This window comes from Notolepis coatsorum (genome assembly GCF_963971535.1).
Source record: "Notolepis coatsorum genome assembly, chromosome: 16".
NCBI lineage: Eukaryota > Metazoa > Chordata > Actinopteri > Aulopiformes > Paralepididae > Notolepis > Notolepis coatsorum.
In genome coordinates, this window is record NC_140180.1 from 1305233 (window position 1) to 1377321 (window position 72089).

At 43.4% G+C, this 72089-nt stretch overlaps 1 protein-coding gene across 3 annotated transcripts; it reads right to left on the minus strand.

The window, feature by feature from the left end:
* Window positions 1-7693: 7693 nt before the first annotated feature.
* On the minus strand, window positions 7694-58275 carry LOC311243255 (uncharacterized protein). 3 transcript variants are annotated; one of them, XM_084332408.1, is made up of 13 exons: window positions 58191-58275; window positions 44571-44702; window positions 43292-43319; window positions 42308-42513; window positions 29377-29796; window positions 28153-28320; window positions 23057-23182; window positions 22453-22587; window positions 19319-19363; window positions 18628-18735; window positions 11023-11157; window positions 8949-9132; window positions 7694-8302 (listed from the first exon to the last, which is right to left on the minus strand). In XM_084332408.1, exons 1-12 carry the CDS (start codon window positions 58262-58264, stop codon window positions 8952-8954), a joined length of 1758 nt encoding a protein of 585 aa, XP_084188534.1. In that variant the 5' UTR covers window positions 58265-58275; the 3' UTR covers window positions 7694-8302; window positions 8949-8951. The 3 variants fall into 3 exon arrangements, with proteins under 3 accessions (XP_084188534.1, XP_084188532.1, XP_084188533.1); XM_084332406.1 differs by having other exon boundaries at window positions 42077-42513; XM_084332407.1 differs by lacking the exon at window positions 58191-58275 and adding an exon at window positions 53637-53750 and having other exon boundaries at window positions 42077-42513.
* Window positions 58276-72089: the final 13814 nt, after the last annotated feature.

Genomic DNA, 72089 nt, shown 5'->3' on the forward strand with positions numbered 1-72089 from the left:
AAGCATTTACTGACGATCACGGAATTATAAACGATCCCCCCCCTTTCATCCGTGCATGATGAATCATAACGTATAGGATCATATACAGTTGAATTTTTTAATATAGCGTGTATCGGGAATAAACGGCAGTTGATAATCTATATATGCGTTTATGCCTATAACTCACGTTCTATGAATTACTGCAGAAAACGTTAACATACTTATATTCTAGAAGGTATTTTTGGAAGAATCTATGAATGAAAAAGTATAACGTTCCTACATCCTGAACGATAGATAATCGATGTTGAATGGGCCATAGTAATGTCAATTTAGCAATACAATTAAAAAAGTTATAGCCCTGCAAAGAAGGTGAACATCTCCATAGGCTTAGAGTGGTGGCAGTGAGCCTACATTGATGGATATAACCGTGGCAGGGAATGTGTTAACACCAGGTGAGTTGATGTCACGTAAACAGACAGGATGATAAGAGGAAACTCATTATGAATTGAAAATGGGGGACCCTGATGTAAACAAGACGAACGTCTTTCTCTGGTCTGCATCCCCTTAACAATTGTGTGTATTGAGCCGTACTGTATTGTACCCATTCTGCAATCTGTTAAATAAAGTTTTCATTCATTCATTCAGTCACGTCCTTAGCGCCCTCTCCCTAACTCTCCCTCCCTCCCTCTACCCTCTCCCCCCCCTCGCTCTCCCTAACTCTCCCTCCCTCCCTCTACTCTCCCCCCCCTCGCTCTCCCTAACTCTCCCTCCCTCCCTCTACCCTCTCCCCCCCCTCCCTCTCCCTAACTCTCCCTCTACCCTCTCCCCCCCCTCGCTCTCCCTAACTCTCCCTCCCTCCCTCTACCCTCTCCCCCCCCTCCCTCTCCCTAACTCTCCCTCTACCCTCTCCCCCCCCTCGCTCTCCCTAACTCTCCCTCCCTCCCTCTACCCTCTCCCCCCCCTCGCTCTCCCTAACTCTCCCTCCCTCCCTCTACCCTCTCCCCCCCCTCGCTCTCCCTAACTCTCCCTCCCTCCCTCTACCCTCTCCCCCCCCTCGCTCTCCCTAACTCTCCCTCTACCCTCTCCCCCCCCCCTCGCTCTCTCTCTCTCCTTCTCTCTCTCTTTATCTCTAGATGGCTCTCCCCAACTCTCTCTCTCTCTCGCCCGTATTCGCTCGTCCTCGTTAACGGGTTATGGATTAGGTGTAAAATTGGGTTTAATAGGTCATGTCTGGGAGTCAAGCTTGCGCGTTCCCTCACGGCCCCTCTCCCCTAGGATGTTTTCTTCCGCTCTCTACATAGGCTGATGGATTAGGTGGTTGTGGTTTAAGTGTTGACCCGGTGTACGGGCTTGTGTTAATTAGCGTGCAAGTCGTCCATTGTGCGTGTGTCACTAATTTGACAGGAGATGTGGTTATGGGGAAAACACATTTCTCATTTTCAGCTTAGTATTTAATTTACAAACTGTTGCATGCCATCACACTGAAATGTGGGATACCATGTTAACTCTTTCCGTGCCACTCACGAGATTTCTCGTGTTTTTTTATAGGTGGTTGAAAGCCACTCACGAGATTTCTCTGAATAATTTTTTCTTTTTTTCTTTAGCGATCTGAAAAATTATTGCATCACCCGAGCCTACCCGAGTATAGCCGAGCAGTGCCGGCGATCACTGTGGAAAAAAGCGCCCCCTGTCGTCTCCCAGATGACATAAGTGATTTTGGAATGGACTCCATGAAAATGAATGGGGAAAAAAATCCGGTACTCCACATTTTCCAGTCCACTGATCCAGCCGGGGTTACCACAGTTCATTCTGGAGCCTCTGAGCCCCGCTGATCATGGAGTTCTACAGTATCGCGTTGGATCCATACACGTATCGATTTTTTCGAATGGTGATCAGGAATTGGAATATACCAGTTGGATACCATCTGATGTCAGGTAAGGACTCTATGTTATCAGTGTTAGGATAATCAGAGTAAGTTTGATGAAGATATAGGCTGTTTTGTGAAATGTCTTCTTTCGGTTTCACTGTAAAAGTCCGAGAGGAAATCAACGAGGCGATTATCCGTGCGCGGCCGTAATGTGCTTGCGTGCACGTATAATATTGATCATCTAGCGTTTATTTGAAAACGATTCATAAAAAGGCCGACGAATATCAACGTTGTGGAATATTCCACTAAAAGACGATTTTCATAGAATGCTCCAGAATGGGCTGTTTTTTATATCAAAACGGGGGCTTTTCTAACTGCTCTGAAACGGAAACGACGCGATAAAAAAACAATCTGCCTTGACAGCACTGACTGGAAAATAGTCTTTGATAATGCGATGGGCAGATTAGACACATAGCCATAATTTAAAACATAGATTAGGCGATATTAACGTTAACATTGGCGCCGATGGTGGCATTCAGCCGGTAAAAAGGAAAACCAGGCGTGGTGCTCAAAGTGTTAATAAAAGCAATTATGCAGGTGACAGGGTATCTTGTGTGTGACCTGTGTTAAGGAGAACAAACGGGGCATTAGTAGCGGTGTACATCATATGGGGGTAGCGACAGCAGGTTATGGAGCTGTGCGCTCTGGCTCTCTAGGTCCAAAGCCATCTTAAACGGGTGTAAAGTGCTGCTAACGCAAGGCGGCACGTCGGCATTGCATATTGTGTCCAATGGGGGAATATAAAATTCCTCTTTCACATTTAGGCGGACTCCGACTGGTATGATGATGAGGGAAACTCCATGTCGGATGACTGGATTGAACGAACGTCTTGACTGAAGACGGAGGGTTAAGTAATGTTAGGTCTAAGATGGCCGCTCGGCGGGGTTTAAAAGGAGCACAGCATTTCCGGTCGGGTAGTAGAGAGATGCTGCCCTCTGGTGGCCGGCGGTAGACTCTTCATTTAAGTGGGTTTTGATTAGTGGAGGTGTTCACAAGTTAGTAGCAGTATTGGAGTCTGATTTCTTTATAATATACTGACTGGTTGTATATTTGTTCCGTTAAAGGACGGTTTATCATATTGGAAATATGATGGCTTTTGGCAATAGGACACATTGGGGAAATAGTTTGGCACCTTGCAGCTCCTGTTTTCGGGACGCTGGGGCATTTTATAGTAAATGTGGGTCAGTAATTGTACATTATTTTGTGAAATAGAGGTGTTTTGTTTTAGTGGGGGTGGGGGGGTGTATCTTCAAAACGGGGATATGCTATGCGCCGCAGTGCATTATGATTGTGCCCCCCTTCCACCCGGCATGGTAATATTAAAAATAAATAAATAAAAATAGAAATAAAAATTAAATTAAATAAAAATGTAAAAATTTAATTTTGGAAAAAATAGAAAACGTACAGTTTTGAGGAGTCTTTTGTCATGGAGTCTTTGACGCCACAATACCACTGTCAATTATATGGCAGTTACATCGTTGAGGGCTCGTGATTAAAGGTTTATCTGTAAGCACCTGCAAAGGCCTAGCAGGTGCCGCTCAAAACTGAGGTGCGTGGAAGGAATGATATTGGTAGATACAGTAATATTTTTGTTTGTGTTGGGATTGGGTTGATGAGACTGTGGTCTCACTGGGCGTGTGTGTGTTTCTATGAATAGATGTGTGTGTTATTATGGGTGTGAGTCTGGGTGCCATATGGGCACTGGCCTGTCTAGGTACTAGTATGGTTGGAAGTTTATATGGATCTTGAAGTTCCTTGTAAAGGGGAGCCTAGGGGTCTTCTTTCAGGTTCAAAACTGAGAGGAGGTGCTTTAGGCTGAGAGAAGCAGGCCTTTGATGTGTCAAAGGACTGTAGGGAATTCAATGAGGTGTGGTGTTCGCTTCTGTGAATTATGACACAGTCGGCTGGACGCTACAAGAGGAACAGGGATTTAGGGGTATAAACCTCAAAAAATAAATTGTTTCTCCTCGTTGGATGGTGGGAGAAATGTTGAACACCAGGATTGGTGTACAAGGGGGGATGATGGGATATTATTATTAATTATGAATATGATGTTGTATGAAGTATGTGATATGTTAAAATGTAAATATTGATTGTAATGTAGGGATAAATACATTTTTGATTTTACCAGAGTAGAACTTGAAAAGTGAATACACAAGAAGAAAATGTTACATTTACATCTGCAGTTAGTCATTTAGTTGATGATGTTATTTAAAGTAACTTATGGGATCTATATGACAAATTCATCAAGGAAAGACAGCTAAATAACAAATCCACCAGAATGTTAGAAATGATAGGCTGCTGTGATACTAATTCTGATTGTTCTAAGGAGGACCAACAGCATACCGGAACAGACGGCGAGATTGATGCAAATTTGTGTTCCTCTGAGATTCGTGTGAGGATTATACGACAAGTGATTGGAAAATCCAGAGGTTTCCAACTGGACAATGGAGACAACGAAGCTAAGGCCGTATTGTTATGTTTAAATAAATTGCACAATCTCTCTATAGGTTCTATTAGAGTAGAGAAGCCAGACATTCCAAATGAGTAAAATATTAATGGAATGAAGCGGGAAATAATGCTGACATTAAGTGCATGTGTGTTTTCTTTTGTCTCGACAGGTGCTTGGCGAGGACGGGTGAAGTTCTGATGATTCCAATGCCAACCGGGGAAAAACGGCTGAAAGAGAGCCTTGGGGTATTGTATGAGAGATAAGAAGATTGTCAGTTCCTGTCTGCACCGATAAAATCTGAAAGTGTGGGGGACCTTACCTCAAGTTGATAGATAAAGTAAACACAGAGGAACTTGTTTTTTCAAACGGTAATATTACAGGAGTGGTTGAAAGTGTGAGAATGTCGAATATAGAGCAGGTTCAAGTTCAAGTTTCTTTAATAGTTGTCATACAGAAGTACAGAATACTTTCATACAAAATGCTTCTTACTGTTACGCTCCAGAGACTGTGCTAGACAAGATAGTATCAAATAACATAGTATAGCATGTAATTTAGAAGAAGAAAATGAGGTCACCTTGGTGAAACCTTGTTAGAAGCAACTGGAGGCTTAGATGGGATAACAATAACAAGCCCAGTTGACAATCTGTCTATTTCAATAACCGGTAAGATAACAGTAGAAGTGAAAAAGAAATGGCCAAAAATATTCAGGCCTTTGCAAAAACTTGTATTAAAGTGTAAAAATAAAAGGAAAAAGGGTAAAACGGGGAGCCAAAAACAGAAAAAGAAGCCGCAAGGGGCAAACGGCCAACACAGGGCCGATAGTGGGGGAAAGCCAAAGACCTTTGCAGACACTTCCCAGACAGAATTGACCAGTGAGATTAACCTGCTTGATTTGGATATGACGGACTCCCTTCATGTGATAAGCATGGTGGAGAGACTTGAAGTGATGACTTTGACTCCAACACAGGGGGTCATCGAGGAGGGACAAACAGAGTTAACTGTTCTAATCCAACCAGTGTCCGTCGAACAAGAGTCGACGGGGCCGATCCAGACTGGAGTAACCACTTCAGGTAACTACAAAATGACAGAGAGACAGAGAAGGGCTGCATTTTTACGGCAGTCCCAGGAGGGCCACCCTGGTCTTACGGCTGGAACAGAGACTGGACAGGAGTTGGGGAGACAAATGGAATGGCCAATACAGAGCGATTCTGAGCCACAGGGACGTGGGACCGACAACAGGTATGGGATATAAACATGAGGAATTTTCTCAGCCCATGAGTTCCCCTTATCCAGATCTTCCCCGGCACCAGAGCCAGGACGAGGCAAGAGGCCCGGTGACGAGGAGCCAAACAGCCAGCGCCAGGGTGGAGGAAGCTCTCAAGAACGACAGAGGGCGTTCGTGGAAGCGTTCGAATGACGTGAGACAGTCCATAGAAACCTGGTGGAGAGGCTATCGACCAAGCCGCTCACGGGGGGTGGAAATACTAGAGCGAGAACTGGCTAAACAGACTGAAATCATGGCAGATGTAATTTTGGAAATAATGTTTCGAGCTACAGAGCAAGGGCTACATGACCAAGATATGCCACGTGCTCCGTTGCCCGGACAGGGAGCTGAGCAGCAGGGGCATTGTGAAATACAGAAATACCGGCTACAGGCTTTCCGGTTTCCGGGCACCCCCTGATCTGTTTATAGTCCCCAGCGAAACAAACAACAAGCAGACGCTCGTAAATCTCGAGGGAGGCGATAACGAGGTTGTTTCTGGGGGGAGTGCATTTTCATGAGCACCGTGTCGTGATTTCAGGGGCGGGATTTCCTACCTGATTCCCACTTTCGGCCGTAGTGCTTTACCAGGCTTTATCTCTCGAGATAAAGCTGGGAACGAGGTTACTGTGTTTCAGAGTCTGCACAAATCTCTCAGCTAACCCATTGGTTGCTGGGGGTGGTAGGGTGCAGATCTAATGTGTTTAACTCCGTTAACCTTTAAGAAAGTGTCCATCTACTGAGAGACGAAATGGTCCTCTCAGCCGTTGTGGATTTCATTATTGCCACTTCGGGCCGTTTGCTGTGGGCATCCACTGCCACAAGGAACACTTAGTCTTCGTCAGGGGCGTATCTAGACCCAGCACTCTACTGGGGCACAGAAGATTTTCTTTTGCCGGTTTTGGACGAAAATGGGTGGATTTTGTAACTATTTTTTTTTTTTTACTTTATTTCGGTTTTAGGGTTAGGTTAGGGTTATGTTATTTAATTATTTTGGGGAGCCAGCCCCCCAAACCCCTAAAATACATAGAAATCTATGCATTTTGGAACAGTTACTATATATATAGTCAAGAAAGCATTTAGTCAAAAGTTTAAAGTGCTTTACTTGCATTGAACATTGAACATTGAGACATCATTAGAAAGCACAATGTATGTTTCCATAGTTACGCAGATGACACACAATTGTACATCTCTGCTGAACCAAATGATCACACAGCTATAAACTCCATTTCCGCCTGTCTCTTAGCAATAAACAAATGGATGACGAACAACTTCCTAAAATAAATGAGGGCAAAACTGAAATCCTACTAGTCGGTCCTATAACAAAAAGAGAAATGTTACAGAGCAATATGGGGCAACTTACTCCTTGGATCAAACCCGAAGTTACAAGTAAGTAACCTACACTGGCTTCCGGTAACATTTAGAATTGATTTCAAGGTCCTCCTCCTTATATACAAAGTATAAACATTGCGATCATCTACTACTGGTCTATTGAAGGTTCCAAGCCACAGTCTAAAGAAAATCGGGGATGCAGCCTTTGCTAACTATGCACCAAAGTTATGGAACACACTACCTATGGACATTAGGGAAGCTAGATCTCTTAATATTTTCAGAAATAAGCTAAAAACGTACCTCTTCACCATAGCCTTCTAATACACCCCGCTGTTGATTGTACTGTAGCACTATTTTATTCTGGCCATTCTATTGCATAATTTTACTATCTATTCTACTATTCTATTATTGCACTGTATTATTGGTGTGCAAACCAGTCAACTTACAAAAAAGAGCCTGTTGGAGGATTTCAACAAGATAAATGCGACAACAGTGCAAAATATTTCACTATAATATTTCAAAGCGAAGTAAAAAATATTATAATAATTATTTGATCATGTTAAATGATCATTTGATCATGTTAAAAAAGGGAAAATAATTTTTTTTTCTCTATCAGTGGGGCACAGATGATCATCAGTAGGGCACGTGCCCTACTGATAGTGGTCTAAATACGCTGATGGTCTTCGTATGGCCAGTGAGACGAACAAATGAAATAAAAACAGTGAGACAACAAGCAGTAGGGTCTCTTCTGGAGCGCTTTATAAACAGGCTACATAGGAACATACCCAGAATCAAAAAGGTCTGGAGATTTGGTCTCGTACTTTACATTAAAATAGAAATTACATTAGACGTGTCCATGGCTTACTGTCCCAATACAGTGCTCGTTGACCCCAAAATGGCTGCCCAGTAAGGGTGTAACGATGCGACCTCACAACGATTAGATTAGATTACGATTATTCAGGCAACGATTCAATGCATCATGAAATCTCTTCATTTGACCACGATTCGATAAATTTTCTATACATTTTCTATCAGTTAATTCCCCCCAAAATGTTGAATACACAAATGTGGCTGGGGGAACTGATTCACTCAGCATGAATGGACTATAGGTTAAAAAAAAAAAAAAAAAAAAAAAATTGATTAATTTAGATTATAATCGATTCCAACATTCAAATCGATGCATCGATTCTAACACATTAGAATCGATGCATTTCGATTAATCGATGCATCATTACACCCCTACGTGCCCAGTGTGCTATTTTATGGAACCAAGATGGCACCCTTTGTGTTCGGCTCTGGGTTGTCCGTCTTCATCATTTTACTGGGGGTTCCCAAACAGTCTTCATTCATCCTGGAGTGAGGAGAGGAGAAGATACAAGATGATTTTTACTGATAACTAAGCATGTTCCACAAGGTTCAAATTATTATATATATATATATTTTTTTACAACTTATATTAATAATGTAATTTCATCTTTAACCTCTTAACCCTTTCACTACCACACTACCAAAGGGTTAACCCTTTCACAACCACACTACAGACTGTTAAACTGCAGAAGAAGAAGAAGAGCGACCACCGGGTCATTTCCTGTCTCGTCTGGTGCAGGGGTCACTAACATGAGTCGTTCTTTTACAGGAAAGCAAGTTACAGTACAGATGGAGCAGTCTATGTATGTTCATGAGTCTATAGAATGTTATTGAGGTCCTGTGTACAGTACAGTATATATATAGGTTATATAAATCTAATGTCTCAAATGTTATTGAGGTCCTGTGTACAGTATATATAGGTTATATAAATCTAATGTCTTACATGTTATTGAGGTCCTGTGTACAGTATATATAGGTTATATAAATCTCTAATGTCTCACATGTTATTGAGGTCCTGTGTACAGTACAGTATATATATATATATATAGGTCATATAAATCTAATGTCTCACATGTTATTGAGGTCCTGTGTACAGTATATATAGGTTATATAAATCTATAATGTCTCACATGTTATTGAGGTCCTGTGTACAGTACAGTATATATGTTCTCGTGCTCCTCTCCCTCAGGAGTGGGGGGGTCCCAGACATGGAGATTGACCTTCCACAGCTCGATCTGCTCGTCCCACGAATGACGACTGCATTTCCTGAACTTATTAGGAGTCCTAGGATGAACTCCGGGCTGGCGGCGGTGTCTGAGAGAGAGAGAGAGAGAGAGGGGAGATTATTTAGCATCCATCGTTCGTCATGTTTATATTGTGAATAGGAATGTGTTGAGGGACCACACGATGGGAACCAGCGGTTTAAGTGACGGTTGCAATAAACTCGTTAACTATCATGAATGAGACTTGCTCTGAAATACGGGAGATCAACAGGAAAACTGTCCTCGTCACATCTAACGTTACCAAAACGGACACACAGCACTTCAAATTATACCTCAAAGAGACCAGACGAGCATACAATTGAAAACATTATATTGTCTATATTGACCATTGTTAAGTATATTAACACTTTGAGCGCCACGCCGTGTTTTCCTTTTTACCCCCTTGAATGCCACGGTCCACTCCCAATGTTAACGTTAATATCGCCTAATCTATGTTTTAAATTATGGCTATGTGTCTAATCTGCCCGTCGCTTATCAAAGAATCATTTTCCAGTCAGTGTTGTCAAGGCAGATTGTTTTTTTATCGCTTCATTTCCGTTTGAGAGCATTTTGAAAAGCACCCGTTTTCAGGTGAAAAACAGCCCATTCTGTGATAATCGCCTTTTACTGGAATATTCCAGAACGTTGATATTTGTCGGCCTATTTATGAATCGTTTTCAAATAAACGCTAGATGATCAATAGTATACGTGCACACACGCACGTTCAAGCCGCGTGCTGATAATAGCTGATTTAATTTCCTCATGGATTTTACAGTGAAACAGATAGAGCACATATCACAAAAAAGCTTATCTCCTCGAAAACTAGTCTGATTATCCTAACACTGATAACATAGATTCCTTACCTGACATCAGATGGTATCCAAATGATATATTCCAATTCCTGATCACCATTCGGAAAAAATCGATAAGTGTATAGATCTAACGTGTATACAGTAGAACTCATGATCCGCAGGGCTCAGAGGATCCAGAATGAACTCTGGTAACCCCGGCTGCATCAGTGGACTGGAAAATGTGGACTGAAATATTTTTTTCCCCCCCATTGAATCCATTCCAGTCATTGAGTCCATTCCAAAAGGGTGATTTAGGGGCGGCTACGTGGCGTAGTGGGCAAGGCGCTCGCCACGAATGCGGAGACGCTGGGCTCGCCTGTTCGAGCCCAGCGCTCCACATTGCTTTCAGTTTAGCTGGTCGTTCATACTAATACACATTGGCCGTATTAGGGGGTGGGAAACTGATGGGTGGGGATCGGGCGTTGTGGACAGCGACTCCTACAGGTCGGTTGGTGCGCCTGCGCAGTAGAATCAGGAAGTGTCGGGGGCAGCGTGAGCCTCCCACGCGTTACTCCTCGCCACTGAGAGATCGAGCTGCGCAGGTGAAAAGATGCGACTGCTGTTACCTCAAGTACCGGAGGGGACTTGTGCTATGTATGACTTAGTCCACATTGCAGCCGGCTTGTGGGAGGCAAGAAACAGTGTTCGTGACAGGGGAGGGTTGAATTGGATGATACGAAATTGGGATGGGAGAAAATATAGAAAAATGGGAGAAAAAGTGGATTAAAAAAAAAAGGGGTGATTTACCATCTGGGAGACGATAGGGGGCGCTTTTTTCACATCTGATCGCCGGCGGCCCTTGGGTAGGCTAGGGTAGGCTTGCGTGATGCAATATGATTTCAGATCGCTAAAAAATAAAAAATAATTCCGAGAAATCTCGTGAGTGGCTTTCAACGTAACTATCGCAAACATGAGTTTAGCCGTGAGTGGCTCTCAAAGTGTTAAAACCACCTCCAAATCCTGTGTTTTGATCAGAGAGCTGCAGGTAGAACAGGGCTCGTTCTTTCCTAGTCTACTTCTACCTAAAGTAGATTTCCCCAAATTGTTGGAGTCTTCCTTTAATTCATGCAGTAATGTGGTCCATGACTCACTTGGGGATCTCCTTGATGTATCGGCCGTAGGCCAAGGTGGTTTTGCCACAGTTGATCTGTTCCTGTCGTCGTAGCAACATAGAGACACCAGTCTCCATCTCTCCTTCGTTGATAGGAGACTCTCTGGAGCCAGAACTACACACATAAAGACACACACACACACACACACACACACACACGGCGGCTTAAGAGTCAGAACTACTGGGGGGAGCTCCAGTAGCTCACCACGTACCGCGAGTGCTATTTCAGCGCCGTGGACAACCGCGCTCGCGCGGATCTGGGGCTGAGCGCGTTCGAATCCCGGACGGCAGCCGTGCCTTTCCCAGAGTGTCTTTCCCCCCCATCTGAACCCTTTCAGCCTGCTCTGTCGGTCGAACTTGACCAAGTATGAATGCGAAGAAAAAGCGATAAACGCTAAAAGAACCAGGTGACTGGTCAAAGTTAAAAAAAAAAAAAAAAAATAGTCAGAACTACACACACAGGGCGGGTTAAGAGTCAGAACTACACACACAGGGCGGGTTAAGAGTCAGAACTACACACACAGGGCGGGTTAAGAGTCAGAACTACACTATAAATACCCTCCTGTAACTAAACACTGTTAAAATACCTTCCTGTAACTAAACACTGTTAAAATACCTTCCTGTAACTAAAGACAACACACTTGTTGTGAAGGGCCAGATTAAACCGAATATATATATTTATTTATATATATATATTTAATTGTATTTGTATATTCTCTAATATTCCCGGATATCCCTTGTATATTCCTTGTACAATATGCATTGAATATCCATTCTAGCCTACTGAACATCCCATAATAGTCTCCATTCTACTATTGGTCGAGACCTTGGTGCCAGGCTGCCATACCCCCCAGACCCAGTTCAAACGTACCGCTCAACATGTACGAACAAGTCCTAGTTCCGCGTAGGAATCTGGCTACCGCACCACTAATGGTACTATTTGTTCATAGTGCGTATATATACTGCGCTACTAAAGTAGGACTTTCTTTTTAGTCCAGTTTCTTACCCTCCAATAGAGTGACAGACGTAAAGCCTCCCCGCGACGCCACGTGTGGGAGTAAGGCCAAGTTCGGCCTACCATCGGTATTGAGACATCGTGTATATTAATATTTGAATAGTCATATTTGGCACTATATCGTCGAGTTGGACGTAGTCTATTAAGCTAATAATAGTCTATTCATATGTAGTGCTTTGTGCGGTGAGAATACTATCGTAGTCAGTACCCCCATCGTTTCGGGTAGAACTGGCTGCTTATCCAGGGTGGCCGACCCCATGTGAGGCTGCACCCGAGGAGCCCCAGAGCCGACGAGCGAGTGGACCTGCATACCGGATTATTCTACCGACGACAGCCCGCCTTCCCAGGCACGGATTATGCTTTGTATACAGTGATTATTCTATGGATAAAGACCAACACTGCCGTGTGTTGGAAACCCCCCCCCCGGAGAGGACGACAGGTGAGGAGACGCTCTACACGACGAGGTCGCTTCACGTCTCTCCATCGTGGACCGGAGGAAGCCGGCCCACAGAGAGTCCAACTGCTTTCATCTGTGGATCGAGGATCGCTGAGGCACCGAGCCGCACAACCGTGGGTTCTCCCAGGATACCCTCGGCCAGACGGATACAGCCAGACTCTACCCCCCCCCCCCCCTTCTCCAGTTGTCTTACAAGCGACCGGAATTCCCCCCTAGTGTATCCAGTTCTATAATCATTAAAGTATCATTGCTATTATTCCTTAAATATTCCAGGTTGTATATTTACCGCCTGCGCCACCAGAGATTGGACGTTCTCTATTGATATACCAACGAATACTCATTTGCCATAAAAGTGCATCCTATTTCAAATCATAAATGTAATTAAGTGATTGCTCTACATACCTTTTGCTATGTATTAATTATTATTAAACGCAGACTTTCGACTTGGTACATTTGTGTTGGATCGTTTCATCTACGTGGGAGTGTTTACCATAATTATTTATGCCTAGTACTGGGTGGCCAGAGTCTAAAGTACAAGAGGTAGTGGTAGTAAGTATCATATCTAACAATACAGTCAGGGAATTGTACCCCTCAGTTACAACACTGTTAACACTTTGGGCGCCAGCCGGTGTAGCCATCTTTGTACTCAGTGTGCCAGCGCTGTAAAGGATAGGGATTTTCACTGTGCGTCGCTGTGTTTGCAGGGCTATACCTATATTCTATATTATAGCTATGGAGACAATACTATGGCTCATTTGACAGTGACTATCCCTCGTTCAACATGTGAAAAAGAATAAACTAAACACAAAATACTGTTAAAATACCCTCCTAAACTAAACAACACACTGTTAAAATACCCTCCTGTAACTAAACACAACATACTGTTAAAATACCCTCCTAAACTAAACACAACATACTGTTAAAATACCCTCCTGTAACTAAACACAACATACTGTTAAAATACCCTCCTAAACTAAACACAACATACTGTTAACACTTTGGTCGCCAAAAACGCCTTACCACGTCATTCCCCGCCATGCTCATTCTGCCAATGACGCCGTAACACGTCATTGATATCAATATTTCAAAAATCTGTGATCGCAATCATATTTCTCACCCGGAGACTTGAGATCTACTGTTGATCCCCTCTCAACTCTCCAACGGTTCAAGAGCGCCATCTGGTGGCCGATCGGCGGATCGCCCAAACCGGAAACCGGAAATGGAAACTGGTGCTCATCCAAATTCGGTCCGATCACTCGCTATAGGTGCCGGGACTCGAGCGTGACACAATGGATAGCGATCCGTTACCAATAACTCGATAAACAACATGATTTGGACGTATATACTATTATACAACCTGGAGATGGATCGCATATTTCTGCTCCACGCTCATCGCCCAACGCTACGAGGAAGCTCCGGTGAGATTCAGCGTTTTTTTTTAACGTGTTCGATATAAACTGCTCTGATGATCATATCACCCACACTAGATGAATCATCTAACGTTGGCCACGGAATTATAAACGACCCCCCCCCATCCGGTCAACATCAGATGATAAGTAGTAACTTCTAGAAGCACGTCCATTTGAATTTTTTTTATCTCACGCAGATTGCTATCAAACTGTATTTTCAGGCAGAAAATAAATATAAGAAATATAAAAACAAGTTGACTAATATTATGAGAAGATGTAAGAAGGATCATTATAGTAGAATATTAGATAACAACAAATATAATATTAAGGGTGTTTGGAAGATATTAAATGGTATTATCAGGAATGGATCAAGACAAATAAACTATCCTCAGTATTTTATAGAAGAGGATCAAACTATTAGCAATATGGATGATGTGGTTAACAACTTTAATACATTTTTGTAAATATTGGACCAGAATTAGCGGGAAAAATCCCAGATCCAGTGACTCCTGAAGACATAAAAGACAATTACATTGAAAGAAATCCTAGTTCAATGTTTCTGGAAGCGGTAGATGAAAATGAAATTATAGAAACTACTAATAAATGTAAAAACAAGACATCTACAGACAGTAATGAAATAGATATGAAAATAGTAAAAAATGTCATTATTGGGATTTCAAAACCACTCACGCACATCTGCAATTTATCATTCAAAACTGGTCGATTTCCGAATAAAATGAAAATAGCAAAAGTCATACCTCTGTTCAAGACTGGAGATAAACACCACTTCACAAATTATAGGCCTGTTTCTCTACTTCCTCAGTTTTCAAAAATATTAGAAAAACTCTTCAACAACAGATTAGATAAATTCATTGATAAACATAATTTACTCACCGATAGCCAGTATGGATTCAGAACACACCGGTCAACATCACTAGCGTTAATAGAACTCATTGAAAAAATCACAAATTCCATAGATCAAAAAAAACATGTAGCTGGAGTATTCATTGACCTAAAAAAAGCATTTGATACTATTAATCATGATATATTAATCAGGAAATTGGAGAGATATGGGATCAGGGGGGTAGTATTGGACTGGGTAAGAAGCTATCTAAATAAAAGACAACAATTTGTGATTATAAATCTGAATGTTTGGACATTGCTTGTGGTGTCCCCCAGGGGTCAGTGTTGGGTCCAAAACTGTTCATCTTGTACATTAACGAGATATGTAAAGTATCCAATATATTTAAATGTATTTTATTTGCGGATGACACTAATCTTTTTTTTTCTGGTGAGAATGTCCAGCAGCTTTTAGAGGTCATCACATCTGAAATGAAGAAATTGAAGGAATGGTTTGATAGAAACAAATTATCATTGAACTTGAGCAAAACTAAAATTATGTTGTTTGGAAACTGTAGATTGGATACTCGGGTACAAGTTAAAATAAATGATGTGATTATTGAAAGAGTTTATGAAAATAAATTCCTAGGTGTAATAATAGACCATAAAATCTGTTGGAAACCTCACATAAAACATGTCCAATCTAAACTCTCACGAAGCATTTCAGTCATGAGTAAAGTAAAGCACATCCTGGATAGAAAATCACTCTACATTCTCTACTGTTCACTAGTTTTACCATATTTAAATTACTGTGCTGAAGTCTGGGGAAACAATTATAAGTCTACACTACAACCACTTTTTATACTCCAAAAAAGGGCCATAAGGATAGTTCACATTGCAGGTTATCGTGATCACACTAACATATTGTTTCTGGAGTCAAAGACATTGAAGTTAAATGATCTTGTGGAATTTAAAACGGCACAATTAATGTATAAAGCAAAAAGTCATGCACTTCCAAGAAACATTCAAGAATTGTTCTTTGATAGGGAGGGGGGTTATAATCTGAGGGGAGAACACAATTTAAAGGTGCTAAACGTACGCACTACCATGAGAAAACACTGCATCTCAATATGTGGAGTGAAACTGTGGAACAGTCTTAATGTGGTGTTAAAGCAATGTCCAAACATGAGACAATTCAAACTGATGTATAAGGAAATGATGTTCACAAGGTACAGGGATGAGGAAGGGACTTGATATTCACGGGTGTTTACATTTTATTTTGTTTCTATTTTATTTTATTTTATACATATATAGTTTTTGTTTTTTGTTTTGCATATATATATATATATATTTTTTTCCTTTTCTTTTCTTTTTTATGTTTAAAATAGTACACTCATTTGAGTAGTGGAAAAGGGGTAGGATTAAATAAGTGTATACTTCTTCCTACTCCTTTTCGAACATGCAGATTGAGTTGTTTTTCTTTTTTGTTATTGTTTGTTGTATTCATTGCATGTTCGAAATAAAGACTTCAAAAAAAAAAAAAAAAAAAAAAAAAATCATCAATATAATGCATTTGGGGCTATAAATCACATTCTGGAGAATGCTGCAGAAAACGATAAAAACATACTTATACTTTAGACCGTATTTTAGTATGAATATGTGAATGAAAAAGTATAACGTTGCTACACCCTGAACAATAGATACTTGACGATAAATGGGCCATAATAATGTCAATTTAGCTCTGTGTTCTAATCAGCTCTATGTGTTCCAGCTCTATGTGTTCTGATCAGCTCTGTGTTCTGATCAGCTCTATGTGTTCTGATCAGCTCTATGTGTTCCAGCTCTGTGTGTTCCAGCTCTATGTGTTCTGATCAGCTCTATGTGTTCCAGCTCTATGTGTTCCAGCTCTATGTGTTCTGATCAGCTCTATGTGTTCTGATCAGCTCTATGTGTTCCAGCTCTGTGTGTTCCAGCTCTATGTGTTCTGATCAGCTCTATGTGTTCTGATCAGCTCTATGTGTTCCAGCTCTGTGTGTTCTGATCAGCTCTATGTGTTCCAGCTCTGTGTGTTCTGATCAGCTCTGTGTTCTAGCTCTGTGTGTTCTGATCAGCTCTATGTGTTCTAGCTCTATGTGTTCTGATCAGCTCTATGTGTTCTGATCAGCTCTATGTGTTCTAGCTCTGTGTGTTCTGATGGCCAGCTCTATGTGTTCTAACTCTGTGTGTTCTGATGGCCAGCTCTATGTGTTCCAGCTCTGTGTTAAAGTTTTCAATCAATCAATCAGTCTGCTTGTCACAGCGCGAGACCGGCCCCTCGCTCTCTGGAGTGGTGAAACTAGAGAGACATTGATGTTAAGTAACCCACCGAAGATGGATACACATGTACATAACGATGCACAGCAATATTCTGTTAAACGTCTGTAGTGTGGTAGTGAAAGGGTTAACCTTCTGTATTGTGGTAGTGAAAGGGTTAACCTTCTGTATTGAGGTAGTGAAAGGGTTAACCTTGTGTAGTGTGGTAGTGAAAGGGTTAACCTTCTGTAGTGTGGTAGTGAAAGGGTTAACCTTGTGTAGTGTGGTAGTGAAAGGGTTAACCTTCTGTAGTGTGGTAGTGAAAGGGTTAACCTTGTGTAGTGTGGTAGTGAAAGGGTTAACCTTCTGTAGTGTGGTAGTGAAAGGGTTAACCTTCTGTAGTGTGGTAGTGAAAGGTTAACCTTCTGTAGTGTGGTAGTGAAAGTGTTAAACGTCTGTAGTGTGGTAGTGAAAGGTTAACCTTCTGTAGTGTGGTAGTGAAAGGTTAACCTTCTGTAGTGTGGTAGTGAAAGGGTTACCCTTCTGTAGTGTGGTAGTGAAAGTGTTAAACGTCTGTAGTGTGGTAGTGAAAGGTTAACCTTCTGTAGTGTGGTGGTGAAAGGGTTAACCTTCTGTAGTGTGGCAGTGAAAGATTCACCTTCTGTAGTGTGGTAGTGAAATGTTAACCTTCTGTAGTGTGGTAGTGAAAGGTTCACCTTCTGTAGTGTGGTAGTGAAAGGTTAACCTTCTGTAGTGTGGTAGTGAAAGGGTTAACCTTGTGTAGTGTGGTAGTGAAAGGTTAACCTTCTGTAGTGTGGTAGTGAAAGTGTTAACCTTCTGTAGTGTGGTGGTGAAAGGTTCACCTTCTGTAGTGTGGTAGTGAAAGGGTTAACCTTCTGTAGTGTGGTAGTGAAAGGTTAACCTTCTGTAGTGTGGTAGTGAAAGGGTTAACCTTCTGTAGTGTGGTAGTGAAAGGGTTAACCTTCTGTAGTGTGGTAGTGAAAGGTTAACCTTCTGTAGTGTGGTAGTGAAAGGTTAACCTTCTGTAGTGTGGTAGTGAAAGGGTTAACCTTCTGTAGTGTGGTGGTGAAAGGTTCACCTTCTGTAGTGTGGTAGTGAAAGGGTTAACCTTGTGTAGTGTGGTAGTGAAAGGTTAACCTTCTGTAGTGTGGTAGTGAAAGTGTTAAACGTCTGTAGTGTGGTAGTGAAAGGTTAACCTTCTGTAGTGTGGTAGTGAAAGGTTCACCTTCTGTAGTGTGGTAGTGAAAGGGTTAACCTTCTGTAGTGTGGTAGTGAAAGGTTAACCTTCTGTAGTGTGGTAGTGAAAGGGTTAACCTTCTGTAGTGTGGTAGTGAAAGGTTAACCTTCTGTAGTGTGGTAGTGAAAGGTTAACCTTCTGTAGTGTGGTAGTGAAAGGGTTAACCTTCTGTAGTGTGGTGGTGAAAAGGTTCACCTTCTGTAGTGTGGTAGTGAAAGGTTCACCTTCTGTAGTATGGTAGTGAAAGGGTTAAGGCCTGTGGGTGAATAAAGGAACGTGTTCTAGAAGCAGCAGTTAAACACGTAGAGTCTCACCTCCAGGAAGAGGGCCTTCCCGCTACATTGGCGTTGGAGGAGGAGGCGGAGTCCAGAGAGGGGGAGTCCAGCTCGATGTCCATCACATCGTCCAGGTCCAGCTCTTTTCTGCAGAAGAAGAAGAGCGACCACCGGGTCATTTCCTGTCTCGTCTGGTGCAGGGGTCACCAACATGAGTCAGGGATTAAATTATGTATGTTCATGAGTCAATAGAATGTTATTGAGGTCCTGTGTACAGTGTATATATATATAGGTTATATAAATCTAATGTCTCACATGTATTTGAGGTCCTGTGTACAGTACAGTATATATATATATAAGTTATATAAATCTCTAATGTCTCACATGTTATTGAGGTCCTGTATACAGTATATATAGGTTATATAAATCTCTAATGTCTCACATGTTATTGAGGTCCTGTATACAGTATATATAAGTTATATAAATCTCTAATGTCTCACATGTTATTGAGGTCCTGTGTACAGTATATATGTTATATAAATCTCTAATGTCTCACATGTTATTGAGGTCCTGTGTACAGTATATATAGGTTATATAAATCTCTAATGTCTCACATGTTATTGAGGTCCTGTGTACAGTATATATAGGTTATATAAATCTCTAATGTCTCATATGTTATTGAGGTCCTGTGTACAGTATATATAGGTTATATAAATCTCTGATGTCTCACATGTTATTGAGGTCCTGTGTCTGTGGCGGCCGGGCACCGCCCCCCCTGGTGAAGAGAGAAGGAGAAGAAGAAATCGTGTTTTTTTTATTTTAGATTTTGGATCCCTAAAAATAAACTAAACATGTTTAAAATGAATAATAATTGGGGCGGTCAGGTGGCGTAGCGGAGATTGCGTTCGTCACCAACCCCGGAGACGCTGGATTCGTCTGTTTGAGTCCAGCTCACAGCTCCGGCGTTGTCACCAGCTTGGCTGGCAGTTCACACTAATACAATTGGCAGTATTAGAGGGTGGGAGTAGCTGGCGGGGTGGGTCCGGGTCGTTGTAAACAGCGACTCCTACAGTTCGGTCGGGGCGCCTGCTAAGCGCGGATAGGTTCTAAGGGGGGAAGTGTGATCCTTCCACACGTTACACGCTCTCAGTGAGAGTCCGCACTGCCAGGTGAAAAGAAGCGGTTGATTGGCTAGACGTGTGTCGGAGGAAGCACGTGATAGCCTCCACTCTCCCAGACCGACTGTGGGGGGTAAGTGCGCAGCGACCAGGAAGGGGATTGGCATAATGACTAACATTGGGATGGGAGAAAATCGGAGGAAAAAGGAGGGGGGAAAAGATCAATAAAAAAAAATAAAAAAAATGAATAATAATTACTCATTTTAAGTATGTTTGTGTTTCAAATGCACAATAACGTTAATATATCAAATATAATTGGCGGCTGGGTGGCGCAGCGGTCTAAGCGCTCGTCACCAACGCAAGAGACACCGGTCTCGAATCCGGCCGTCAGCGTTGCCTCTGGCTTGGGCCGGCCGTCATACTGACTCAATTGGCAGAGTCAGCGGGAGGGAAGTTGATGGGTGGTAATCTGGTCGTTGTAAACAGCGACTCCTACAGGTCGGTCAGGGCGACTGCACAGCAAAGAAGGGATATGTTGAAGGTAGTGTGACCTCCCACGCGTTACACTTCACCAATGAGAGTCCGCGCTGGCAGGTGAAAAGAGGTTGCTGGCTGTCTCCTATGTGACGGAGGAAGCATCTGTTAGACTTCAGGACTCCCATGACCGACCAGTAGGGGGCATATGCGAGCAACGACCAGGAAGGGGAGGGGGGAATTGGCATAACGACGAAATTGGGATGGGAGAAAATCAGAGTAAAACAGGAGAAAAAGTGGATCAAAAAAGATATATCAAATATAAATCATTGATTTGTGCGTGATTCACATGACGTCACTCTCTCTCCTGATAGAGTACCTCCAAAGCTGGGCGCATAGACTTAACGTGCACACTGTGCACGTCACTGTATCGTCGCAGCCAATGTAAATACATCAAGCAAATACATTTCGCCTAGCAGGGTGTTCAAATATGATGTCTCGGGCGCGTTTTCTAGCGCTGGAAGCAAGCTCTGCACCACTGTACTCGTCACGTCGTCAGTCATCAGACAGAAAAGAATGCTTGGAGGAGGAGCCAGTAGTATTTTCATTTCGGATTCAGTGCGTTAGCTTAGCTAGGCTCGTTTAGCTGGTTGGTTCGGTGATAAGAAGTGTATTCTCAGGAGTGGGAGAGATCATCACGAGATACTGTACATTCAGACAGTGTTGGATCTAACAAAAGGATTTATATGGACACTTTTTATCATGGAAAGTTCAAGCCCGGACCACAAAAGCTTCTCGAAGCGTTAACGCGACGGCTCGAGGCTCGTTCCAACCTGATGCAACAAAACAACAAGTGAGTCTAACAATATGTACTGTTCTGTAGTTACTGAAACTGATTGAATATGGCAAGATTCAAGAGGTTTATTTGTCACATACATACACAAGGCATACATTTCAGTGAGGGTGGGCTGGCCGCGATATCTCTCTCTCTCTCTCTCTCTCTCTCTCTCTCTCTCTCTCTCTCTCTTTCTCTTTCTCTCTCTCTCTCTCACACACACACACACGTGCAGTACGCGCGTTGATTCATGATCATTACATTATGATCGACTGGAATACAAAATAAATAAAAAATTGCTTTACAATTTACATACTGTAGCTGTCCCTTTGTTCATTAATGTTTAACCTAAATGTAGAACAACTCACCAAAAGTGACTATTGCACCCTACCCCGTGCGCCCTTCCAACTGTACGTTGGACCAGCCGCCACTGTCCTGTGTAAAGTATAATATAGGTTATATAAATCTCTGATGTCTCACATGTTATTGAGGTCCTGTGTACAGTATGCTTATTACTGTTCCGCAACTGTAGCTACTTCCGGGGTAGGCCCTGATTGGCCCCGACAGGCACGTGACAGGCGCGGCCACGCCCCCGCGCAGCCTCAGGACGCGCAACTTTCTCTGCCGCGCGGCACGCTCCGCGGCAGCATTATGTAGTAATACGCCCTTTTTCACAATCCAGAAATAGCTCAATTGGCAGCGTTGCATTGGTGTGGATCCTACCGTCCGTTGCTGGCGAGTTCGATTCCCGTCAATTCTTTTTTTTTCTTTTTTTTAACGTGCATTCGTTCGCCGTTAAGTTTAGGCATGTTAACTTTAAGCATTGTTTCGGAGTTGGTTAAGGTTAGGCATTGTTTCGGAGTTGGTTATGGTTAGAAGGGTTAAGTTTAGGCGCTGTTAAGGAGATGGTTAAGGTTAGAGTTTGTCTTAGAGAATGGCAATATTCTTTCGGAGTTGGTTATGCCTTATGGTTAAGGTTAGGCATGGTTAAGGTTAAGGTTAAGGTTAGGCATAGTTTCGGAGTTGCTTAAGGTTAAAGGGTTAAGTTTAGGCGCTGTTAAGGAGCTGGTTAAGGTTAGAGTTTGTCTTAGAGAATGGCAATAGACAGCCTATTTCCGCGCGACAGCTCTCAGCAGCCTCGTTGCGCGGCCGCGCCTGTCACGTGCCTGTCGGGGCCAATCAGGCCTACCTCGGAAGTAGCTACAGTTGCGGAACAGTAACAGGCGTACAGTATATATAGGTTATATAAATCTCTGATGTCTCACATGTTATTGAGGTCCTGTGTACAGTATATATAGGTTATATAAATCTCTGATGTCTCACATGTTATTGAGGTCCTGTGTACAGTATAGGTTATATAAATCTCTGATGTCTCACATGTTATTGAGGTCCTGTGTACAGTATATATATAAGTTATATAAATCTCTAATGTCTCACATGTTCTCAGGAGTGGGGGGGTCCCAGACTTTGAGATTGACCTTCCACAGCTTGACCTTCAGGTCCCACCGAACACTAGTGCAGTTCGTGAACTTATCAGGAGTCCTAGGATGAACTCCGGGCTGGCGGCGGTGTCTGAGAGAGAGAGAGAGAGAGAGAGAGAGAGAGAGGAGATTATTTAGCATCCATCGTTCGTCATGTTTATATTGTGAATAGGAATGTGTTGAGGGACCACACGATGGGAACCAGCGGTTTAAGTGACGGTTGCAATAAACTCGTTAACTATCATGAATGAGACTTGCTCTGAAATACGGGAGATCAGCGGGAAAACTGTCCTCGTCACATCTAACGTTACCAAAACGGACACACAGCACTTCAAATTATACCTCAAAGAGACCAGACGAGCATACAATCGAAAACATTATATTGTCTATATTGACCATTGTTAAGTATATTAAAACCACCTCCAAATCCTGTGTTTTGATCAGAGAGCTGCAGGTAGAACAGGGCTCGTTCTTTCCTAGTCTACTTCTACCTAAAGTAGATTTCCCCAAATTGTTGGAGTCTTCCTTTAATTCATGCAGTAATGTGGTCCATGACTCACTTGGGGATCTCCTTGATGTATCGGCCGTAGGCCACAGTGTTTTTGACATAGTTGATCTGGTCCTGTCGTCGTAGCAACCTATTGGCTTCATCAGTCTCCATCTCTCCTTCGTTGATAGGAGACTCTCTGGACACGCACGCACAGACAACACACTGTTAACACTTTGGGCGCCAGCCGGTCTAATAATAATAATAATAATAATAACTTTATTTGTATAGCACTTTTCATACAGAGGTTGCAATTCAAAGTGCTTCACAACAGTAGCCATCTTTGTACTCAGTCTGCCAGCGCTGTAAAGGATAGGGATTTTCACTGTGCGTCGCGGTGTTTGCAGGGCTATATCTATATTCTATATTATAGCTATGGAGACAATACTATGGCTCATTTGACAGTAACTATCCCTCGTTCAACATGTGAAAAAGAATAAATGTTTTCATGTATACGTTCGTGTGTTATACCGTGGTGAATATTGTATAGTTTCAGAGTGATCCTGGCTAATTCCTGGTAACTGTGTTATGGAGCAATATGTGAATTTTGCTAAAAGCGTTAGTGCATGTTTGCTAACATGCACTGTTAACACTTCCAGTGCCACTGGTTAACATGGTAAAACGTGTCTGAATGCCACCAGCCACTTCAATGATAGCGTTGTGAACGGATAATCTCTGTCTTAAATTATGGCTATGTGTCTAATGTGCCCGTCGTTTATCAATGACTTGTTTGCAGGCGACATTGTCGAATTTTTTTTTTATTTAATTTTTTAAATCGCTTCATTTCCGTTTTATAGCATTTTGAAAAGCCCTCGTTTTCAATGCATATAAAGATTCCGTGATAATCGGCATTTACTGGAATATTCTGGCATACACAAAAACGTTGTAATTTTTTGGCCTATTTATGAATCGTTTTCAAATAAACGCTAGATTATCGATAGTATATGTGTATTTATGCACGCTATAGAAGCGGGCTGAAATATCGATTCTCTCATTTCCTGATGAGTGGACACGCACGCATAGGGCAAACGCCGATATCTCTGTGAAAAAAGCTCTGATTATCCTAAAACTGGTCAAATAAATTCCTTACCTCAGATCAGATGTTATCCAAAAAGATTATTCCAATTCCTGATCGCCATTCCAAATATCGATCGCATTTATTGATTCAGCGTTGGGTACTGTAAATACATAATCCACATGTTTTCCGGGCCGGCGATCACAATGGATCTCTTCAGTTGGCTTCAGGGAAAAGTAAAATGAAGAAACTGGCCCGCCCCGCCCCATCAGTCTCATGGGGTGCAGTTACACAGGGAGAGACGATAGAGGGCGGTATCTTCCCAATTGAGCTCAGAGAGACTCTGCAACACTAGCGTGAGGCTCGATTGATGAAATATGAATTCAAATCGCCAATAAAAAAAAATACGACAAACAAACGCTATATAGCGTTGGTGGCATTCAAAGCACGGCATGAACTAACGACAAAACGCGTTGCTGGCATTCAAAGTGTTAAAATACCCTCCTGTAACTAAACACAACACACTGTTAAAATACCCTCCCTGTAAAATAGCCCCCTGTAACTAAACACTACAGCACTGCTAAATACTGGACACACACCTCTAAACACAACACACACCGTTACGGTAGAACATAAAACATAGCAACATGTTCAGTGTTCCAATACCCAGCTCTGTGTGTTCAGATCAGCTCTATGTGTTCCAGCTCTATGTGTTCCAGCTCTGTGTTCTGATCAGCTCTGTGTGTTCTGATCAGCTCTATGTGTTCCAGCTCTGTGTTCTGATCAGCTCTATGTGTTCCAGCTCTGTGTTCTGATCAGCTCTATGTGTTCCAGCTCTATGTGTTCTGATCAGCTCTATGTGTTCCAGCTCTATGTGTTCCAGCTCTGTGTTCTGATCAGCTCTATGTGTTCTGATCAGCTCTATGTGTTCCAGCTCTGTGTTCTGATCAGCTCTATGTGTTCCAGCTCTGTGTTCTGATCAGCTCTATGTGTTCTGATCAGCTCTATGTGTTCCAGCTCTGTGTGTTCCAGCTCTGTGTGTTCCAGCTCTGTGTGTTCAGATCAGCTCTATGTGTTCCAGCTCTGTGTTCTGATCAGCTCTATGTGTTCCAGCTCTGTGTTCTGATCAGCTCTATGTGTTCTGATCAGCTCTATGTGTTCCAGCTCTATGTGTTCTGATCAGCTCTATGTGTTCCAGCTCTGTGTGTTCCAGCTCTACGTGTTCTGATCAGCTCTATGTGTTCCAGCTCTGTGTGTTCCAGCTCTGTGTGTTCCAGCTCTGTGTGTTCAGATCAGCTCTATGTGTTCCAGCTCTGTGTGTTCCAGCTCTGTGTGTTCAGATCAGCTCTATGTGTTCCAGACACCAGGATGCCGTATTTGGTGAGATAGTCGGACAGTTGTTTGTAGATACATTTTTCAAAAATATTTGCTATAGGGCAGATTATGGAAATGGGTCTGTAGTTGTTGGGATCCAATTCACTGCCGGTTTTGTGCAACGGAGTGATACGTGAGCATGTCCAAATTGAGTAGATAAAGACAAATTAAAAAGATCACAGAGTGGATACATCAGGATATGTGAAGCTAGTTTTGAGAAATTTGTTTTCAATGCCATCTAACCCAGGGCTGCTGCTCACTTTAAGATCATTAGTGGCAGGGCGGCTAGGTGGCGCAGTGGGCAAGGCGCTCGCCACCAACGCAGGAGATGCTGGGTTCGATAAATTGATCAGTATTCATTTTCTTGTATTGCCTAATTTGTATAAATTTGGGTGGAAGTTTGGGTAATTACATTTTCCAGATGCAGAATACAATGTGGTGGTCACTAAAGCAGTCTGACATGGTCCCTGATTTAGAAAACCTATTTGGATGTGAGACCAATATCCAGTCAAGTAGTGTTTGACATGTGGGAATGACCCGAGTAGGCTCGTCAATTAGCTGAGTTAGGTTCACATTTCGGATTGTGTTTTTAACATTATTACAGGATTTGTCCAACCAATTCTTATTGAAGTCACCAAGTATTATAAGTTCATGTTTTTCTTTGATCGAATTTATGGTGGAAATAATCCAGTTGAATGATTCAGCAGGAGATGAAGGAGGTCTATAAATGTTTCCAATGGTTCCGTTTCATGCTAGCTTCCGCTCAGCGTCATAATGCATAAATCGCGCTTCAGCGTATATACACTGAATAATTTCAAAATGCACCTTTACATACCAACATCCGTCTGACCACACCCCCATCTGCTGCCTATATAAGCAGGGGTGGGGCAGGGGTGGGGCCACACACTCATCTCCTTCTCAAAACAGTCACATCTAGAGACCTCAAAACTTACTCTAGAGAGGCCTTTAACCTAGAACTGGGGAGCTTGGACTGGTCAGATGAACTCAGTGGTACACAGGTTGAAGAAACATGGCTTGGATTCAAAACCAAATTCACAACAATACTCAACAACATGGCACCCCTAAGAACCACCAGGGTTAAAAATCGCGCTGAGCCATGGATGCACACTGAAATACTGGCCGCTATGAAAACCAGAGACAAAAAATGCTCTGAACTTCATAAAAGTCAGACAAAGCTTTCCAAAAGCTCAAACAGTGAACTCCAAGCCCACGTGGTTGAACTAAAAATTCAAAGAAACAGACTAAGAAATGACGTAAACACCATGATCAAAACCGCAAAAAGAAATTTCATCAACGAGAAAAACTGAGGAAAACAAAAACAAACCCCGCAAACTTTGGAAATTACTCAATAATCAACTAGGCTGCAGTAAAAAACTTAAAACCAGATTCTCAAACATAAACATAAAGACGGACAACACACTCATCACAGACAAGCTGGATGTAGCCAATTACTTAAACATCTTCTTCACAAACATAGCCACAACACTGGTAAACAAACTACCCTCCCACTCAGGGCTTTATGGGGTAGAACACATAGTAGCTTACTACAAAAACCTAGGGGTCCACAAAGACGACTTCAAGCTGGAAATGGTAACAACCGATGAGGTACTCAAAAAATTGAGCGCCCTCCAACCTAACAAGGCCATTGGCCATGACAACATTCCCTCCAAATTCCTCAGAGACTCAGCAGCCGCCATCACCCCAGTCATCACACACATAATAAACCTCTCTATAAAACAGGGACACGTCCCCAAGGACTTCAAAATTGCGAGAAAATAGTCTATGAACAGGCCGAAAAGTACCTGGCGGAAAGAAATCTAATCTACGAATTCCAATCTGGCTTCAGAACGTCCCACTCCACTGACACATGCCTCCTCTATTTGAACGACCACATCAAACAAGAGGTGGACGCGGGCAAATACTGCGGCATGGTCATGCTGGTCCTACAAACGGCACAAGAATAGACACAACGTGAGGTAATCATCATCATCCATTTTAAACGGGTTATTACCTAATGCTAACGTTAGTAGAATAGACACGAGAGTAACGTTAACGCTAGTAGAATAGACACGAGAGGTAACGTTAACGTTAGTAGAATACACGAGAGGTAACGTTAACGCTAGTAGAATAGACACAAGAGGTAACGCTAACGTTAGCAGAATAGACACACCGAGAGTCTGGTTAATGTTGTTATTGATTGATTGAAAACTGTGTTTACTCTGGCTTGCTCCAAAACCTCACGGACATAGCTATGCTCACGGAGCTCTCATGCTGTACGCCAGCGGCCCCGCCTCCCCACACGGAGACAAACGGAGTACTACCTGCAGTGGAAAAGGAACGAAGTACCAGGTACCTAAAGCGAGTAGAGTAGGGTCGAGTCGAGTAGGTACTATGCAATGGAAAAGAGGCATAAAAGAACACAGACGATAAGTGAATACTGAAAGAAGACAACTCGAAGAAACCTCTTGTCGATAAAGGCAAAATCTCTACTTCTACTGCAAATCAAAGGAGCTTTTATTTTATGATTGTTTTTTGCTTATTCAGAACTTTTGTAAACTATATTTTTTCTTAAGGTGGAAACTGGCGCACCTCTGCTTTACGTGTATCTGGAATCAGCTATTTTAGAGTGTACACAGAATCGTTTGGAGGGTGAACTTGAACTGGCCCCATTGTGGTCAGCCAATAAAGCTCCATCGTACTTGTTCATGAAGAAAGCTTCGGCAACTTTGTGGTCATGGAACAGCTCCTCTTTGCCATCGACGGTCACAATCAGGTAGCATGGAAAACGAAGGCAGCAGTTTAACTTAAGACATTTGAGATGATGTAGCACTGGTAGGAAGGCCTGGCGTCTTCTTCTCACTTCCAAACTGTAGTCGGGGAAAATGAAGACACGTGAATCATTAAGGAACAACTATTTTTTTTCTCTGTCATCAAGGAGAACCTGCCTTTTCTCAGTCCTTGCCCCACAATGGTGGAATGAACTACCCACCCCAGTTAGGACAGCCGAAACCCGTCCAATCTTTCGCCATCGACTAAAGACGCACTTCTGCAACCATTATCTGAAATAAAAAATAAAAACAAAGTCTAACCCCAACTAACCTTACTGTCATGCACTTGTCCTAATAAACTAACCTACACTGTAGCACTCAACACTTTGATGAACATTATTGTTACTCAGCTGATAGAGTTGTGCCCTTCCTGCTGACTTGTCGTACAGAACTTGTAAGTCGCTTTGGATAAAAGCGTTAGCTAAATGACTAAATGTAAATGTTAAGTAAGCCACCGAAGATGGATACACATGTACATAATGATGCACAGCAATATTCTCAATGCTTAACCCTTTGTCGTGTGGCAGTGAAAGGGTTAACCTTCTGTGTTGTCGCAGTGAAAGGGTTAACCATTGGTAGCGTGGCAGTGAAAGGGTTAATGTTAGGGATGTCCGATATTATCGGCCTACCGATATTATCGGCCGATATTGGCATTAACATGTGATATCGGAAAATATCGGTATCGGTTTTTACCCAGGCAAGTAAGAACAAATTCAGATTTTATTTATTGTCAAAAGTATGCATAATGTTGTGTTAATTCCACAACAAGAGATATGTAATGTTAATTACCTGAAATTATTCAGTTTTTTGGGGGGGGAAACCCTGCATATATCGGTATCGGTTGATATCGGTATCGGAAATTAAGAGTTGGACAATATCGGTATATCGGTATCTGTAAAAAAGCCAATATCGAGCATCCCTAGTTAATGTGTATCGTCAATTCGTCATGTACATGGAGCGAGACACAATAAAAAATCGGTAGCGCATGTAAGAGAATAATAATATCTCGTTATTATTGCTGCTGCCATGCGTTTTAAGATGAGTTATAAAAAAAGGGATTTCCATAAATATTTGCTCGAGCATAAAGTCTCTCACCTGTTCCCCATCAATTCCTTCCATGCCCATCTCCCGTCAGGACTCTCTGGCTCCCTGTTGGTCCTCACGCTGCCATCCACCCCTCTCTTAGGGGTGGGAGGGCACACTGGGGTGGGAGGGCACACTGGGGGAGGAGAGAACACAGAGGGAGGAGGAGGGACCGAGTATGCTCGCCTGCTCTCTCTGCCCTGATCACCGTCCCTCTCCTCGCTCTCCTTCCTCCCGGACAACCGCTGCTGAATCCGACTCGACATCAGGCCCAGCTCTTCTGATCCCAGATCTATGCCGGTGGCCTGCAGCACGTCCTGCATCATGTCTCTGTGGACATCTGTCTTCAGCTCCTCGCTCTCCACCTGGCTGCCCCAGTCAGTCTGCTTGTCACAGCGCGAGACCGGCCCCTCGCTCTCTGGAGTGGTGAAACTAGAGAGACATTGATGTTAACACATTAACTGCCACGCTTATATCCATCAATGTTTGATCACTGCCAGCACTGTAAGTCTATGGAGATGTTTACCTTCTTTGCAGGGCTATAACTTTTTAAATTGTATTGCTAAATTGACATTACTATGGCCCATTCAACATCGATTATCTATCGTTCAGGATGTAGGAACGTTTTACTTTTTCATTCACACATTCATACGAAAATACCGTCTAGAGTATAAATATGTTTTTATCGTTTTCTGCAGTAATTCTTAGAACGTGAGATATAGGCATAAATGCATATATTAGATTATCAGGGTACTACATGGCACTACAGGGTACTACAGGGTACTACATGGCACTACGGGGTACTACAGGGTACTACATGGCACTACAGGGTACTACATGGTACTACATGGCACTACAGGGTACTACATGTCTGCTCTTTTGCAGCACCCCCCCCCCCCATATCTCTCTGAGTGCCCGTATCCTGGCGCTGACTAAGGTGATGGATGCCTCGGGGTCTTGGCCAAGATTGTAGTGACTGCTCTACATGCACCTCCGAGGCCTTGGATCAGTTATTCACCGTCGTCTGTCCGTGGTCCTGTCAACTGATTAACAGTATTAACAGACTGTTAACAGATTAACAGTCAACGCGGTTTCATTGCTGGGTTAAGTACTTCTATTCTATTCACATAATATGCTTACTTCATATATCTACTCCATTCACATATATGCTTACCACTTGTATCTATTGCTATGTCCGCCCACTACAATCTCATGAGCTGTCTAACGCCTGTCCCGTCTCCCTGTCCCCCTATGACTTGCTGTCCTGGAGTGCTGACCGGAGTGTCGGACGTCCCGTGATGAAGGCCGGGAGGTTGCGACGCCCTCTGCGTGCCCCCCTGTCTCCGGAGGTCTCGTAGTGGTGACCGGAGTGCCGGATGTCCCGCGATGATGTCGGGGAGTTCGCGACCCTCTCTGCGCCGCCCCCTATCTCCCTGTCTCCGGCTGTCCCTGAGCAATGACCGGAGTGTTGAATGTCCCGTGACTAAGACGGGGAGGACGTGACCCTCTTTGCGCCGCCCCTGTGCCTCAAATAGATCCGCTATCAGCTCTATCTTTAATCTTTCAAAATGTTCAGTTGCTATCGCTATTAGCTCTATCTTTAATCTTTCAAAATGTTCAGTTGCTATTGCATGCACTCATCTGTGTTTCACTACACACATGAGTGCATGCTTACCAACTGTCCGTCTGCAACACTACTATCACCAACATCTAAGAAGGGAGATCCCCCCTTGAATGGCCCTTCTAAGGTTTCTCTCCTCCACACTGCCTGTGGAGCTTTTTTCCCTATTGTTAGGTTTTAGTGAGTTTTTCCTTACCTTCGCGAGGGGTATGTCTGGGAGTGCTTGCATTCTTTCATTTATTTGCATTCATCTAAAAATGTTTGGACCTTATGGTGTTCTTGTTCTGTTCTTGACTTATTGTTATGTTTTCTTCTTGACTTGTTTAAAGAAGACCTGTACGGCCCATGGGGACATTAACGTGTGTTGTCGGGCCTTATAAATAAATTGTATTTGATTTTATTTGATACCGATCGACGCTATATAAAATATTTCAACTGTACATGGTCCTAAACGTTATGACTGATCATGCGCGGGTGAACGGGGGGGGGGGGGGTCGTTTATAATTCCGTAATCGTCGTTAAATGCTTCATGTAGTATGGGTGATATATAGATAAGAGCAGTTTGCATCGATAATAATAAACAAAAACGCTGAAACTCACGGCAGCTTCCTCTTAGCGTTGGGCGATGATACTGGAGCAAACAGATCCCAGTTATGTGATGGGGATCGAGGCGGTCCATTTCCGGTTTGTATAATACTAATATACGCCGAAATCATGTCGATTATTGAGTTATGGCAACGATCCATATCCACGGTTTGTGTCTTGAGTCCCGCGACGATATACGAGTGGCCGGACGGATTTGGGAGACGCACCGAGCTCCAACGGGCATATCCGGTTTGGCAACTCGCCGATCAGCCACCAGGTGGCAGTATTGAAGCGTTGCAGAGTTGTGACGGCTCACACAGCATCAGACAAGGCTCCGTAAGTGAAATATGAATACCATGGCGAAAATATGAAATATGATCAGAATAACGTTGTAAGCCGTGATCTGGCAGAATTCGCATGAACTTGAAACCAGTTGTATGACGTTTCTGGCGGAGAAAGTGTTAAGTCAATCATCAACAGTCATCATAGGGCTGGGCGATATAACGATAACGATAATTAACGCGATATATTTTAATAATCGATATCGGGGGGGAAAATACAGAAAAAAAATATATATAAATATTTTTTTGTCTTTTTCTTTTTTGTGACCTGCAACAGGGCAGTTTTAAAACCAGAGACAGTGGACAGACTTGTCTTTCTTGCAACTTAAAGTAATGGCTTTGCTTGTCCAAATGACAATACTGACCAAATTGAGATTTATTTTTCTCTTGACCATTTATTTTGTTTGCTTTCTAATTTAAAATACAGTTTGAAACCATCTGTACACAGTAGGCTATGTGTGCTAGCAGAGCTAGACTCCAGTCACGAGTCACGGTGCACATGTGCGGTGGTTTGTCCACCAAAAAAGCGGCAAAAGATAGAAAATAAACTAGCAGAGGCAGAACTGTTCAACTCCCCTGGAGCCACAGCCAGCAGAGAAGCCGGTTTACTTTCGCTTTCAAACCAGCTGCAGCCTGAGAACTGGAGTGTGAGCGGCTGTAACACTAAAGATGGCGGCAACAACAAAGAATTGCTGCAAAATAAACATACATCTGTTAAAAAAATAAAAAATATAACGTTTTTTCTTCTTTTTTTATATATTCGATTTTTTTTGTTATCGATTTTTTTTGTTATCGTTATCGCGATATCATTTTTGGCCATATCGCCCAGCCCTAAGTCATCAACAGTCAACAAGTCAACAGTCATCTCCCGCCTCGACTACTGCAACGCACTGCTTGCTGGCCTCCCGGCCACTGCCACCAAGCCTCTTCAACTCATTCAGAACGCAGTGGCCGCCTGATCTCAAACCTACCGAAGTCGGCCCATGTCACCCCACTTCTTAGGTACCTGCACTGGCTCCCCATTGCTGCACGAATCCGCTTCAAGGCCCTCGACCTGGCATACCGTGCGGCAAAGGGAACCGCTCCCGCCTACCTCCGGTCAATGGTCTCTAACTAAACACCCTCAAGACCCCTACGCTCTGCATCTTCTGGCCGCCTCAGACCTACTCCTATCCGAGCTCCGGGAGGGTCATCAAAGAGAAGTCGCCTATTCTCAGTCCTTGCCCCCTCGACCCTGCGGCTTATATAACGGTGCGGCTTATATGTGACTCGACGTGACCAAACCCGAAAATGTAAAAATCGAAATATTGCTTTTTTGACTGCATTGAAATGTTATTTATCTGTTCCCTTATTTGCTAAACTTAATACAACTTGTAAATGAGTTAATTTTTGTTATTTGTCCGACAGTATTGTGACCCAATGCTGGTGGGAAGACTGTAATTAAACATTAAAACACCTGCGGCTTATAGTCCAGTGCGGCTTATATATGTACACATCATTCAATTTAGCTGCTGCGGCTTATATTCTGGTGCGGCTTATAGTGCGAAAATTACGGTAAATGTAAATGTAAATGTTAACCCTTTATCTGCCAGGGATTATTCTGATCTTAATCACCTCTCTGCCACCACTGTAAGTCTATGGAGATGTTCCCCTTCTTTGCAGGGCTATAACTTTTTAAATTGTATTGCTAAATTGACATTACTATGGCCCATTCAACGTCAAGTATCTATCGTTTAGGATGTAGCAACGTTCTACTTTTTCATTCACATATTCATACTAAAATACGGTCTAAAGTATAAATGTTTTTATCGTTTTCTGCAGCATTCTGCAGAACGTGAGTTATAGTCATAAATACATATATTAGATCATCAAATGTAGTTTGATACCGATTGACATCAGATTAAAAATGTCAATTGTACAAGGTCCTAAACGTCATGCCTCATCATCTGCTGGTGACCGGAGGGGGGGGGGGGGGGGGGGGGGTTTATAAGTCCGTGGCCAAGGTTAAATCATTTATGTAGTATGGGTGATATATAGATCAGAGCAGTTTATATGGATAATAATAATCAAACACGCTGAAACTCACCGCAGCTTCCTCTGACCGTTGGGTGATCAGAGTGGAGCAGAAAGATCGCTATTATGGGATGTTGATATATGCAATCCATTTCCAGGTTGTATAATACTATATACGTCCAAATCATGTTGTTTATCGAGTTATTGGCAACTGTGGGATATTTGTGGATATCCTGAAGAAGAATGTTTCTCAGTCAACCGAGGTTTGGATAATAACAGGGGTTTATTAACCAAACAGATAGAATACATAGAGAGAATGGCTGAGGCTCTCGCCCCAGGTGATCAGCTGAAATTACCCAGGTAAGAAGCCTTGATTGTGGTCGGGAGGAGCCCTTTATAGTTCAACAAGGGGGGTGTGTGGTCCCATTTGATAGGTCAGATGGGGGGGAGGGGGTACAGGTTTGGGGACACAGGGGAGGGGGGTGATTCCACAGAGAGGGGGGGGGGCACAGGTAAGGGGAACATATTTACATGAGGACATATTATACCACAATACTCACTTTTCTTTCTTATAATGTGGGTGAGATTAATGTATAATATACCAGGATTGTTTGGAACAGGTAAAAGTGGGGACCGATGTAATCCATCGGTTATCAGATAATGAAAAAATAGAAAATAATTAAAATAATGAAAATGTTGGCCAATGTGTTCTGTTGGTTGGCCTAATAATTTAAACTAGTATTATTTATATACATGATTCATGACATGATCGACTGGACTGCGGTCTGTGTTATTTTGATATCAGAGATGTGGGAATAGATGTCACCCTTTTCTTTTATTAATCGCTCAAAATACCTATATCAATGAGTGGTCCTCATCTCTGATATCAAACAACAATTAACATAATCATTAGAAGCTATCGCTGTGCAAATATCTTGGCATACCTTCAGTCGTTCATGTCGTGACTCTGGGGAGCTAATGTGATCGTTGTGCATACAGGCATCGTAATAAACCAATTAAATACATGCACTGTCTGTGTGGTCAGAGTGCACAGGGTGAAAAAACAAAATTGTGTTCATAATTATTAGGAATCGGATTTACACATAAGGCTAATGTGTACAAAAACATTTTAACAACCGTTAACCTGGTGGTTAATAAAACTAACATGATTGATTATGGGAAACTGTTCACAAATATATATATATATTTTTGCACATTTTGTGATGATTCTTGATGAAATTACTTAGGATCCAGTTGTATTTAATCTGAGTTTGAGTGTCACTTTCATCTGTGATTGCCTCAGCTTTGTTGGTCTTTACTTAGAATCAGGCAATTTTCTCCATTTCTTCTCTATAAATGAGGAGATAAAACGTCTTATGCATCGCTTCTGTATGTAATTCTAGTGCATATACTATCAATGGTTCACCATACAGGTGCAAAACAACGTTACATGTCCTCTTCTATGAGAGAATAAAACAACTGATTCTTTCTTGTCTGACAATACAATTTTGTAACCTAAGTAATTCTAATGTGATGTAATGTGATCATGTGGTCACTTCTTCCTTCAGCAATACATTTTAGCTCATTATTACTAACCATTGTTAATGCTTTCTCATTGATTTCTTTTCATCACATCCCTAGTTCATCGTTTTGCAGATACATACAATTGTGTGAAAAGTTTCCTGCTTGTGAAGGTATTAATCTGAATGATGTTGCGTCGTTGTTGACAAGGTGTTCTCTGTCGGTCGTGTGGCAGGGCCAAACAGTAACACATAAAAATTTAATAAATACATACAATAGACATTACCTTAGTGGCTAATGTGTCAAAATAAAATTGAAAACCGTTAACCTAGTGGTTAATATAAAAGGTGATTATGATCATCGTTATGCATTGTTCTGTGGTGCATACTATCAATGGTCAAAACAAACTTGGTGTCTTGGAACAATCCAACTGGTTCTGCCCTGTTTAACAATACCATTTTGCAATGTGACTCTGTGATCATTTCTCATTGTCATTATAAAATTGGTTAATGCAATCTTACTGATTGTATTTCATCATATTCCTAGTCAATAATTTTCCAGATACATATGAACTCTGTGAAACAGTTCTTGTTTGTGAATCTGACAGTTGCTGTGAAGTGTTGATCATCTGTTCTCGGTCTGTCGTGTGGCAGGGCCAATACATACATAACAATGTGGACAATGTGTGTTCAGAAGTATCTTGTTCCACAGGTCTCTGATGATGTCTCTTCTTGACGATGCAGTCGGGAACATTCACTGGTCGTCGTTCATTCAGAGGGGGCCTACAGGAGGTCGCCGTCCGCTCCCTGTGTACCTTGTCAAGGGTCACCGGTAGCAGTCAACTATAGTGGTCTTTTCCTGCAGCCTATGTTGTTCTCCACCACCATCACATGTCTGCCACTGTGCTCACGCTTGGCCCCTATCAGGCCTAGAGACATGGTGGTCAGGGCGTTCTTGAACGTGCTGTGTGGTGGTTTCGCTGTCCTCTCCTCGTCATTGCGGTACCACTTGATGGAGGGCGAGGGCCCGCCGGTGTAGTGGCTAGTCAGTAGGACGCTCTCTCTCACACGGATGACAATCTTGTCATGGGAATCCACCTTGATGGTCGGGGCTTTGGTTCCCATCTGCAGGTGATGGGTTTGGTCTGCAGTGCCGGGGTGGAGGCCGTCAAAGGTTGATCTCCTCTTAGTCAGTGTCTCCTTGGTCAGTCTCCTTCGTGGTCCTCTGCTCCACTTTCTTGGGGATGTCTGTGGGCTGGGTTGGATGGTTCTCCCACGGTTGTTGTTGTCGTCGCCTCTGGTTGTGTCCGCAGCTCCTTGGCGGCGTCCCTGGTAGTATGCTGTCGTGGGTCGCTCAGGTCACTGGGTTGTGTTCCTCTCTGTCTGGTCCTGCCGTCGTTCGTGGTTCAGGTCACGCGTCGTCTCACTCGTCCTGTCCTCTCACCAATTCGTGATCTGAGGGTGATAAACACTGCCTTAGAAAACTCCTCACATAAATGATTCAACGCCTTTCTGCTAAAGTGGAAAATCATTTTGGGATTAATTCAATTCATTGTAAATAAAATCACTTAATTGACAATAGGAAATGCAAACCAATTGCATTAGCAGTGATAAAATCACTTAATTGACAATAGGAAATGCAAGCCAATTGCATTAGCAGTGATTCCTTACGTCAAGAAGGTCACATTCACTACAATTTTATCAGATATTGTATCTAACTAGATCTTACAGCATTAGGCTTTAAATAAAATTGTAAATGAATGGCCAAGTCTTGAATCAGATAAAATAGCTATTTTTCTTCATAGTCTGTGATGTCAAATTTAAATTTGATCTTACCTCAGGATGCGTTGGCTGTACCTCAGGATACTTACCTCGCCACGACTTCTCTGGCGTTCTTCACATCTCAGTGTGGCTCATCATGGCATAGGGGGGAAAAACATAAAATCTAGACAGCCAGTTAATTTTGCATGAAAAGCAATCATTCGTTTTGTCATCTAACCCTAACTAACCTTACTGTCATGCATTTGTCCTAATAAACTAACCTACACTGTAGCACTCAACACTTTGATGACCATTGTTACTCAGCTGATAGAGGTGTGCCCTGCCTGATGTCCTGTCGTACAGAACCTGTGAGTCGCTTTGGATAAAAGTGTCAGCTAAATGATCAATGTTGTTGATATCTTGTACATTTAGATAATTGTGTTTCAATTTTGGTGGTTGATAATTTTGCAGTCATGGAATGTATTAGTTGTTAAAAGAATAGTCTAAGGAATAGTCATGCATGTTATTGGTTATAAACAGAGAATAGAAGGAGGGGATTGTAAGTAGTTGTTTTCATCATTAATCTTTCATCTCGGGCATTTCTCTAATTCATGTGCCTCTTGAAAAGAGATGATGAAAACGACTGGTTAGTTATTGTTAGTATGGGAGTTAGGTAGATTTTCATAACTGCAAATTCATCACCGGTGTCTAATTCATGTTAATTAAGTGGTTCTCTGTTGCCATCCACCGCCAGGTGAGTTCATCAAGTCTGTGGTCACGAGTGTAGGCATTTGCATTGCTTTGTCTCCCAAGTGTAAATCTGCATCTAAAGCGATACTTCCTACTATACTAAGTGGAGATACTAAGTTGAGTCTCTATAGGTGTGGTCAGACTGGCTATTTGAATTGTCTTTCACTCCACATCGTCCTCAGCTGGTTTGAGTGTTCAAATGTAGATTACTTTGGGGTCTCAATTTAAATGATTGTAGCTGGTCTCACTTTGTGTCTTGTCTGTGTTCAGATGCAAATCACTGGAGTTTCAACTTTTGTGATACAATGTGTTTACACCCATTCTGCATCTTGACCCAGAGCCAGATCTCTTGGTTGTCTGTAAATACAAACACATGTTAATTTCCCACTCTTTTCTTTTATTCTGGGTGAATCCGGTGTAGTCATGCACTGTTTTGCATCTCGCCTCAGAGCCAGATCTGTAAATACAAACACATGTTAATTTTCCACTCTTTTCTAAGACCATCTGAGTGGGTTCTCCTTGATTGTCTGTGAGCTTAACAAAACATCAGCTATTTCTCATCCATCCTGTCCTAGGATGTAATGATAGTGTTATCATTTATCAATCATATCGCATATGTACACAAGCATCATATGAATGTGGAACCACACATTTTGAATCATGTTTAAAAATGTCCTACAATGGAAAGGGCTAGTTATCTTTCATTGGTTCTTTAGATAAACACATTAACTCAAGTGAATATAACCTAAACATCTTACTTTTAAACATAATCTATGTTGTTTGTGTTCCAAGTTTTCAACATTGAAAGCTTATAAAGTCTAATCTAACGCTGTTTATGTGGACTACAATTCCTGTACTGCCATATACTGGGAACCGGAAGTGTTTGTTTAGCTCCCATGGTCAGTATGCCCGGTACGCCCACAGATGTATTATAATTCTGAAACAGACATTGTAATTAGCTTTATGTGACTTATAATGTGTAAATTAAAGCACATAAACACTCAAGTGATCTGAGATAGTTGTAATTTACTGTAACTGAGATGATAGTTGTGTATGTACAGTTAGATGTAGCAGTACTGACTATCTGTATGTCATGTATGTCATAATATGTCCTGATAAATTGAAAATGGGGGACCCTGATGTAAACAAGACTAAAGTCTCTCTCTGGTCTGCATCCCCTTAACAATTGTGTGTTGAGCTGTGCTGTATTGTACCTATTCTGCAATCTGTTAATAAAGTTTTCAATCAATCAATCAAAGCATCTATATTTATGATTTTCATACTCACCGGGGAAAGCTGTTTTGTTGACGTTGGATCCGTTACGTGTCGTCAGCAACCCGCATCTCGCCACCGCAACTCAACATTTTCCAATAGCAGCGCGCACATACATATACAAATAAAACATATACTACACGTGGATTTCACGCACCCTTGGCCTTGGGCACATTACACTTTACGTTCGCTTATGGATAGTTTAATATAAAATAATAACTTCACGGCGCGCATAGCGTCACGTCATTGCTCCATGCGATGTTCGTGTGTTCTCATTCGCCTCGGAAATAACGCTTTGTAATTCATACAGTATTTTTCCCACGAGCTCTCAATAGCCTGGAATTCCTATACCAGCGTTTTGTTACCGAATGAACGCGCCTGTGCATATGTGAAACGTAAACAACCTGAAACGATAAAACTATACTTCCCCAAATGGCCGCTCCCGTGGGCCGGTGTTCTGCGGAATCCGGAAATTACTATCCTAGTTTGTTCCCGTGAACTGCACTTCAATGTTATTCTTTGTATAACGGTAACTCGTCTCTCAATGCTCGTCGCGCTATCCGCAGCCGGTTCTTGACTCAATAAAGCAACGCGACGGGTCCTATAATACTTGTGCACATACAAACGAGACTTAAACAGACAAACAAACATTAATACAAAAAGTGCATTACAAATCCAATCTATTATTATTATTATTATTATTATAAGTTAACGTGTGTATATATCTGGTCTGTATTGGATCGCTGTTCGTTTAATCGCCCAGCACCCTGCTGCGATAAGGCATTTATACCCTTGATATACACTATACACCGTTATTAAAGCATAACGACCGAATCCTGAACTTCGAAATTTAATAGCGATATATTAGATTATATATACCTTTTAATCATAGTCTCGGTCCCTTCAACCAGCGATTAATGTCCCGTTAAATGTACATTTACGTACTGTCGAGGCACCGCCGGTTTTCCTTCCCGCTCTCTGTATGATTAATTGATTAATTCAATCCAAATATATCGTTTTCAGGAATGGAAGAGGTTGTGAGCTTATTTTAAGGTTGTATCTATGAATATATATCGTTACTCTGTTAAATCTAATTAGATTATAACAGCTTCTCGGTCCTAGCGTCCCGCCTCTTTGCCACAAGAATCATAGAATAGTTTCTAAGAGAGTCGCGTTTTCCAATGATATCACTCTAATAAGCTCACGTATCTTCCTTTGTTGACAACCTTACTGTGTGCCTTAGCTTTTGGTCGGCTCCGACTCGACCAGGAATAGCACTTCAACCTTTGTGCCTAAACTTTAGGGACTAGCACATATAACCCATCCTTTCAGAACCGCCTGATAAGGACCCAGGTGCACGCGCGCCCTGGTAACGATTCTCAATACAGATCAGATATATTAATGCACATTATTCTTACTCAGCCATGGTCTCAATATTTGACAACATTCTGTAATATTCACCTGGCACAGAGAAAAGCGGGAAAGTTTTAATTCCTTTCCATACATTTTTGGTCGACCAGTCTATATACTCACTTTTCTCTGTATAGATGAAACGATACAGCATGCCGGGAGGACGCAAAAAGTCCGTCACAAGTTCGTAGACGCCAATTGTGGGATATTTGTGGATATCCTGAAGAAGAATGTTTCTCAGTCAACCGAGGTTTGGATAATAACAGGGGTTTATTAACCAAACAGATAGAATACATAGAGAGAATGGCTGAGGCTCTCGCCCCAGGTGATCAGCTGAAATTACCCAGGTAAGAAGCCTTGATTGTGGTCGGGAGGAGCCCTTTATAGTTCAACAAGGGGGGTGTGTGGTCCCATTTGATAGGTCAGATGGGGGGGAGGGGGTACAGGTTTGGGGACACAGGGGAGGGGGGTGATTCCACAGAGAGGGGGGGGGCACAGGTAAGGGGAACATATTTACATGAGGACATATTATACCACACAACGGATCGCTATCCAGTGTATATTGATCTCAAAGACGCTGTACGACGTCATTGGCAGATTACGCATGGCGAGGAATGACGTCTAAAGTCGTCCTTGGCGATTAAAGGGTTAAAGGGGAAATGCATTGCTATTCCTAGCACTATTTGGGCAACTTTACACAATTCCTGTGAGTCTATTGAAGACATCTGTAAGGGGACCTGCATGCGGAGTGTTTGCACAGTGGTCTCCCTCCCTCCCTCTCTCTTCCTTTCTTCTTTCTTTCACTCTCTCCCTGTGTTTGCACAGTGGTCTCTCTCTCTCTCCCTCTCTCTCTCTCTCTATCTCCCTTAGAGTGCATGCAGAGGTGTCGGGTTTCACTCTGCCTCCGCAGTATGAGGAAGTGGTTTCCACTCGCTGTGTAGAGGTAGATTGTGGGTGGGCATTAGCTCCAACCACAGAGCCAATCGCATCACTGTCCGCTTACCCAGGGCCCCGGTGACGTCACTCAGGCCTCAAATCAGGATGACCTAATTAAATCTAGCAGGAAATGGTCTGAGCTGAATCAGAGCAATCCGCCAATATGGTGTTTTGACACAAAAACACATTGATACTAACTCCTATTACTATAATACAATGCTAGAGACTGAAAAATGACATTTATAATGCATGTCACCTTTAAGTAACCCACCGAAGATGGATACACATGTACATAATGATGCACAGCAATATTCTCGATGCTTAACCCTTTGTCGCGTGGCAGTGAAAGGGTTAATGTGTATCGTCATGTACATGGAGCGAGACACAATAAAAAATCTGTAGCGCATGTGAGAGAATAATAATATCTCGTTATTATTGCTGCTGCCATGCATTTTAAGATGAGTTATAAAAAAAGGGATTTCCTCAAGCATCAAGTGACTCACCTGCTGTTTCTGTCCCGCTTCCATCCCCGTCTCCCGTCAGGACTCTCTGGCTCCCCATTGGTCCTCACGCAGCCATCCACCCCTCTCTTAGGTGTGGGAGGGCACACTGGGGGAGGATGGTACTTAGGGGTGGGAGCACTGGCCTGCAGCACGTCCTGCATCTGCCTGCACTTCTGCTCATCCTCAGGGTCCCGTCCTGAACCTTCTCCCCCGGATCTCTGGCCGTCCCACCTGTTGGTCTGACTCTCCGGTTGCCAGGGTGGATCTGCGTCGTCTAGCGGAGGCTGAGAGACTATCTTGGTGAGCTTGTTGATGTCGACCCCATTGTTGAGCAAACTGCGGAAAAGCTGCAAGCCCTTGTCTGCAGAGTTCTGCTCATCGGTTTCCCAAGAGAGTCCAGCGCCTTGGTTGGCGACTTGCTGCTGAGGCTCAGGAACCTGACGGAGAAAAGACAGAAGCAAAACTAAGCAACCATACTTTGTTTTCTGAAATGGATTGTCCTGCGGTATATGTTGCTGACTACTTGTACCTGTAGGCTATACACATTTCTAGGGGTGTCACGATTAAAAATGTAATCTCGATTACGATAGCTTGGAAACATTTCATTGGGGGCATTTGAAATGTTCCAAAGTGACTTGGCTGACAAATACAAGCTATATACTGTAGCACACTTAAGGAAAGGGAAAAACCCAAAAGCATAACAGGACCCCTTTAAGAATTGGGCTATTTAGGAAAATAGCACTAATCACGTTGTATGCTCACAATACATTTGATGCAGAGTTTTACAAAACAATCATCACTAAAGTAATGTTAGAACTCCATGAATACGCTTTCATAATGCGTGCTGGGACTCCACGATAGACAGATCCAGTCCCTCGGAAACACATGACCAAAAACAGTCCCAATACCCTTAGGACTTGGGCTCGTGATACTGGCCTCACTGACCTATGGCGTTTAGTCAACCCTATGTTAAAGGACTACTCTTGCCTCTCATCCAGAGACAACACTTTTTCTAGGATTGACTACTTATTCTCGTCTCCTATTTTGTTTGATTATTTCGATGTCTCGCTGGTTCCCTTAGCCCTCTCGGATCACAAAGGGATTTCTTTTACAACATCGTTTGGCAAGCTATCCACAATTTAATTCATCCTTGTTAAAAAACAAAGACTTTTGTACAGAATTCAGAGAAATATTTACGTAATTTTTTAGGATTACCATCGGCACGGTGGAGGACCCTAGAGTCCTGTGGAATGCAGTGAAGGGCTGTATCAGAAGTCATGTCACACTTTTCACTTCCAACTTGCATAAATCTCGTTTAGAAAAACTGGAAGCACCGTGCACGGACCTATACGCTGCACTGCAGACCAACTACAATGAACAAATGAACATGATAGTTAAAAAAGAAATAAACTCCCTACTTAGACAACACAGAATTTTTAATACATATTACATAGGACGAGACAAAATTATTACTTTCATGGTTCTAGACCCAGCCATTTACTAGCAACGACAATTCGCGCAAATGATCAATTCTCGGCTGTCCCTTCAATAAGGACACAACAGGAGTAGTTACTACTAGGGATGTCAGACATTATCGGCCTACCGATATTATCGGCCGATATTGGCATTAAAATGTGATATCGGAAATTATCGGTATCGGTTTTCAAAAAAAATAAAATATATATATTTTACTTTTACATTTATTTAACCTTTATTTACCCAGGCAAGCAAGTAAGAACAAATTATGAGTATGCATAATGTTGTGTTAATTTCATGACAAGAGATATGTAATGTTAATTACCTGAAATTATTCCGTTTTTGGGGGGGGAACCCTGCATATATTGGTATCGGTTGATATCGGTATCGGAAATTAAGAGTTGGACAATATCGGTATATCGGTATCGGTAAAAAAGCCAATATCGAACATCCCTAGTTACTACAGACTCAAAAAAGATCAAAGACACTTAGAGAATTGTATTCACAACTGTATAGCTCAGAGGTCAACTTTGATCATTCTAAATTTGAGGCATTTACTAGCAGGCTTAAAATACAAAATGTATCCAAGGAAGAGGCCGAGGAACTGGGGAGACCAATCACTCTTACAGAACTCAGAGAGACAATTGCTGAAATGCAGAGGGGTAAGGCACCCGACTGGGATAGAATTCCACCTGAATTATACTTCGCATTCTTGGAGCAGCTGGGCCCATTGTTGCTAGAGATGATTGAATACACCATTGAAGAGGGGGGATTCTCGAGAGATGTGAATATGGCTTTAATTTCTTTACTACTCAAAAAGGACAAGGACCCCAATGACTGTGGCAGCTATAGGCCCCTGAGTCTTCTCGGGCCGACCTTAAAATATTTGTCAAAGTATTATCCCGCCTTCTCCAGAAGTATATGGCGGTGCTGGTACACCGTTATCAAACCGGATTTATTCGGGGGCGCTTAGCTGCAGATAATCTCAGGAGATTATTACATGTAATTGAGAGACCACCTTGTTGATGTCGACCCCATTGTTGAGCAAACTGAGGAAACGCTGGAAGCCCTTGTCTGCAGAGTTCTGCTCATCGGTTCCCCAAGAGAGTCCAGCGCCTTGGTTGGCGACTTGCTGCTGAGGCTCAGGAACCTGACGGAGAAAAGACAGAAGCAAAACTAAGCAACCATACTTTGTTTTCTGAAATGGATTGTCCTGCGGTATATGTTGCTGACTACTTGTACCTGTAGGCTATACACATTTCTAGGGGTGTCACGATTAAAAATTGAATGAACTCGATTACGATAGCTTGGAAACATTTCATATGGGGCATTTAAAATTTTCCAAAGTGACTTGGCTGACAAATACAAGCAATATAGGCCATATATAATATAATATAATATAACACATAGGCCACAGAGTCTTCTCGGGCCGACCTTAAAATATTTGCCAAAATATTAGCCCGCCGTCTACAGAAGTATATGCCGTGCTGGTACACTGTGATCAAACCGGATTTATTCGGGGGCATTTAGCTGCAGATAATCTCAGGAGATTATTACATGTAATTGACAACAGTAAGGACAATATTACTCCGGCCACAGTTCTGTCTTTAGATGCCATGAAGGCATTCGATAGACTAGAATGGTCATATCTTTGGACGGTAGTAGAGGCTATGGGACTAAAAGAATTTATACACATGATCAAATTGCTTTATGCCTCACCATCAGCAATGATATTGTAAAATATGTTCTTCTGGACTATGAATTCGTGCTTTCCCTCGAACCATTAGCCCAATTTATTAGGCAAACAGAAGAAATGGCCCCTATAATAATCAATGATACACAACACAAAATTGCTCTTTATGCGGATGACTTACTAATTTTTATGAAAGACCACTCCCAATCAGCCACAAAGTTACTTAATATAATTGATGACTTCTGTAAATTACCAGGCTTCAAAATTAACTGGCCCAAATCAGCTTGTCTACCTCTTAACACATTCAGGGCCATTGGGATGCGTCTAATAAATCTCTAGAGGACCGGCAAATGTAAACAGACTTGGGGCTGTTTGTAGAGCTAAATCTATACTTTATAGTATTGCTATCTGTCCATTCTCATTGTCAATTGGGACCATAAACCGTCCCTTCAAAATGGATTAAAGAAATAATTTTTTCATCAATACGTTCTCATTTTATAGCGCCGTGAATATAAGCGTTATACGGCATTTGGTCTAGTATATTTCCTGGAAGGTGAGATAAAGGGCTAATAGATGCTAACGTTATATCCAATGGCATTTCCGTTATACAGATGCTACAGTTAAAACTCAAACTGCATATGATCGGCACGATCCTCAAGCATGTATGCATGAAAGGGGGGGGCGGGGGACGTCGTTTCTTATTATTGATTACTAGGGATGGGTACCTTTCACATTTGAACCGATACCGGTACCGGTACCTGTGAATCGATACCGGTACCCAACGGTACCTTTTTTCGGTACTTTAGTCTCAAGAAATTTTATTTATCTACCTCAGTCGTAAAAAAAAAAAAAATCAAAACTTCAAATAACTACAATTTCGACAGTTTTTTTTGTTTCTCACTTCATTCGATACTCGATAGTACCGACGTGTTTCGGTTCGGTGCCTCAAAAGTACCGAATTCGGTACCCATCCCTATTGATTACCAATAACCGTGTTCGTCTAAGTAGCCACATAGGCCGATCGTATCGTATCATAACAAGGCTCGATCGGGCTGTAATTTACGTGAAAAAGATGTTACCATGAGCCGGTTGGATCCCCCCGAGCATTTACCCGTTATCGATCGCCATCTGGTAGATCGATATGTCCATTGGCTGATGATAAATCCCCTTATTGCATAGGGTATTGCCGGTATTGCACTTTCTCGAATTCAAAGAGTAGGGTACATCTGCAGTGCAGCTCGGCGACCTTGAATAGGTTATTCAAATGGAATAAAAGCCAAAACAACTTGCCACGGATATATCCGTGCTTCTGTCCACAACGGGTGGAATCGAAACACGTGACGTATATATCCGTTGTTCGTCCCCATTGTCTTAATGAGTCGGTCAAAGCGGTGCAACTACCGGCTGACATCCCCATAGTTGAACATCAGTGGAGGCTGCTGACCACATTTTTAGGTGAAGCACAAATTATTATTATATATTAAATTATATTTTTTAAACATCTCCAACGCTGCAACACCCCCATTCCTCCCAGGTGTCAGGCTCCTCATTCGCTTCCATTCATTTTGGGGACCATGTTTAAATATCATCCTTCTGAAGTATAAACAAACTATACTGCTGTGACGATTTCAATAAAACAGACCATTCTGAGTCAATGGTATGCAGTGGCGTTGCGCAATATGTCGGGGGCCCCCCCGCAGGGCAGACCACTCCCCTAAATCAAACCAAGCAGACCATGTACAGTATACAGTGGCTCGGCGGCCCCTGATCAAACCAAGCAGACCATGTACAGTATACAGTGGCTCTGCGGCCCCTGATCAAATCAAGCAGACCATGTACAGTATACAGTGGCTCGGCGGCCCCTGATCAAACCAAGCAGACCATGTACACTACAGTATACAGTGGCTCGGCGGCCCGATCAAACCAAGCAGACCATGTACAGTATACAGTGGCTCGGCGGCCCGATCAAACCAAGCAGACCATGTACAGTATACAGTGGCTCGGCGGCCCGATCAAACCAAGCAGACCATGTACAGTATACAGTGGCTCGGCGGCCCCTGATCAAATCAAGCAGACCATGTACAGTATACAGTGGCTCGGCGGCCCCTGATCAAACCAAGCAGACCATGTACAGTATACAGTGGCTCGGCGGCCACTGTATACACACACAGACACACACACACACACAGCGGCATTATGAACGGTTATTCGGTTACTCACCATTGTTGCGCCTTGCTCCAAATGTGTAGACAATAGACAGACAGTGAAACAAAGTTCTCCTCCAAGTCCTGTGGCTATTGTCTCCTCAACGTTTCTGCAGCTGAGCGAATTGCAGTTCTGCTCAATGAATGAATCCGAGAGGAATCCGAATTTGCCCTCTAACTAGTGCTATATGCTTCATTGCGTCATTAATAAAGTTTTCAATCAATCAATCAAACAATGCCGTTTGTTTAGACATTCACAAGACTTGCATAACGTTACAACATAACATTAGCAAGCAAGCTAGTCGACAATATCTCCTTCCTCGTACAGTTGGCTGGCGCAGTAGCTAACCAGGAGCTACAAGCTAACATACAAGCTAACAAGCAGAGCATGCAAGCTAGCGCGTTGGCTGGCACAGTAGCTAACCAGGAGCTACAAGCTAACATACAAGCTAACAAGCAGAGCATACAGGCTAGCGCGTTGGCTGGCGCAGTAGCTAACCAGGAGCTACAAGCTAACATACAAGCTAACAAGCAGAGCATGCAAGCTAGCATGTTGGCTGGCGCAGTAGCTAACCAGGAGCTACAAGCTAACATACAAGCTAACAAGCAGAGCATGCAGGCTAGCACGTTGGCTGGCGCAGTAGCTAATTAGGAGCTACAAGCTAACATACAAGCTAACAAGCAGAGCATGCAGGCTAGGGCGTTGGCTAGCCAACAGGCTAGCGCAGTAGCTAACCAGGAGCTACAAGCTAACATACAGGCTAACGCAACGCTATCTACAGTACTAGAGAATTCAAAGTGCCCGCGAGGCGATGACGTTGTTGTTGTTGTCACGTTTAGCTTTTATCGCAGGTGTATATATATATCATCAAACGATGCACAATAAGTTCATGAACAATAACAAAACACTCCACCCTGGGCCTGATAGCTGCAGTGGTAGCCCTTTAGCTACGTTAGCTCCAACAAGTTATCTTCTTAACACTTTGAGCGCCACGCCTGGTTTTCCGTTTAACGCTTGAATGCCACCATCGGCGCCAATGTTAACGTTAATATCGCCTAATCTATGTTTTAAATTATGGCTATGTGTCTAATCTGCCCATCGCATTATCAAAGACTATTTTCCAGTCAGTGCTGTGAAGGCAGATTGTTTTTTTATTGCGTCGTTTCCGTTTCAGAGCAGTTAGAAAAGCCCCCGTTTTGATATAAAAAAACAGCTCATTCTGGAGCATTCTATGAAAATCGTCTTTTAGTGGAATATTCCACAACGTTGATATTCGTCGGCCTTTTTATGAATCGTTTTCAAATAAACGCTAGATGATCAATATTATACGTGCACGCAAGCACATTACGGCCGCGCACTGATAATCGCTCCGTTGATTTCCTCACGGACTTTTACAGTGAAACCGAAAGAAGACATTTCACAAAACAGCTTATAACTTCATCAAACTTACTCTGATTATCCTACCACTGATAACATAGAGTCCTTACCTGACATCAGATGCCAGATGGTATCCAACTGGTATATTCCAATTCCTGATCACCATTCGAAAAAATCGATACGTGTATGGATCCAACGCGATACAGTAGAACTCCATGATCCGCGGGGCTCTGAGGCTCCAGAATGAACTCTGGTAACCCCAGCTGGATCAGTGAACTCGAAAATGTGGAGTACCGGATTTTTTCCCCCATTCATTTTCATTGAGTCCATTCCAAAAAAAATCCGAGAAATCTCGTGAGTGGCATTCTACGTCACTATTAAAAACCAGAGAAATCTCGTGAGTGGCACTCAAAGTGTTAAACTGAGATAAAAATTATTTTGTAAACAAGCTGCAGAGCCACAGTACGGCAGAAGAGAAACCATTATCTGATTGGATCACAAGGCTGTCAATCATTCAACCCCCCATTCAATGGCAAGAGTTTAACTGCACAGACCGTGCTTAGATGACGTTAATAGCCTATTTTGATTGGCTATTATTTATTATTTATTAAATCCTGGGTCAACCTGTGCAGCCATCTGCACGAATATTTACTGCAGCCATTACTGCAATGCAGGCCTGCTCAGAGCTGTCAATTTTGGCCATTTTTGAAAAAAAAAAAAAAATTCACTGGCATTTTTTTTACAGAGGAAAACATTTATAATATTTTTTTTTTAATAATAATAAAAAAAAAAATATATATATATATATGTAAATTAATAATAATTATGAATTATGAGTGAATTTGTGTTTCACGTGTTGTCATAGAGAAACCTCCACTGTTGAACATTTTAAGTACTTGGGCAGAGATCTTTCCCACACTGAATCAGACAACTAAATATAACTTCACAGGCACATAATAATAAAATACACCAAGATCTAAACAGATGGTCGAGCTTTCCTAATCAAAATGAACATACCACCAGTACCTAGGATACATTTCGTTAGCCCCATGCTCCCCCTTGCCTCCTCCAATAGACCACTGGCGCAAGACACAAACTATGATATCTACATTTATTTGGAATAACAAATGCCCAAGAGTCTAAATAACTACCACTCAGTCTCAACATAGGGAACAGAATGGGGGCTTGGCAATCCCTGATTTTAAGTTGTACTTCTGGTCCTTCTCGCAGAGTCCCCTGATGAGCTGGTTTGACCCTGAAATTGCAGCATCTCTGCATTCCTTAGAAGCAGCAGCGGTCTCTCACCACAAAGACTACAGGATGTAGTATACTCCAATATCCCTATATCAAAATTACGATACAGACCGATCATTTCCTGCGTAATTCAAACATGGCGTAACGTTCAGAGGTCTTGTGCTGTCAAATGCCCATGGCACCTCGACTCTCCAATTTTTCATAACCAGCAACTACTTGTTGGGCACAAACCTATTAATATTCCTCAATGGGAGAGGAGGGGAGTTCATACTCTGGAGGATATATTTGATAAATGGCCTTAGAGCGTTTCAGGACCTAAACGTTTTATGATCTACCGCGAATCATTCTTCCTCTACTTGCAACTAAGGTCGGCGCTTAAGGCTCATGGCGTGCCGTGGGCTCAAGCGTTGCACCCACACCCTTTTATCGGGCTTAACACTTAACATTAGATTTTTCATGCGAGGTTTGAGGCTGTGAATAACAACACCAGCCTACAAACCACGGCAATGGGGGGGGGGGGGTCTGCTGATGGAGACTCAGTGTTCAGGGTAACAGAGCATGAGGTGAGACGGATCTTTAAAAAAGTGGATATCAGGAAGGCAGCAGGACCGGACGGCATCCCCGGCCGCGTCCTAAAAGTCTGTGCCGACCAACTGGCCCCGGTATTCACTGACATCTTCAACCTGTCCTTGGAACAGGCCGTCATCCCCACCTGTCTGAAGAAGTCCACCATCATCCCTGTACCCAAAAAATCTACGCCCGCTTGCCTCAACGACTACCGCCCTGTAGCCCTCACCTCCATAGCCATGAAGTGCTTTGAGAAGCTAGTGAAGGGCTACATCTGTTCCTCCCTCCCCATCAACCTGGACCCTCTGCAATTTGCATATCGCCCCAACAGGTCCACGGAGGACGCCATAGCCCATGTGCTGCACACAGCAGCATCACATCTGGACAAGAGGCAGGGGAACTATGTGAGAATGCTGTTCATCGACTACAGCTCAGCATTCAATACAATAGTCCCCTCCAAACTCATAGCCAAGCTCAGGGACCTGGGCTTGAACTATGACCTGTGCCAGTGGGTCCTGGACTTCCTGACGGGCAGACCCCAGGTGGTAAGAGCCGGCAACTGCACCTCCTCATCCATCACGCTCAACATAGGGGCCCCCCAGGGCTGTGTTCTGAGCCCCCTCCTCTACTCCCTGTACACACATGACTGCGTAGCACAGCGGAACAACAACACCATCATCAAATTTGCTGATGACACAGTAGTGGTGGGCCTGATCTCTGCCAACGACGAAAGGGCCTACCTGGAAGAGGTAGAGAACCTGTCACAGTGGTGTCAGGAGAACTGCCTCTCCCTGAACGTCAGCAAAACAAAAGAGATGATTGTGGACTTCAGGAGGTCGGGGGTCAAGGACTACAGCCCCCTCAGCATCGACGGGGCACCGGTTGAGAGAGTGAACAGTTTCAAGTACCTCGGAGCCCACATATCCGAGGACTTGACATGGACCACACACATTGACAGTGTTGTGAAGAAGGCACGACAACGCCTCTACTTCCTCAGGCGCCTAAGGAAGTTCCAAGTCAGTCAGAAGATCCTTAGGAACTTCTACTCATGTACAATAGAGAGCATCCTGACCGGCAACATCACCTCCTGGTTTGGGAATAGCACTGCACAAGACCGTAGCAGACTACAAAGAGTGACACGTTCAGCCGAACGCACAATTAGAGGGGGGCTTCCCACCCTCCAGAACATTTACAACAAGCGGTGCAAGGGGAAGGCTAAGAGAATTATTAAGGACTCGAGCCACCCGAACAACTGCCTCTTTGAACTGCTGCCGTCAGGCAAGCGATACCGGAGTCTTATGGCGAGCACAGAAAGACTCAGAAGGAGCTTCTATCCCCAGGCCATCAGGCTGCTAAACGAACAATAATCGCTAAACGAACAATAATCACTATGCAACAACCATCAAATGCACACAGCACACACACCCACACGCACACACTCACTCAAACAAACAACACACTGCAGCACCCACTCTCCACACTTTAGATCACACAAACACACTACACTTTATATTTATTGACAAAGGATTTGCACTACAACTCGTACACCTACTGTGAATTGTACCTAAACTGCACCTCGTCCATTTATGCCTTGCACTATATAGTATAGTATTGTATATTAGTACACTGCACAGTATTGTATATTGTATGGTAACTACGTCTACGAACATTGTACATATGTCTAAACTGAACACTGTGACCTCTTTTTTTACTTCTAATTTTTACTATGTTTTTATTTCATACTTATCTTGTCATGCACAGTCTCTGGAGCGCAACAGTAAGAAGCATTTTGTACAAAAGTATTCTGTACTTCTGTATGACAACTATTAAAGAAACTTGAAACTTGAAAACTAGATACAATTTGGCGAGGGGACATCCCAGAATTGGGATGATGTTTGGACAAATGTTACATTCAACATACTCACAACCATAATCACCAGCAAATATATTTTAATTATATTCATAGGACGTATCTCACACCTAGGAAGCAGTTTGCTATGGGACTGGTGACCGACTCTCGGTGCACTTTGTGCTCGCTGAGGGCCACTGGCACTTATATGCACATTTTGGGATTGCCCACCAGTAGCTAGTTTTTGGAAATCCATAACAACTAAACGTTCAAACATATGTAACCTAACAATCCCACTTACGGCAGCAACACTACTTCTAAACGATATATCATTACTACCAGCATCCATACAACAAAAAAGAATCATTCTGGCGGGCGTTACTGCAGCCAAGAAGCTGATAGCTATGAGGTGGAAGGAACCTGAGAACTCACACTGATTAATTGGTCTCTGACTCCGACACTACTGGATGTCTTCTATATGGAAATCTCTACTGCACAGGTAATTGGGGTGGGACAGGCCAGCATTGAGCTGTGGGTCGCAGCGGCCGATAAGGTGGAGGCCACTATCTAGCAGCGGAGCGGGGTTGGGGTGTTGCCGTGTTGGTCCTGGGATGGGAGTGGGGGAGGAAATGTCTTTTGTGGTGTCTGTAATAGTACAAGTTGTTTTTTATGTTCTGTATTTATTATTGCTAATGTCGTTATTGTTGCTATTATTGTTGTGGTACTGTGCGGTCTTGTTATTATTACTGTATTGTGTTGCCTTGTTTTATGTTTAAAATTGAAAAATAAAAACTTTTGATAATAAAATAATTGGGCTATTTGATCTTGATACTGAACATCTGCAGGTTTCAACAAGTACAATTTAAGACATTTTTAATACCATTTAGAGCCAAATTGAATACCAATTTCATGACCATACTAGCAAAAAAAACACATAGCAACACGAAATTGGCGGCTGCACCAATTTAAATGATCTTGTGTTCCATACAAGCTCTCGCCAGATGCACCAAGCGGTAGCCCCACAAAAAACAGTTTAATGCATTTTAAGGCCTTAAATTGAGAATTAAGAATTTAAGACTTAGTTTTTATTACCCCACAGATACCCTGAAAAATACATGTGAATGGAGTGATAAACTAACCTTTGGAGGAAATCCTTCACCTCTAGTCCTTTCCCAAAAATCATCATGGTTCCTGCCTTTAGAAGCTCCGTCCTGGCGATATTCAGGTGGTGGTTTATGTGTGAACTCCTCTGGTCGCTGCCTGTAGGAATCACTAGGAGGTGGTTTATGTGGGAACTCCTCCGGTCGCTGCCTGTAGGAATCACTAGGAGGTGGTTGATGTGTGAACTCCTCTGGTCGCTGCCTGTAGGAATCACTAGGAGGTGGTTTATGTGGGAACTCCTCTGGTCGCTGCCTGTAGGAATCACTAGGAGGTGGTTTATGTGGGAACTCCTCTGGTCGCTGCCTGTAGGAATCACTAGGAGGTGGTTGATGTGTGAACTCCTCTGGTCGCTGCCTGTAGGAATCACTAGGAGGTGGTTGATGTGTGAACTCCTCTGGTCGCTGCCTGTAGGAATCACTAGGAGGTGGTTTATGTGTGAACTCCTCTGGTCGCTGCCTGTAGGAATCACTAGGAGGTGGTTTATGTGTGAACTCCTCTGGTCGCTGCCTGTAGGAATCACTAGGAAGTGGTTGATGTGTGAACTCCTCTGGTCGCTGCCTGTAGGAATCACTAGGAGGTGGTTTATGTGTGAACTCCTCTGGTCGCTGCCTGTAGGAATCACTAGGAGGTGGTTTATGTGGGAACTCCCAGTCTCTGTAGCGGTCGACCTCGTCTGCAGCGCTTCCGGGATGACTGCCTCTCCAGTCTAGTGGCTCTTTTCTGTAGCCCCTCTCGGTCGAGTCGTCAAGCTCCCAGTCTCCCCTGGCCTTCTTCGAGTCGTTACGCTCCCAGTCTCCCCTGGCCTTCTTCGAGTCGTCAAGCTCCCAGTCTCCCCTGGCCTTCTTCGAGTCGTTACGCTCCCAGTCTCCCCTGGCCTTCTTCACGCTCGCTGCCTCTCCTCCAGACCCGTGGTAGGGATCCCTGGAGACGCCGCCGGCGTGAATCTGTTTGTCTTTCCACTGGTCATCGTGGTCGTCCCATTGTGCCGTGCCTCTGTCTCCATACAGCACCCGGTTGTCAGATCCCCTCGAGTTCATTCTCCCGAGATGATGTTGGTGAATGGGTGGGTTTTCAACGCTTTACTGCAACATAAAAAAAACATTTTTATTGTACATGAATTGTTTTAATGGTTGAGTCACAGTGATGTGCCACACTTCACTGGGAAGCTGCACATTTCCTCAGATCTATGCTCAACATGCTGTGTGCATTTGAGAACTTGCAGCTTGTTGTTATAGAATAGAATAGAAATACTTTTAATCACCCTGAGGGAAATTTGGCACTACAAATCTGCAGGTTCTGGTTGTCGCTGCGATGTGAGCAGAGAAGTTCAACTGGTCGTCAAGGACAACACCAAGGTTCTTGGCGGTCGGGGACATGGTCACAACTGCATTCTCGACTGTGATGGAGAGGTCGGTCAGGGGGGAGGATTTGGCCGGCAGGTGGAGCAATTCTATTTTGCTTAGGTTCATTTGAGAACTTGCAGCTTGTTGTTATAGAATAGAATAGAAATACTTTTAGTCACCCTGAGGGAAATTTGGCACTACAAATCGCTCACAGTAAACATCTAGGTTACAAAACAATTAGTCACAAATAAGAATAAAAAATACGCCTAAGAATAAAGAATAAAATAAGCCTAAGAATAAAATAAATAAATAAATACGGTCTAGGATTTACATTTCCTATGTTATACATTCTAATATAAAATCTAATATAAAATATACAGTAAAAATATACAGCAATCTACAGTAGAGAGAGAGAGTCAGAGAGTCAGAGATTGTATTTGCCATGTATGGACGAATCCACATTGGAATATACAGGTACAGAGCAAACACTGTGTGTCTACAACTAATCCAATACAGGAGCAGAGTAGAAACAGTACAGAAAAAATATGTAAACACAGACAGTATAAAAGGACAAATGCTAAAGTTGATATTGTAGTGCCGAGAGATGGGAGTCGGAGACGGTAGCTCGAGTTAGAGCGAACAGCATTTATTGGGTACACAAATACAACATGCTACTCTACGTTGCGTGCAGTCCACTCGTGTGTGGTGGCAGGAAGTGCCACCTCATATAATGTTCGGGCGGAACTCTTGTTCCTAACAATAGTTCCGTGGGTGAATTATGTACAATTAACAATCACTACACAAGCCCCCCCAGAATTCAACCATGGTCAAAATCTCCACGGCGGGGAGAGACAACCACCCGGCCGCGGCGTGAGCGGACAACCGGGGGCGCGGTGCAAGCGCTTGCGCCCTCCACGGCGCCCGGGGGCATGAACCGGCCACGGTGAGTGCGGAAAGCCAGGGGCGGGGAGGTAGGGGCGGCGCAAGCGCCCGTGTCCTCCCCGACACCCGGGGGCACCGACGTTGACGAGGCCAACAGCGGCTCCGTCGTCGGCGGGTCCCGGGGTAGCGGCGGACGGCCTCGGCGGGGGGAGAGGGCCAGCTCTAAGGGCTGGGAAATGTCTACGTGGGCGGGCTCAATCTTGTGGTGGTTGTACCCCACCTCAAAGGCGAGCCTTCGCCAGTCCTCAGGGGCCTGTGGGCTAGGGTGTCCGGTGGATAGGTCATTCAGCAGCGTCGGACCCGAGTGACCAATCGCGACATCCTCCAGGCGTAGACTGGAATCTGCAGTCCTGAGGGCCTGGATGTCGTGGTCGGAGGCCTGTTCCGAGCCCCTGTTGACGTAGTCGAGGTCCGGCTGTACAGCTCCGACGACGACGTTGGGCTTCTCGGCGACGTGTCTCGCGGCGCACTCGGAATCGTACGTGAGCCCTTGTCGTGCCGACCATGGCTCCGCTACCTTTGACTCGGAAAACGTGAGGGGTTCGTGGTCGGTGAAAGCTGTAAGAAGGCCGCCGTATGTCGCCTCATCGCGGACACATGCCAACGAAGCCCGTGTCTGTGCATTTATTAGGCGGCCATGTCTAATGTCCACGAGGAGACCGTGTGCACCCAGGAAATCCGCCCCAAGTAGTGGGAACGAAATGTCGGCCGTGATGCAGTCCCACGTGAACCGCTGGCCCCCAAAACACAGCTCCACGGTCCTTGTACCGTAGGTGCGGATAGGGGTATCGTTGGCGGTCGTCAGGCGTGGACCTCTATCATCGCCGGCGGTGTCCTCTTTTGTAGCTGGCAGGACGCTCCTCTGAGCTCCGGTGTCGCAGAGGAATTTGCAACCGGAGAGTGTGTCTCTAATGAAAAGCAGCCGGTTCGACACACCTGCGCTCACCGCTGCTACCGGGCGCAGGTGTCTGTGTTTATGCGTCATGACGAAAGTGCAAGGGGAACGGCATATTGTCGCCCTCGCGCCGAAACGTGTGTGGTAATAACACAGGCCTGCGGCAGCGCTGCTCCTGTTCTTCCTCGCCCCTCCCCCCTGCGGCGTGTAACCGCGAGTCGAGGCTATTAGCCCTGGGGTAAAGTGTCGAGTGGCCAGGTAGAACCGATCTGCCTCCTCTGCCAGAGCACGGGGATCCACAATGTTTGTATTGGCCAGTGCCGTCTGTACCCGTGGCGGCATGTGTCTGAGGAACAGCTCTTTAAATAAAAAGTTCGGCTGCTCGGCGCCCAGTAGGTTCAGCATCATCTCCATATGCGCCGACGGCTTGCTGTCTCCCAAGCCACGTATATCCAGCAAGCGTCGGGCCCGCTCAGACGGTGACAACTCAAAAATCCTGAGTAGGTGCGTCTTAAACGCCTCATATTTATACCGGGCAGGCGGAGCTGTTATGAAGCCTACCGTCCTCGCCGCTGTCGTGCTCCCGAGGCTCGAGACGACGTGGTAATATCTCGCGGCGTCGTCGTCAACCCCTCGTAGGGCGAACTGCGCCTCTGTTTGCGCGAACCACGCCGCCGCAGAATGCTCCCAAAACTCCGGCAATCTAATAATAACGGCATCGTTTGCCATGTTCGGTCCGGTCCCTGATACTTCAGCGAGACCAATGTCGGGGTCACCAGTGTAGTGCCGAGAGATGGGAGTCGGAGACGGTAGCTCGAGTTAGAGCGAACAGCATTTATTGGGTACACAAATACAACATGCTACTCTACGTTGCGTGCAGTCCACTCGTGTGTGGTGGCAGGAAGTGCCACCTCATATAATGTTGGGTGAATTATGTACAATTAACAATCACTACAATATCAACATCCCCTAAAGTGCATATCATAGTAGATGCATAGAGGCACAATTTACAGTAAAAGTGCATATAATCAAAGGTGGGTAGGAGGGGGGGGGGGTGGGGGACACTGTACAACTGTACAAGCAAAACTGTACATTGGAATATTGACAACCATACTTGGTCATTTACTGTACACGGAGAAAGCTAAACTAAAACGTTGATTGATTGATTGATTGATTGAACATGTTATTACCAGATTGCAGAATGGAATACAGTACGGCTCAATACACACACTTGTTAAGGGGATGCAGACCAGAGAAAGACTTTCGTCTTGTTTACATCAGGGTCCCCCATTTTCAATTCATCGTGAGTTTCCTGTTTTATCCTCCTGTCTGTTGACGTGACATCAACTCACCTGGTGTTAAGGACGACGAGAGGACGAGGTCCCTCCACAGCTGCTGGTTTGCAGAAACATGGATCTGGAAACATCCACTTGATCAATGAACCGAGTAACGACACCGAGCAGCCGCAGCCGGGCTGTAAAGAATGGAGTTAGGTCCAAACTGAACTGCACTTCCGCCGGAGACAGCAAGCGACAACAAACCTTCCGGTCGGGCTTTCTTACAAAATAAAGGCACGGTTTTGTGCAAGTGTGCAGTAGTGTCAAATGTGCAGTAGTGTCAAATGTTATTGATTTATTTTGCACATTAAAAGCAATAACGCATTTTAACGAACATATAACTACAACACAAATTATGTTTGCAAGAGTATCCTGTGTGCCGTGTTGGTCAGGACTCCCTGGTAGAGGAGATCTTGCATCTCATTCTCAATGGGACATTCCTGGATAAATAAAGGATAAATAAATAAAGATCCTCTATGTGGCACCACAAACAAAATCCCCAATAAACCCCAGTACATACAGAACTCTGGCATCGTTACATGCTATCACATACAGAGTTATATGGGTTATATGCAGGTGTATAAGTAGGTATATATATATAAGGATTATATGCAGGTATATTCAGACATGGATATATATGCAGTAAATATAAATATGGCACTCTGTTGCCTATACTCTAGGCTCTGTTACCCATACTGTGTGAACTATGATCCTTATATATACCTACTTAATTATACACCTGATGAATTGAAAATGGGGGACCCTGATGTAAACAAGACGAAAGTCTTTCTCTGGTCTGGACGTGTGAATATTAAAGGCAACCAACTTGTGTTCAGCTTTTATCTGATTGGCCAAAATTGGGATGGAAGAAAATATAGAAAATGGGAGAAAAAGTGGATAAAAAAAAAGAACTACACTTACCAGTAAAGGCAGTAGAACGCCTGTCGTTCAGCGCTGTCGCCTAATACACGTCACGGCAAGCTGATACCAAGCTAGCTAGCTAACGTTGATTGATTGATTGATTGATTGAAAACTTTATTAACAGATTGCAGAATGGGTACAGTACAGTACAGCTCAATACATACAATTGTTAAGGGGATGCAGACCAGAGAAAGACTTTCGTCTTGTTTACATCAGGGTCCCCCATTTTCAATTCATCATAACATATATGACACACACGACATACAGATAGACAGTACTGCTACATCTATGCATTTATGACATACCAGATTTGCAAATACAGTAGGGGAGAGTGGGGTAAGTAGTGCCAAGGGGCAAGTAGTGCCACCCCTGTTATCTAGAAAACCATATGTAGCAGGGTGGATTATCCCTGCTTTATGGGAGTGGTTGTACACGGCCACCTGGTAGCGAGAACGCAGCAGAGCTGGGTCCAGCTGGGTCCCCGACTGTAGGCCAGGAATGTTGAAGTGGAGGTCGAGCAGCAGGAGTGGATGGGGCCTAGGATTCACTGACCTAGGGATGGTACTCTGGTCCTTCTTGCCCTCCAGGGCGATCAGCAGTAGCTCCCCACACACCCACACTTCCCCCAATACTTCCTGGGCCCTCCCACACCCGATGGCAGTAAAGATGGATGATATATTCGCTCCCCAAAGCAGTACCCTTCCTCAATGATGAGTGGAGACCTTTCACAATGACTATAGGCAGGGGGTGGGACAAAGGTTAAACTATAATGAGCATTACACGGAAAGAAAAGGGTTAGACAGAATGCACATTAAAGACACACACCGTGCTCCCATTTACGTCTCCTTTACTGAAGTCTGTTTCACGTTACAAATTATCACACACCTATAAAGGCTATTTCCACACTGGGCACCTAGTGCTCTCGCTCTGTACTACAGACTCAAGTTATCCCCACACTGGGCTAGACACAGTAATAACCTCTTCCCTTTAAGGGTTATCTACTGCTCCGCTTCTCCGTAGGTGGAGGGAAAAAGGGAAAGGAGTAAAGGAGTTCAATGGGATTTTTTATAAGAAAACACACATTATTATTACACTCAAACCAGATTGACAGTGGGCCCACGTTATCAAATAAAAAATCCTATTTATAGCCGGCTTTTCCCCAAAATAATAAATGGTCGGGGCGCCCCTAGACACTGCTGCCAGCGTCAGTTCAAAGCACCGTTTATCTTCGCCCTTAGAGAGCCCGCGCCACACAGAGAAAATGTCTACCGATAAAGTTTCAGCACTCGGAGCGCCACTGTACTTATCCAAATGGCGGCCCTGCTCTCACCACCAACCGTCCGGGTGGTAAGATGGCCGTCGGGAGATCCCGCGATAACAGGCAGCAGGGCTGGGTAGACGCTGGTATAACGGCTCGGAGGGGCTGGAGGAGCGTGCAGTGTAGTGACGTCCGCTGCTGGGCTGAAGGGGTGGGCCGACACGCGGGCTAAACTGTGGTGCTAGCCTAACTGAAGCTAAGCTGTGGGTCGTGGTGAACCCCCTGTCATAACGCATATACACCGCTAACGCAAGGTGGACTATCTACCACCTGGTCTTCGGCAGTCGCTCGTCTGCTGGTTCATTCACAATGTCTCTTCCGCATTAACCAAACGCTAAGCTATCGCGTACTCCACAAGGCTCATTCATCCACAATGCTCATTCATCCACGATGTCTCTTTAATAACCCGCTTCGTAACTGGGTTTATCTCTCGCGTGGTGAATCTCCGGAGATCCAGCTCTGTGCCTCCTCCTCTCTCTGTGGAAAACGATGAAGAGGAAGCCCCTCCCTCGGCACCGCGCTCTGAGCCCATCCTTCTTCACCTGTGTCTCCCTGCCCAACGTAACCACCAGCTCCCTCTGGCGGCACCTGTATCCTGTCCCACTATGAAGTGTCAATGTTAGGATAGGGACCCGTCAAGAGAGGTAGCAAGTTAAGTGTTTATGCAAATGACATGTCGTCAGCTTGTGACTGCAACTTGTTCCTGTTTGCGGACGACTCAGCCCTGCTGGTCTCTGACAAGAACAAGTTACAGGTTGAAAAAACCCTCAGCTCAGAACTAGGCAAAATCTGCATATGGCTCGCTGATAACAAACTATCATTACACATGGGCAAAACAGAGTCCATTCTCTTCGGTTCAAATAACAAACTCAGCAAGACCGACGGCTTCTCAGTTACAGTGGGTGACAATATTGTCACAAGGAAAGAAGATATTACCTACCTGGGTTCCATCCTAGAGGCAAATCTTTCCTGTGACAAAATGGCATCCAATGTAATAAAAAAAGTCAACCAACGAACTCGATTCTTGTACCGGATCTCCTCACTGGTAAACAAGAATACCCTGAAGACTCTAGCAGGAGCACTCATTCAAGGGTACTACGACTATGCTTGCACCTCATGGTACCAAAGCACCCACTCACACTCATGTCGCACACACGCACACTTATGGCCAAAGGAAAGGACACTTTAAATTAGAATAACAGGAACAGTGTATTGCACTACCAAAGCTAAATAGCATGTCCCACATGCTCTGTAAATAACTATGTACAGATACCGAGATGTCACTCCATGTTACCTGCTACCTGTTACTGCACAATGTTGTTTCCTTCTTTTGATTCTATTATATGTACCACTGTATTGCACATCGTTGCGGGCAAGACCACCCGCATTTCATTGTATACCTGTATGCCGTGACAATTAAAACTCTTGACTTGACTTGACTCACCTCAAAGGCACCTAAAAGGCACTCTCGAGATAAAGCTGGGAACGAGGTTCTTCCTGTCAAATGACGATGGTATTGTATCCATAGCTATAATATAGAATATAGTTATAGCTCTACAAACAAGGTGACAGATCCCTATATATCTATTGGTGGTGTCGCAACAAGCGGCTTTGTCTAAAAGCGACACTTAAAGTGTTAAAAGCGAAAAAGGAAAAACGACCCAGTGGTTTTTGGCACTCAAGCCGTTAAGGAGCAGTTCCGCTGGGGATGCCTTGGTGGTTGGTGTGCTGTGTTCCTGCAGGTTAAGAGGAACCCATGAAGGCGTTAATGGAGACTGCCATGGCCCTGTGATGCCTTTAGGCTGTGTTTCAGAGTCTGCACAAATCTCTCAGCTAACCCATTGGTTGCTGGGGGTGGTAGGGTGCAGATCTAATGTGTTTAACTCCGTTAACCTTTAAGAAAGTGTCCATCTACTGAGAGACGAAATGGTCCTCTCAGCCGCTGTGGATTTCATTATTGCCACTTCGGGCCGTTTGCTGTGGGCATCCACCGCCACAAGGAACATTTAGTCTTCGTATGGCCAGTGAGACGGACAAATGAAATAAAAACAGTGAGACGACAAGCAGTAGGGTCTCTTCTGGAGCGCTTTATAAACAGGCTACATAGGAACTGTTGTGGAATAAAAAGTCATCATAAACCCTTGAAATGCATGAAATAAATATGGCTTTGGATACAGAGTCATTCACAGTCAAAAGTGATTTATTTATCATATTCTGCAGAATACAAAATGGTGACAAGTCAAAGCAGAGCACACAAAATGCTCTACCCGAGTTGCACACCTGAATGAACATTTGAATACAGTTTATATAGGGTAAAAGTGGGCATGGTAACATGATAGTGTTTTGATCCAATCACATAGATGACAGCGGTTGTCATCCAATCCAATACATGCACGTTAAAGAAGTCCCATCTAAGGGGAGCAGTGGTGTAATGTTTACACAGGGCCAATACATGGGGGTACAAGTGTGTCATGTCATCTTGAGGTCATGATGACAAGGCCAGTGATAAATAGTGGTGTGATTCTGAGGGGCAGACAGGGTCTATAGAAATTGCTGGGGGCACATGATAATACAAAGGTGGGGGTAATAGTTGGGGGCAGTTAGCTTGTGTACGATTTGGGGCCAGTCAGCTTGTGCAAACAATGGCTTGTTTGCATAAGCGAACCTTTGGACGGACAGACAGTCAGTTTATGCTGAGATGAAATATATCTAATTGTGAATTTTGTACATTTATAAATAAGATATCATACATAAATAATTTTCCCTCACAGAACATACCCAGAATCAAAAAGGTCTGGGCCCTCATTCATCAATAGTGTGCGTAGAACATTTCTATTTCCACACGTAAGCACGGAATGTAGAACTAGTGTACGCACAGGGAAGTCGGGATTCATCACACGGTGCGTACGCAGGCTCTATGATCCTCCGTGTTGATGAATACCACTTTGTTCTACCGTCAATGCTCGTGCATGATTATCCATATATGGTCATGAAAATGAGGAAACACCCCCCATGGGATGTGAAATAATGGACTGACCCGAGCGGGACTCTGAGAAACTCCACGAAGATTGTTCACTGCTGTCGAACCAAGAAGACACTATCGCGTATTATGGGATAAATAAAAGGCGGACTCGTAAACGGTGATGTCAGATATCAACGGCTCCCTAAGACCATTGCTGCAATTCTGCCTGGACAGCTCAAAATACTAATAAAGACCGTTCGTTGACCACTGTTTGGCGTTGGTTGTGTGTCATTATAACCGTGCTGTAATATGAATGCCTTTATTAGTTGTGTTCGATTGGCTATATGATTTTTAGAGGCATCTATTTTGTTGTCGGCTAATAAAGACCGCGCTGGAATATGACTGCCTTTTCCCGTGTTGTTTGATTAATACCCAGGGATTAAAGTTCTCCTCAATTTTATTCCAAATCGCGATGGATCTCCCGTCAATTTTCTACCTGCTGCATATGATTTCTAGAGGCATACTACAATCTATTTTGATGTCAGTATTGGGTAGCCTATATAAACAATAATAGAGAGCATATACAAGAACAATGAATCTCACTGCATGTATGATGTAGCCTGCCTTTCAATACATGAACTTGAATTCCATCATGTTTGTGTGCGGGACTCACAAGGCTGTTGTCACAATGGGTGGTACCGGTACAGTAATAATTACAGTCCACACAATATCACGATCCATGCCATAGCCTATGTTCTATTAGGACATGATCTGTGACGACAAATGTTCTAGAATGTTTGAAGATATCATACTCTGACAGCATGCCTATGATCAACAAAAACGCGAACTTGAATCCCATCATATACATAGTCTGTCCACTATAGTGTCATTGCAATGCGTTTTCTATTCTTTCTTATACAGTAAAAAGGGGGAAGAACACTATATTCATATGACTTGTATTCTGCTTACAGCTTCGAAATTCCACTTGTTTCGTTTAACGTAAAGCCTTTTAAATATAATCAAAACGTTCCCGTGTTTCTGCGGTCTGCGCAAAGTAATAACGAGTTGAGCTTTATGATTTATGATGAATTGAAAATGGGGGACCCTGATGTAAACAAGACGAAAGTTGGTCTGCATCCCCAATTAACAATTGTATGTACTGAGCTGTACTGTACTGTACCCATTCTGCAATCTGTTAATAAACTTTTCAATCAATCAATCAATCAATCAAGCTACACCCCGTATATTCCGATAACGCTATATGAACCATGCTGCATTCATTCTGAGAGAAAGATCTATTATTCCAAATGCTATTTATAGGGTTTTGACCATAATTACACTACTGTTGCTATTTTACAATGAACTATAATGAACTACGGTTCGTACAGAACATGCCAGTGTTATTATGCACAGAAGCTCATTTCCTTGTTGTAATAATATATTCTACCACTGGGCGCCAGGTACGCCTGGTCTGACCTGTGCGTAGATGTAAGCACGGAGTCAAGTTCAAATCGAAATTGATGAATCCCACTCTTTGCTTAGAAATGATCGTACGCACAGGGTAAGCACAGATCTGTGCGTAGAACACGTTGATGAATGAGGGCCCTGGAGATTTGGTCTCATACTTTACATTAAAATAGAAATTACATTAGACGTGTCCATGGCTTACTGTCCCAATACAGTGCTCGTTGACCCCAAAATGGCTGCCCAGTAAGGGCGACCTCACAACGATTCGATTCGATTACGATTATTCAGGCAACGATTCAATGAATCATGAAATCTCTTCATTTGACCACGATTCGATTAATTTTCTATACATTTTCTATCAGTTAATTCCCCCAAAAATGTTGAATACACAAATGTGGCTGGGGGAACTGATTCACTCAGCATAAATGGACTATAGGTAAAAAAATAAATAAAAATTTATTAATTTAGATTATAATCGTTTCTAACATTCAAATCGATGCATCGATTCTAACACATTAGAATCGATGCATTTCGATTAATCGATGCATCATTACACCCCTACGTGCCCAGTGTGCTATTTTATGGAACCAAGATGGCACCCTTTGTGTTCGGCTCTGGGTTGTCCGTCTTCATCATTTTGCTGGGGGTTCCCAAACACTCTTCATTCATCCTGGAGTGAGGAGAGGAGAAGATACAAGATGATTTTTACTGATAACTAAGCATGTTCCACAAGGTTCAAATTATTATTATTATTATTTACAACTTATATTAATAATGTAATTTCTTTAACCTCTTAACCCTTTCACTACCACACTACCAAAGGGTTAACCCTTTCACAACCACACTACAGACTGTTAAACTGCAGAAGAAGAAGAAGAGCGACCACCGGGTCATTTCCTGTCTCGTCTGGTGCAGGGGTCACTAACATGAGTCGTTCTTTTACAGGAAAGCAAGTTACAGTACAGATGGAGCAGTCTATGTATGTTCATGAGTCTATAGAATGTTATTGAGGTCCTGTGTACAGTACAGTATATATATATAGGTTATATAAATCTAATGTCTTACATGTTATTGAGGTCCTGTGTACAGTATATATAGGTTATATAAATATCTAATGTCTCACATGTTATTGAGGTCCTGTGTACAGTATATATATATATATATATATATGTTATATAAATCTAATGTCTCACATGTTATTGAGGTCCTGTGTACAGTATATATAGGTTATATAAATCTCTTAATGTCTCACATGTTCTCGTGCTCCTCTCCCTCAGGAGTGGGGGGGTCCCAGACATGGAGATTGACCTTCCACAGCTCGATCTGCTCGTCCCACGAATGACGACTGCATTTCCTGAACTTATTAGGAGTCCTAGGATGAACTCCGGGCTGGCGGCGGTGTCTGAGAGAGAGAGAGAGAGAGAGAGAGAGAGAGAGAGAGAGAGAGAGAGAGAGAGAGAGAGAGAGAGAGAGAGAGAGAGAGAGAGAGAGAGAGAGAGAGAGAGAGAGAGAGAGAGAGAGAAGATTATTTAGCATCCATCGTTGGTCATGTTTATATTGTGAATAGGAATGTGTTGAGGGACCACACGATGGGAACCAGCGGTTTAAGTGACGGTTGCAATAAACTCGTTAACTATCATGAATGAGACTTGCTCAGAAATACGGGAGATCAGCGGGTTAAACTGTCCTCGTCACATCTAACGTTACCAAAACGGACACACAGCACTTCAAATTATACCCCAAAGAGACCAGACGAGCATACAATCGAAAACATTATATTGTCTATATTGACCATTGTTAAGTATATTAAAACCACCTCCAAATCCTGTGTTTTGATCAGAGAGCTGCAGGTAGAACAGGGCTCGTTCTTTCCTAGTCTACTTCTACCTAAAGTAGATTTCCCCAAATTGTTGGAGTCTTCCTTTAATTCATCCAGTAATGTGGTCCATGACTCACTTGGGGATCTCCTTGATGTATTGGCCGTAGGCCACGGTGGTTTTGCCACAGTTGATCTGTTCCTGTCGTCGTAGCAACATAGAGACACCAGTCTCCATCTCTCCTTCATTGATAGGAGACTCTCTTGAGCCAGAACTACACACAAACACACACACAGGGCGTGTTAAGAGTCAGAACTACACACACAGGGCGGGTTAAGAGTCAGAACTACACACACAGGGCGGGTTAAGAGTCAGAACTACACTATAATACTCTCCTGTAACTAAACACTGTTAAAATACCCTCCTGTAACTAAACACTGTTAAAATACCCTCCTGTAACTAAACACTGTTAAAATACCTTCCTGTAACTAAACACTGTTAAAATACCTTCCTGTAACTAAACACAACATACTGTTAAAATACCCTCCTAAACTAAACAACACACTGTTAAAATACCTTCCTGTAACTAAACACAACATACTGTTAAAATACCCTCCTGTAACTAAACAACACACTGTTAAAATACCTTCCTGTAACTAAACACAACATGCACTGTTAAAATACCCTCCTAAACTAAACAACACACTGTTAAAATACCCTCCCTGTAAAATAGCCCCCTGTAACTAAACACTACATGCACTGCTAAATACTGGACACACACCTCTAAACACAACACACACCGTTATGGTAGAACATAAAACATAGCAACATGTTCAGTGTTCCAATACCCAGCTCTGTGTGTTCAGATCAGCTCTATGTGTTCCAGCTCTATGTGTTCCAGCTCTGTGTGTTCTGATCAGCTCTATGTGTTCTGATCAGCTCTATGTGTTCTGATCAGCTCTATGTGTTCCAGCTCTATGTGTTCTGATCAGCTCTATGTGTTCCAGCTCTATGTGTTCCAGCTCTACGTGTTCCAGCTCTATGTGTTCCAGCTCTGTGTTCAGATCAGCTCAATGTGTTCTAACTCGATGTGTTCTGATGGCCAGCTCTATGTGTTCTAGCTCTATGTGTTCTGATGCCCAGCTCTATGTGTTCCAGCTCTATGTGTGTTCTGACCGCTGCATGTCTCTGTGGACATCTCTCTTCGGCTCCTCGCTCTCCACCTGGCTGCCCCAGTCAGTCTGCCACCCCCCCCCCCCTCCTAATGTACAGTTCCCTCCCCCTCGTATGTATATATTTACTGTTTAACAGTACTGTATATTTGCATATCTTGTATGTCACAAATGTAACAGTACTATATACCTGTATGTCATAAATGTCATGATTAGTTTAGATTAGATGATTAGATTAGATTTGTATTAGTGCCGTCAGGCGATTAAAAAAATGTATCTAATTAATTACAGGATTTGTAATTAATTAATCTAATTAATCGCATTTTAATCGCATAACCATTTTATGTCTGATATTCTATATTCTATAATCATATTTCAAATTGCATGTGTCCGGATGGCAGAATTCAGTACTGTATCTACAAAACCTTCTGTTTAATCATCTTCCATCTATTAATTTGCTTAGATTTTTCAGGTCTGGTCAATTTGAGCATGGTGTTATTCACAGTCAAAGATAAAAAAAAATGTATTGATATTCTCATTTGGTTCATTACAATTTACTCAAAATAAAATCTTCATTCAATCAATCACCGCGCAGATTGATTGATTGAATGAACATGTTATTAACAGATTGCAGAATGGGTACAATACAGTACGGCTCAATACACACAATTGTTAAGGGGATGCAGACCAGAGAAAGACTTTTGTCTTGTTTACATCAGGGTCCCCCATTTTCAATTCATAATGAATTGTAAGTAAGGGTGCAACTTGCACCGTGCAATCCATTCTTTGTGGATCTAGCCCACAGTATTTCTGGCACTGGGAATACATTCCCTGAGATTCATAGATGTCCCTAGAATCAGATACCAAGAACATGCAAATGGACCATATTAAAAAAAAAGTCTGCACAGCAATATTCTGTTAAACGTCTGTAGTGTGGTAGTGAAAGGGTTAACCGTCTGTAGTGTGGTAGTGAAAGGTTAACCTTCTGTAGTGTGGTAGTGAAAGGGTTAACCTTCTGTAGTGTGGTAGTGAAAGGGTTCACCTTCTGTAGTGTGGTAGTGAAAGGGTTAAGGCCTGTGGGCTGAATAAAGGAACATGTTCTAGAAGCAGCAGTTAAACACGTAGAGTCTCACCTCCAGGAAGACGGCCTTCCCGCTACATTGGCGTTGGAGGAGGAGGGGGAGTCCAGAGAGGGGGAGTCCAGCTCGATGTCCATCACATCGTCCAGGTCCTGCTCTTTTCTGCAGAAGAAGAAGAGCGAATGTAACGGATATGTGCCGCGATAGTGTGACTACGGCACATAGAAGTGTGTAAAACTCACTCCCCAGAGGCATACAAACTGAGCGCTTAGGGGGGAATTCCCTTCTTAGCGCAAAGGTCTGTGATGTCGCCCCCGGTGCGGGAGACCGGGGTTCCAATCCCACTCAAGGCATGGTTGAAGTGGCAGGTTCAGTGTTGGACTGTTACAGTGGTGCCTTGGGTGGAGTAGAGATCCTCGGAGGCAGCAGGATAGACGTGGTTAGTTAGAGAAGGGAATTCCCTTCTTGGCGCAACGGTTTGTTATGTCGGCCCCGGTGCAGACGCTCGGGGTTCGACTCCCACTCGAGGCACGGTCGAATTTCGTGGCAGGTGCTAGGTGGCACCTGTTACAGTGGTGCCGTTGACCCGGATGCCTTGGGTGGTGTGAGTTTAGGGGGGTGAATGTAACGGATACGTGCCGCGATAGTGTGACTACGGCACATAGAAGTGTGTAAAACTCACTCCCCAGAGGCATACAAACTGAGCGCTTAGGGGGGAATTCCCTTCTTAGCGCAAAGGTCTGTGATGTCGCCCCCGGTGCGGGAGACCGGGGTTCTAATCCCACTCAAGGCATGGTTGAAGTGGCAGGTTCAGTGTTGGACTGTTACAGTGGTGCCTTGGGTGGAGTAGAGATCCTCGGAGGCAGCAGGATAGACGTGGTTAGTTAGAGAAGGGAATTCCCTTCTTGGCGCAACGGTTTGTTATGTCGGCCCCGGTGCAGACGCTCGGGGTTCGACTCCCACTCGAGGCACGGTCGAATTTCGTGGCAGGTGCTAGGTGGCACCTGCTACACGACCACCGGGTAATTTCCTGTCTCGTCTGGTGCAGGGGTCACCAACATGAGTCAGGGATTAAATTATGTATGTTGATGAGTCAATAGAATGTTATTGAGGTCCTGTGTACAGTGTATATATATATAAGTTATATAAATCTAATGTCTCACATGTTATTGAGGTCCTGTGTACAGTGTATATATATAAGTTATATAAATCTAATGTCTTGCATGTTATTGAGGTCCTGTGTACAGTATATATAAGTTATATAAATCTCTAATGTGTTGTGGCTGATGGTTGTTTAACACAGCAGGAGACGATATTTCCAATTTTAACAAGTAGGTAATTTATTTAGGAAAAGAAGTTTTTAACAGCAAAAGCTATGGCTCAGTAGACGGTCACCACAGTTGAAGGAAAAACACTCTAACTCTCAATCCCCCTGCTTGTCCCCTAAATCCCCTCTCAGTCCTGCCCCCACATGACAGATATGATGACGTGTCATATCATGTCAGATATGACATGACGTACATTAAGATGACACGTAGATTTAACATCGGAGAGAGATAAAAACATTAAGAACATCGAAGAGAGATAAAGACATTAAGAAGAACATAGATTTAGATAAAAACATTAAGAACATCGAAGAGAGATAAACAAGATATGATGTACACACACGATATGATGTAAAACATTAAGAACATCGAAGAGAGATAAAGATTTAGTGAGATGTGTGTGTGTGTGTGTGTGTTTGTGTGTGTGTGTGTGTGTATGTGTGTGTGTGTCTGTGTGTGTGTGCGTCTGTGTACAGACGTGTGTGTATTGTATGTGTGTATTGTGTGTGTGTGTCTGTGTGTGTGTGCGTCTGTGTACAGACGTGTGTGTATTGTATGTGTGTATTGTGACACAGGGAATGTGTGTGTGTGTGTGTGTGTCGGTGTGTATGTCTGTGCGACTGTGTGTGTCTGTGTGTGTGTGTGTGTGTGTCTGTGTGACTGTGTGTGTCTGTGTGTCTGTGTGTGTGTGCTGTGTCTGTGTGTGTGTGCTGTGTATGTGTGTGTCTGTGTGTCTGTGTGTGTGTGCTGTGTCTGTGTGTGTGTGCTGTGTATGTGTGTGTCTGTGTGTCTGTGTGTGTGTGCTGTGTATGTATGAAAGAGAGAAAAGACACAAGATTAGAGCACACGATATGATGTACTGAAATGTCCATCTGCCTATCCTGAGGTTGTTTTAAGAACATCAGCCAGACTGTCGCCCTAGTGTCTTTGAGCCCTGCTAGTTGACCTATATTAAACTAGTCAAGACTAACCCCTTTCCTACCTCCACCCCCGTATACACATTTTCCACAACATTCCCCCATTTGGGGCTATCCCTAGTCCCACCCAAATCATATAACCAAGAAAATGTGAACGTCTAACTAAACGAGAAACCACAATTATATAATAAAAGTTTAAATGCCTAATCTAAACCAGAAACCTTACTTCATTCACTGGACCCCTAACGGACCAACAAAGGCTGACTACCGTTCTTACCAAAACACAAAACCGTTCCAAACAAGAGTAATAATAAAACATCAACAAAATACCCCAATTTATAATCCTAACCTGACAGACAAATCCCCCCAACCTCCACCGCTTACCAAATGAGCCACAGTTCCGGCCGGAAACCGCGACTCTCATCAGGGAAAGGAGAAGTTGACCGTCAGAACTAAACATAGAACATCCCTCCCAAAAAAAAATGACATTGTCTCTTCCATAACATTGAGTCCTAGTGTCCATCGCTCAGCCCCCCTTCCATGCCCACGCCATAGTCTCCTCACCGTATTGCCAAAAAGTCACATTTTGCCAATACCGCAACCACCACGCCACACCTCCAGTCCCCGTAGAAGCATGTCCCCATGCCTGGACGGGAGGCGCTGGTCCCGACCTCACCACGTGTCCCCCCATCTTCGACGGGAGGTGCCCATCTTGCCCACTGCGTTAGCCCCCCCCCTTTGTCCCTCCAGTCCCCAGAACCGATCCCCAGACCACTTCTTCTCAATGCTTCCTCAGGCTCAGAACCGACACTCTGCCGATGCCCCTTCCCATTCCGGTTTGACCAGGACCACGAGTAAAATAAACAAAAAATAATAAAAAAAAAAAAAAAATAATGCAATGATTTTCAATGGTTGCAATCTCTATGCCGAAGGATC

Excerpts from the sequence above, each read along its gene's own strand:
- LOC311243255 (XM_084332406.1), bottom strand. The coding sequence starts at position 58,264 with ATGTTTCCAGATCCATGTTTCTGCAAACCAGCAGCTGTGGAGGGACCT. Across the intron at positions 42,514-43,291 it reads GGTCCTCCACCGTGCCGATG|GTTCCTGAGCCTCAGCAGCA; the intron begins GTAATCCTAAAA and ends TTTCTCCGTCAG. Across the intron at positions 23,183-28,152 it reads GAAGCTTTCTTCATGAACAA|AGAGTCTCCTATCAACGAAG; the intron begins GTACGATGGAGC and ends GTGCGTGTCCAG.